At 35.4% G+C, this 72,089-nt stretch overlaps 2 protein-coding genes, 1 long non-coding RNA gene and 1 pseudogene across 5 annotated transcripts; 2 read left to right on the forward strand and 2 right to left on the reverse strand.

Moving 5' to 3' along the window:
* Positions 1 to 13,068: 13,068 nt before the first annotated feature.
* Positions 13,069 to 15,282, reverse strand: LOC129872843 (septum-promoting GTP-binding protein 1-like; annotated as a pseudogene).
* A 2,351-nt stretch (positions 15,283 to 17,633) lies between these two features.
* LOC129880695 (glutamate receptor 3.4-like) lies at positions 17,634 to 23,243 on the reverse strand. Of its 2 annotated transcripts, XM_055954855.1 has the most exons (7): positions 23,128 to 23,242; positions 22,093 to 22,817; positions 20,674 to 22,007; positions 19,788 to 20,065; positions 19,300 to 19,331; positions 18,793 to 19,202; positions 17,634 to 18,315 (listed from the first exon to the last, which is right to left on the reverse strand). In XM_055954855.1, the coding sequence occupies exons 2-7, from the start codon at positions 22,382 to 22,384 to the stop codon at positions 17,866 to 17,868; spliced, it is 2,796 nt and encodes a 931-aa protein (XP_055810830.1). In that variant the 5' UTR covers positions 22,385 to 22,817; positions 23,128 to 23,242; the 3' UTR covers positions 17,634 to 17,865. The 2 variants fall into 2 exon arrangements, with proteins under 2 accessions (XP_055810830.1, XP_055810829.1); XM_055954854.1 differs by having other exon boundaries at positions 22,093 to 23,243.
* A 22,046-nt stretch (positions 23,244 to 45,289) lies between these two features.
* On the forward strand, positions 45,290 to 45,808 carry LOC129880697 (uncharacterized). The gene is made up of 2 exons (XR_008765474.1): positions 45,290 to 45,513; positions 45,578 to 45,808. It is a non-coding gene; the product is annotated as an uncharacterized LOC129880697 (long non-coding RNA).
* Positions 45,809 to 54,567: 8,759 nt separating this feature from the next.
* Positions 54,568 to 64,300, forward strand: LOC129880696 (uncharacterized). 2 transcript variants are annotated; one of them, XM_055954857.1, is made up of 3 exons: positions 54,568 to 62,308; positions 62,861 to 62,934; positions 63,966 to 64,300. In XM_055954857.1, exon 1 carries the CDS (start codon positions 57,171 to 57,173, stop codon positions 58,470 to 58,472), a length of 1,302 nt encoding a protein of 433 aa, XP_055810832.1. In that variant the 5' UTR covers positions 54,568 to 57,170; the 3' UTR covers positions 58,473 to 62,308; positions 62,861 to 62,934; positions 63,966 to 64,300. The 2 variants fall into 2 exon arrangements, with proteins under 2 accessions (XP_055810832.1, XP_055810831.1); XM_055954856.1 differs by lacking the exon at positions 62,861 to 62,934.
* Positions 64,301 to 72,089: the final 7,789 nt, after the last annotated feature.

Below are 72,089 nucleotides of genomic sequence, written 5' to 3' on the forward strand. Positions count from 1 at the left end.
TAGCGGGTATACTAGCACCACGAGATCTGCCCGCGTAGCTAGCACCTGAGGTTCAGCAGCCTCCACTAGTTGTTGCACGTCCGCCAGCAGTTCAGGAGGGTGTGATATCATTACAGGAGTAGATGATTTTAGAGGTATTCGAGAGGCTGTCACCCCCGATATTTTCTGGAGCTACTGGCGGGGATGCCATGGAGTTCTTGACTACATATCAGGAGTAGTTCCATTTGTTGGGTCTTGTGGAGTCCAAAGGAGCCAACTTCACCGCTCACCAGTTCAGAGGGGTAACCAGGCAGTGGTGGCACTCTTATTTACAATCCAGGCTAGCTGGGTCACTACCATTGACATGGCCCAATTCTCAGAGGCTTTCTTGGATCGATACATCCCTAGAAGTGTTAGGGACCAACTCTAGGATTAGCTTACTCGGTTGGAGTAGGGCCACATGAAGATTACCGAGTATAAGGCCAGATTTCATCAGTTATCCTGGCATACCACTATGATTCAACCCACTGAGGAAGAGTGGGTACAGAAGCATCAGGATGCTCTCATTCCTCCTCAGTCGGAGGGGCCACCACTAGGAGCACAACCCCCAGCTGTACCAGTTATGACCCCAACACTACAGGCAGCAATTGTGTAGCTCCTCACGGCTATTGGGGTTATACCATAGGCCCCGACCCAGTAGCGGGCATACCAACACTACGGGATCTGTCCGTCCAGCCATCACTTGAGGTTCAAAGGGTGTGATATCATTACAGGAGCAGAAGATGTTAGGGGTATTCCAGAGGTTGTGTAACACCCCCTAAAATATTTCGCTAAGATTCGAACATTTCTTCACGTGAGTGTAGACTCGGACCGGAGGACTTGTAATTCTATACATGATTTAGGATTAATTCCTAAGTATTTGAAGTGTGTTAGATGTGTTTAGGGGTCATAAGGGATCTCTAACACCAAGTCGAGTCCAAAGAACTCCAATCGATTAAGTTTTCGGATGAGTTAGTATAATGGTCAACTTCAAACGACCATATCTCCTAGGATATAAATAACTGGGTGGACCACGACCTACCAAATTAAAGGACTTTGAGTCTTCTTTCCAACTCCACCAAGATTGCAATATTTGGAGTTCGGAGTCAAAAGTTATGACCATTTTACTACGGACTAGTACTGCAGGAATATTCAGGCCTGGGCGAAATTCAGGTTTGGCGCTCTAGTGGCTCCCCACGCCACTATAGCGCCAGAAAATAGCCTCAGTAGTTTGGGGCTTGGCGCGACGCGCCACTATTAGATGTGCAGGGTTTTAAGCCTATTTTGGCTTGGCGCTGCAGTGGCGCGAAGCGCCACTATAGCGCCAGCAAGACTTTTGCCCAAATTTCCATATTTTTGGAAGAGGGGCAACTTGGACTTTTTCCAAATTATATATACACCATCCTTGAGCATTTTGGACCATTATTTTCAGCTCCTCTCTCTCTCTCTAAAAAGCCCTAAATATTTTCCTTCTCTTCTTCTTCTTCTTCTCCAAATCCATCTCCAACAAAGGGTGCCTTCAAGAGTTTCAAGGATCCAAGCCTTCCATTGAAGACCTAACATCAAGGTTTCTTCAAAGTCTTCAAACAAGGTATGTAAGGCTAACCTAAAATATGGATTTAGTTCTTCCATATGCCCATAAATGTGTTGAATAGGAGTTGTGAAAGAGTTGAACCTTCTAAGAAGGTTTTCTTGAAAGTTTTCCTAAACTATAGAATGTTTTTTTTGATACTATTGGTTGATTGATGTTTTTAATGATTTGAGTTACTAAATAGTTATCTTTCATATTATTGATTATAAATGTATCTTTGTATATAGATGTTGACGATATTATTGAGTTGAGTTTTGTTGAGAGTATGGATTCATGTTTCATTCACATGAACCCAAGATGAGATTTCTTTGGTCATAATTTGTCTTGAGTTGAGGTGGATGGTTTTGTGTATATATGTATTGATTGGATTGAAAAGGATGAATTGGATAGTTAAGAATGTCCCTTTGTTTCTATAATTTGAACATAGGACTAAAATGAAGATTTGCGGAGTAGATGTTTGATAATGATGTGATGATAATAGTTGACAATGATGTGATGATAATATTTGATGGTGACGTGAATGACGATGTTTTGATGATGGTGTGAGTGATGATGTGAATAGTGATTATTTAATATGTGTAGAATGATTGATGAAGAGGTATGTTGATGAGGATGTTGTGTGATGAAGTGGATTGGAGTATAATGTGATTTTGTGGTATATGATGTGCATAATTTGAGTTGATCGGATGTCTTAGGAATATTTTGAAAATAAATAATCTTTTGAGGAGGAGCTTTAAATAAATTATTTGTGAACCTTTTTGCATAAACTATTTATACACTATTTTGAGTCTAAAGAATTATTAGTTTTATCTTTGATTTAGAAAAGAGTTTAAGTATGAGTTGAGTATGAGGAGCCTTTAAATGAGTTGAGTATTTTTACATTAAAGTATCTATTTTGAGTTTGAGTTGAGGAGTTGAAATTATATTTTAATGTACATAATATTTTCTGCATTCATTGAGTTGAGATTGTATAAATTTTTAAAGAGAAGAGTTTGATGATTTGAGATGAGTCGAGTTGAAAGAAGGTCCAATGAGACTTGTCATTATGAGTTAATTGAGTTGAAATGAGAACAGAGTTGATGAGGTGGCAATGTTCCACATGAAACTAGCCGTGAGGGCTTGTTTGAGATGATTGGAGGAGTCTTATGAGCATGGAGTCATAGGAGGAGTATCGAGCACCGAATTGGGCAAGAGTATAGTCCATACTCGAACCCAATACCTGTGTTGCCAAACATAGGGGGATTGAATCATTAAGTCGGATGCTTCCCCGAGAGATTTGTCCTGACATTATAGGACTTGGTTGGATTGGATCCATGAGTGTTTGATTCGTTCATACCCTGGCAAGGTATGAACGGGCGCGGCAACAACGTTGTTTTTTTGTACCTTCACTGGCTCATAAGTGATGGTTGTCGGTTAAGAGAAACTCCCATTTAGGTCTTGATAGTACTCTGAGTCAGTTGAGTTGAGTGAGTTGCTATATGCTTATGAGTTAGTCCTGTCTAAACTATTTCTTGTTAGACTTAGGACGCTTAAGTGAGTTGTTACATATTTATTGAGTTGATTCCTTTGAGTTGAATTGTAAAACTTTGCATAATTTAATTTGTATATTTACTGAGTTGAGTCCTTTGAGCTGATGGTTGAGTTGGATGTGACTAGATTGGATTTGATTATTGAGTTGATTGTTCAGTTGAGTGTATATAATCGGATTGAACATGATTGAAAGAGATCGAATTGTAAATGATTTGATTGAACTGTATTATACAAGATTGGATTGGACTGTATGGTATATGATTGATCCTTGTCTAAAAATGTATTCTTACTTTAGACTTATGATGCCTTATTTGAGTCTCTCTTATCTTTCTGGTTTGAGATATGTGGACCGACGTTATTCTTCCTCGAGGTACATTTCATTCTGCCATATTACATACTCGTACATTCCACGTACTGACGTCCATTTGGACCTGCATCGTTTCATGATGCAGAGACAGGTTTAAGAGATCATCAATAGGAGCATCATTGGGGATCTATTCGCACTCAGCGTATTGGTGAGTCCTCCCCTACATTCGGAGGACACCGTCTGTGTATTCTTGCATCGAGTTAGCCCTTTTCATTTTGATTTGAGGTAGCCATAAACATGTCATTGGCACCAATTAGATAGTAGTGATAGAGTCTTCATAGACTAGATAGTGATGAGTCGATTGAGTATTTCTATCCTTGAGTTATTCTTGTCAAACTATTTTTTTTTACAAATATTTTAGTTGATTTATTGGCCCATGGCCTTTATTCTTTGAGTTAGACTGATGTTTGAGTTGCCCACCGAATATTCTCTTTATTCTTTTGTCTTCCGCTGATTGAATGAATGAACGGATGTATGATCAGGCTATGTGGTTCGCTTGGGAGCCAGAAATGGTTTCTCAGTGCCGGTTACGTCTAGGGTACCCTCCCGGGGCGTGACAAGTTGTCACCCTCGATATTTTTTAGAGCCATTAGCGAGGATGTCATGGAGTTCTTGACTACCTATTAGGAGTAGCTCCATTCGTTGGGTCTTGTGGAGTCTAGAAGCACCGACTTCACAGTTCACCAGTTCAAAGGGGCAGCCAGGCAATGGTGGTGCTCTTATTTACAGTCCACGCCAGCTGGGTCACCACCATTGACTTGGGCCCAGTTCGCAGAGGCTTTCATGGCTCGATACGTCCCTAGGAGTGTTAGAGACCGACTCAGGGATCAGTTTACTCGATTAGAGCAGGGCCACATGATGATTGCTGAGTACGAGGCCAGATTTCATTATTTATCCCAGTATGCCACTATGATTCTACCCACTAAGGAGGAACAGGTATGATATTTTGTACGCATATTGAGATCTTACCTAAGGTTGGGGACCGAGCACTTGGTTTCTGTAGGCCGCTCTTTTTTAGATGTGGTGGATCATGCCCGCACAATTGAGATAATTCATCGCCAGGCCAAAGAGGGCAGCAATAAGAGGCCCAGACATCAAGATAGCTATAATGGGTCTAGTGTAGGGGCCATGACAGTTATGATAGGCCCCGCCAGCAGTTCTAGTAGGATAGGTACCAGTTGGGTTAGTCCAGCCAGCTGGTTCAGGCTGCCCTGCCAGCAGTAGTCAGTCTCATACTGGGTTCCACCGCAGGGTAGAGCTCAAGGGGATCAGGTTTGCTTCATTCCTACTTGGATCACGCATCGCTCAGCTTTAGGATGCTTTGATTGTGGCTCACTGGAGCACTAGGCTAGAGAGTGTCTCGACCGAGCTAGACCATTGGCAGTAGTGCCACCTCCATCAAAAGGTATAGATCGGTGTCAAGTCCATGGCAATGGTCAGTAAGATGTTCGGGGAGGTCCCCAGGGAGGCAGGTCAGGTGATTATAGGGCAGGCCGACATGGCCATTTCTATGATGCTCCGATAAGGGCAAAGACTGAGGTATCAGATGATGTTATCATAGGTACTATCCTTATTTGTTAGGAGATTGTTTTATCTTTATTTGATCCAAGTTCCACATATTCCTATGTGTCTATATATGTTTCTCCCTATCTGGGTATTGTTTATGAGTCACTTTAGGTGTCGTTGTATGTTTTGACCCCGGTATGGGATTCCTTAGTAGTGGATCAGGTTTGCAGATCCTTTCTGGTGACTATTCAGGGGTATGAGACTCGGGCAAATCTTATTTTACTAGATATGTTGGACTTCGATGTTATTCTCGGCATGAATTAGTTATCCCCTTATCATGCAATTTTGGACTGTTATGCCAAGATCGTTACATTAGCCATGCCTTGTATTCCTCTGATCTTGTGGCGGGGCATTTATAGTCGCCCACCGATTGGGATCATATCCTTTATGCAGACTCAGTAGCTAATTATGTCCAGTGTTTGGCGTACTTAGCATATGTCTATGATATGTCCAGCGAGGCCCCTATCATTGATTCACTCCCTGTGGTTAGGGAGTTTACTAATGTCTTCCCTACTGACCTACCCCCAGAGAGAGATACTGACTTTGCCATAGATTTGGATTTGGGCACTAAGCCCATTCTATACCACCTTACCGTATGGCCCCCGCAAAGCTCAAGAAGCTTAGTGTGTAGCTTGAGGATTTTCTAGGTAAGGGATTTATTCTCCTGAGTGTGTCACTCGGGGTGCACCCATCCTGTTTGTTAAGAAGAAGGATGAGACTATGCGGATATGTATTGATTACAGGCAGCTGAACAAGGTGACGGTGAAAAATAGTTACCCTATGCCTTGAATTGATGATCTGTTCAACCAGCTTCAGGGTGCAGCCATGTTTTCTAAGAATGGCTTAAGGTCTGGCTACCACTAGTTGCGGATTAGAGCAGACGACATTTCTAATACTACTTTTCGGACTCGCTATGGCCACTACGAGTTCCTTGTAATGTCTTTTGGGATTACTAATGCCCCTGTAGCTTTTATAGACCTTATAACTCGAGTATTTAGGCCTTATCTTGACTACTTCGTGATTGTATTCATTGATGATATATTGATATACTCGAGGAGTAGGGAGGAACACGCGTAACACTTGAGGGTTGTGCTCCAGACTTTGAGAGATCAACAACTTTATGCTAAATTCTCAAAGTATGAGTTTTGGTTAGAGTCTGGGGTATTTCTAGGACATGTGGTTCCAAAGAGGGTATCAGGGTGGATCCGATAAAGATTGAGGCTATTCGTAGTTGGGCTAGGCCCACATTTATTATAGAGATTCAGAGCTTCGTTGGATCAGCTAGTATTATAGGCACTTCATTGAGGGTTTCTCCATTATTGCAGCTCCATTAACCCATTTGACCCGCCAGGATGTTCCCTTTGTGTAGTTCGAGGAGTATGAGTCGAGCTTTTGGAAGCTTAAGGAGTTGCTCACCACCGCTCCTATTCTGACTCTTCCAGTTGAGGGAGAGAACTTTTCGGTATATTATGATGCTTTTAGTGTGGGTCTTGGGTGTGTACTTATGCAGTGGGGATGAGTTATTGCGTATGCTTCCAAATAATTGAGAGTGCATGAGTACAAGTACCCCACTGATGATTTGGAGCTAGCAGTAGTAGTTTTCGTGCTCAAAATGTAGAGGCACTACTTATACAGAGTTTATTGCGATATATATATATATAGATCACCATAGCTTACAGTACATTATGAGTCATAGGGATCTTAATTCTAGACAGCGGTGCTAGATTGAGCTACTAGCCGATTATGACATATCTAACCTCTACCTTTCGGGCAAGGCAAATGTAGTAGTGGATGCCTTGAGACGGAAGACAGAGAGTATGGGTAGTTTAGTCTACTTGTCTACTGCGGAGCGACCACTAGCCTTGGACATCCAATCTTCATCTAATAGGATGGTTAGGTTGGACATCTCAAATTTTGAATCAATTTTGGCTTTTCTAGGAGCTTATTCATCTCTATTAGATTAGATTCGTGGTCGGCAGTAAGAGGATGGGGCATTGGTAGAGCTTCGAGAGTTAGTATTGCGAGGCGAGGGTGGCCAAGCTTCTATAGATTCAGATGGGATACTACTATTTGATGACCGACTTTGTGTCCCCAGAGTTGGAGACTTCATTCAGTTGATCCTTTGCGAGGCCCATGATTCTAGGTACTCTATTCATCTAAGCACCGCAAAGATATATCGGGATTTGAGACAGCATTATTGATAGTGTGGCATGAGGAGAGATATAAATAAGTATGTATCCCATTATTTGAGTTGCCAAAAGGTTAATGTCGAGCATTAGTGGCCTGGTGGAGTCTTTCTGAGATTACCCATTCCCGAGTGGAAATGGGAATGGATTACCATAGACTTCATGATGGGATTACCTCGGACACCCAAAGGTAATGATAATATTTAGGTCATTGTTGATCGATTGAATAAGTCAGCTTATTTCTTGCTAGTATGGTCCACTTTTACTGTAGATCATCTAGCTCGGATCTATATTCAGGAGGTGGTCCATCTATATAGAGTATCGGTGTCCATTATATCAGATATGGGATCTTAATTTACTTTTAGTTTCTGAAGGGCCTTTCAGAGAGAGTTGGGAACCCGAGTTGATCTTACCACGACATTTCATCCACAAACTGACGGTCAGTCAGAGCATACTATTCAAGTTTTGGAGGATATATTGCGAGCTTGTGTATTAGAGTTTGAGGGTCATTGGGAGAAGTACTTACCTTTTGCGGAGTTTGCGTACATTAACAGCTACCACTCTAGTATTCAATTGGCCCCATTCGAGGCCTTATATGGTAGGCATTGTCGCACTCCGATTGATTGGTTTGAGTCTTTAGAGCCTGGGCCGCGCAATATCGATTTACTTTGAGATACCATAGCCAGAGTCTAGGTTATTCAGGATAGGCTAAGGATAGCTCAAAGTAGGCATCAGAGTTATGCTGATCGTAGGCATCGACCCTTATGCTTTGAGGTTAGAGATCGGGTATTCTTGCGGGTTTTTCCCTTGAAAGGCGTGATGAGATTCAACAAGCGGGGTAAGCTTAGCCCCAAGTATATCAGGCCCTTTGAGATTCTGAGGAGAGTTGGAGCGGTTTCTTATGAGTTGGATTTGCCACTATCATTTTTAGCTACACACCCTATTTTTCATATTTCTATACTGCGTCGGTATATTTTAGATGAGTTTCACGTGCTTCATTGTGATTTTGTTGAGTTGGATGATCGTCTGACTTTTGTTGAGGAGTCGATTGCTATTCTAGCTAGAGATGTTTGCCAGCTTCCTTCTAAGTCCATCCCTGTGGTTAAGGTTCAGTGGGAGGCATTGTCTGATTGAGGAGGCTACCTGGGAGACCAAGCAAGAGATGCGGGAGCAGTTCCCAACTTATTTGGCCCTCCAGGCATACCCTTGTCTTTACTTTCACAGACAAAAGTTCTTTTAGTAGTGGATGTTGTAATGACCCTCCAGGTCATTTTCTTAATAATAATTCCATTTCATTATTTAGAGCATTCCTTTAGTGACCCCGGGTCATTTATGACCTGCTGGCACTGGTAGCACAGCCGCCTGGTCGTCTGGGTTTTAGACCCGTTTCCTTGTTTCTAAGCTTTTATAACTTGAAAAATTGAGTTTGGTCATAACTTTAGAAAAACAACCTCAGAATAGAATTCTGACGGTTTCATTAGCTTTGGAATGGGCAAATTAAGTTAGCAACTTGGTCAGAATGAGTATCGAGGCAATCGGTACAAGTTTGGTGCCATTTGGTACTTTTTTCTTTAAAATTTGGCCTATGGTTGGCTTTGATCAACTTTCTTGGAAAATGCACTCGGATGGAAATTCTGACAATGCAGTTAGCTCTGGAACATCAAGTTTAGTCTATAAAGACCTTTTGTTCAGCTCTCGAGACTTTTGGGTTTATTTTGACCCCCTCGGTGGATTTTAATATTCAGAGGCAGGACCCATATTTGATTGTAATGATCTCTAATGGGAATTTCGACTGCACCATCGAGTTTGGAATATCATTTCCTATCAGATTCCATATACAATTTGTGTTTTTTCAGACTTCAGATGAGTCCGGAGCGTCAGAACCAAGTATTTGATAATTGTTGAAATCTGGTGGTGCGCTAGTACACCATATCTGGTGCACCCTCGCCTCTATTAAAGCCACTAATTTCAGCATTTACTTGGAAATTAGCTTCACGTTATACCTTAATTTCTCCTTCATTTCAAGCTCAAATTTGATGATCTAAAGATCTAAATTCTAGATATTTTCGTAGGGAATCTAGTGGTGAGCTTGTAAATGAGAGGAGAAGCTTCGTGTGAGGTAAGAAATAGAATCTAGCTACTGCTCTAGTGATTTTTGAAGTTATTTTATTGATATTATGGAGGTTGTAACTTGATCAATTTAAACCTGATTTGAGTGTTTTTTGAGGCTAGATTGTAGATTTTTTGCAAGGATTGTCATAGTGTAATTTTTTTAGGTGGAAGGGTATCGGTTTTTTGAAATTAGATGATCAAGAAGCTGTCATTTTTTATCTTTTATTCGAATTTTGTGAATTATCATTGCATACTCGTCCCGCATAGTTTTCAACCCCGAATTGTGTTATATTGTTGATCTTTGAGTATGGAGTGATATTTAGAACCTACTTTTGAGGTTAAATCCAAAATTTCAGATGCGAGTCCCACATTTTCAGATTTAGATCTCGAAATTTGTCCATCTCAAAAAATTATAAAATTAGTGGCTAAATGACCGTATTGACATTATGATTCTTTTTTGATAGCGTGACAGCGTTCTAATACCACTCAGAAAGAAAAGGCTCTGGCACTGTGATTTAGAGCTCGAGTGTTCAGCCTATAGGTAGGTTACGACTTTCCTTTCTTTAGGTTGAGTCGGAATGTGTTAAATCATGTTGAGATTGATGGAATTTGGGTTGGATAGCTTATCTGTAATTCTTAGGTGTTAGAAATCATGTTTAGGCATTTTATCGGGTTTTCGCGTATCTGGAAGCATGTGTATCTTGTCGTTATTCGTCGGTATTTTTCGGAGAGTTGAATGAGAATGTTGTTGATATTGTGGAGTATGTTGGCCTTAGTATAGATTGTAAACCTACTTTGGTTGACCTAGCATCGCTCCGACGGACTTAGATCCTTGTAGAATGGTGTAGCGGGCTAGTGCCTGGTAGTTAGCCTTAGCTAGGAGATACCTTTGCTCTTAATAACACCTTTATCCATAACTCGGTATAATCATGACTTTGAGATGCATTGGTAATACTAGATTTCGTGACTATTTGGCTTTAGCTCCGGTTCATGTTTTGGCGGCATATTAGTTGGCGCCTTAGGGATGAGATTCTCGGTACTGTTGTTGTCTAGTTGGAAAGGAGAATATTTGGCACCATGGGATAAATTATCTATGAGCATCCGGATATCGATTTTTGGCCTCCATTCTGAATTATTGAGGAGCATTCGGGTACCCAACCCCGACCTCTGTCGACTTGCTAGTATGATGAGCATCCGGGTACCCAGTCCCAGCCTCGACCACATCGGTGTATTATGGCAAGCATTTGGGTACCCAGTCCCGGCCTTAGCCATGTTGGACATTCGGGCGAGCATCTAGGTCCCAGTTCTGGCCTCAACCCCTAAGGCACCCCTTGTTCATTGACTCTTGGAGATTCTGGGTTTGGAAATGATACAGTTCTTCGATTCCTGACATCACAGATTCTTGGTTCCTAGCCTTGGTAGTTATAGCTATTCTATATACTCGACGGACTTATAGGGGTTTGTCCGTATTTTTATTTAACTTGCGTACGAGTGTCTCTACTAGGCTTATAGAGGACCAGTTGGGTATAGGTATATTTAGTTCTCGTAGAATTACTCTTTTCACGTTAGATGCTTATGTTGATACCTATTTAGGCTTATTCCTCTTTTTCATATTATTTTTACCTTTTCTGCTCAGTCGGCCTATGATGCCTACTAGGTACATATTGTCTTGGTACTCATACTACACTTTGCATCTACTTTCATAATGCAGGATCGAGCACCAGCTACCGTCGTGGATAGATCGAGCATGTTGCAGTCAGCTTCGAAGACTAGGGTGAGTACTTGGCGATTTTGGATAATTTTTGTCTCCTTCAGTATGGATGACCCGTCTTTTGCTGTTTGAGACTAGCCAGTTGTTGTATACATATTTTTAGTCCACTTTCAGGACTTGTACTCGTCTTTTATTTTGTAGCAGCTATGTACTTGTGACTTCTAGGTTCTGGGAGGAATCTTTAGTTGTTTATAGCATGTTTTGGTTTACTTCCGCTTATTCTTTTTGCTTATTTTTATAATTTGCCACTCTTGTTTAGTTTCTGACCTCAAACCCATTACTTGGAGTTTTGAGTTTAAGGGTTGGCTTACCTACTGGTGGGTTATAGTAAGTGTCATCATGACTGAGGAATCAGGTTATGACATAAGGTTATTGCCTACGCTTTGATGCAGCTTAAAATTCATGAGAGGAATTACCCGACTCGCAACCTTGAGTTGGCAGCCATAGTATTTGCTCTCAAGATTTGGCATCATTATCTCTATGGCATGCATGTTGATGTATTCACAGACCACAAGAGCCTACAGTATGTATTTACTTAGAAAGAGTTGAACCTGAGGCAGAGGAGATGACTTGAGCTGCTCAAGGACTATGATATGAGCATTATCTACCACCCACGTAAAGCTAATGTTGTTGCTGATGCTCTTAGCAGGTTATCTTGGGGAGCCCTGCCCATGTGAAAGAGGGAAGGAGGGAGTTGGATAAAGAGGTGCATAGGCTTGCACGTTTGGGAGTTCAACTTATTGATGCTAGTAATGGTGGTACCATTGTTTAGAATGAGGCAGAATCATCTCTACTTGTAGAGGTAAACGAAAAGCAAGATCAAGATTACATGAGAGTTTGAAAACTTGTTTGGAATCAACAATGGTGAATCCGGTGGAGATGGTAGCAGCGGCGCAGACATAGAAATGGTAAGTGGTGGAGAGATTTGGTCTATGTTGATATGGACAAGAATGAAAATATATATTTTTCAGAAAAAGGATTATTAAAAATATATATATATTTATGAAAAGAGATATGAAAAATAAAATTTTAATATTTATTTTTTGTGTTCACTCTCTCAAAGAGAGTAAAATACACTCATCTTGCCAGCTAAGCATTTAGGGAGGTAATAATTTCAATTTTAAACACTTCAGGTGGTGGTAGGACCTCCGTAAAATCTAAGTGTGTAGTTGAAAATTCGAGTATAGATTGAGGAGGCTTTTGGCTATTTTCTCATTTTGAAATTGTTGTTATTTCAAAATTCAAAACCTAGTAAATTTTCAAAGCAGTGAAAAGAAACATCATCTTATCCTTCCGGCGAGTGAAATTTGTTTCATCAAATTAAATCTACCAAGCTTGATGAAATCCTTATTCACCAAAGAGATTCCTGAATTTCCATTGATATCTATATATAACAATAGAATCACTCTTTTGAATTGTTAGAAAATAGACGAAGAGAATAAAAGGCAAAGGCTTGAGGCGTGAATTGTCTGTCAATGTGATTAGCAGACAACGCTCTTTTAGAATACACCAAGCTTATTATCGATTAAATTAAAAATGACAGATAAATAGTAATTGAAATCTTTATTAATAGAGAACATAAGCAGTTGAAATTGCACTTATTCAAAAAGGTTACTACAATCCATTTGTAAAACAAACACGTTCCCTCAGAATATTTTTTAAGTACAAAATATCTTAATGGTGGTACCCAAACTATTTCAGTGATGCTATCCAAAATAGTTCATCTAACACCCATGGTATCCAAAATATTTCAACTACCTTGAATAATTACTCTAATATTACAAACTATATAACTAATAGAGTATTAAGGCGCTTGAAAGGACAAAAAAAAAACTAGGTAAACACCAATAATTGATGAATCGACTCTATTAAGAAAATTACAAAGTCAAAAAGAAAACAAGAAAAAATGTTCTCCATTTCATAAATTTCTCAATTTTACATAATGACATACGAAGACAACCCGAAATTTCACTAGCTTGTTGTAGTAAAAGTAACAAGATCCAGTGAACGGTTGTCTATGCCAGTCTTTTTAAGTCTAGTAGTCTATAATGGGTTCTCCAATGGTGAGGTTACGTTCCAATGTCCATGGTAAGTTGAAGATCTTGGCTGTGATGAACTTGAAGATCTTATTCACATTTATGTTATAGGCTGAACCTTAGCATATGCTCTTGCCTGTTCAAACAAAATTTTAAAATTATGTTATGTTTACGATAATTACAAATAAAGTTTTATTTAGACAATCGATGACTTGAAAAAAAAAATGGTAATTGACCAGCTATCATAAGTTAAACTATGCTATTAATGCGAAAAATCTTTACGTTGTGAATTTCCAATACTTGTTAACGAATGAACCCTGTTTTCTCTTAATCAAATATTCTTTCCGTTTCAATTTGTCTGTCTTACTTTCTTACTTAGCCTGTTTCAAAAAGAATGTTTTTTACTCCTTTTTTGACAACACTTTAATTCTAACTTTACACTAGACATTTTGATAAATTCTACATATCTTTAATTTAAAACCACAAAATTCAAAAGTCTTTTTACTTTCTTAAACAATGCTTAAAACCAGACAAACAAATTGAAGCAAATGAAGTATATATTATACTTCATCTCAGTTTATCATTTATTTGTACCACAAAGAATTAGTAAAGATACCTGTAAAGCGATTGTCCATTGCACATGTAATGGTAATTGAGCAAAATCATCAAACTTTGTTCCTATTAGAACTGGAATTGCCGTCTGAAAACCAAAAAAAAAAAAAATTAGTCACATTAACATATTCTTTAATATTTCATCTAGAAAAAGGGAAAATAAAATGGAAAGATTTAATCTTGTTTCCTGATTCCATTTTCTTGCTTGTTGATACCAGCTAACTACACTGTTATTCATCAAAATTCGAAAAATGGTCAAAATGTCCTTAAATTATGTAAAATTGAATAAAAATACCACCAGCTAATAGTTTGATCTAAAAATATCTTTATCGTCAATATTTTGATCCAAAAATGTCCTTATGGTTACTTAACGAGTCAAATGATGATCTTAGACAATAATCAAAATCATGATCCTCTAGTTTCTTGTTAGCAAAACAAAGAAGAAGAGATTTTTATCTATTTAATGTACAACGACTTGTGATATCAAACATAAACAACATTGCTACAGAGTCTTTACAAGCTACTGGAATATGAGAAACGTCACCTGCAATATCATAAACATGATGATTTTAGAAAATTTCATATTCGCATAATTGTATCATTTCGAAATGTCACGAAAATAAGAAGAAAAAAGAAAAGGAATTGGATATATGTAGATTTGATTAAATTTTTATTTGCAGCCCAAAAACTTGGGACATTATCCGACTCAAAATGAGATGTTTCGGGCAATCCACGTAAAAAAGAAAGAAGAATGAGTCGAATCTGGATCAACGGATCGAGGAAAGGATATACCTTCGACTTCCTAAATGTTATAAGAGATTCTAGCGCCACTAACACATAGAGTTTTGTCCATATGGTTTAACCCTGTTATTGAAAAACCTTCTTCCCCTATCTCCTTCCCTACATACTTTGACTGCAATTCAACACAAAAATGACAAATCCATGATTAGTTAAACTAGAATTATATCCTAAATATGCATATGAATTAAGAGGTGCATTGGTGGTGTAGCGGAGTCAAAAATTCATACAAGAGGATTCAATTGTTTATATATGATCAAAAATAATTGTTTTTGCCTCATTTGCATGGCCGGTTCAATTGGAAACCCTTTGCCTTTTTTAAGGTCCGACTTAGGGTGTTATTTATTGCATTTAAATTTTGAATCCACCTCTGTAATGTAAATAATGTTGCATGCATGCATAGGAAGAAAATTTCTAGTAATTATTTATAAATTATACTAAAATTATGATAACCAAAAAACTTGTCTTTCCAATATGATAATCACCCAAGAGGCTGATTTTTAAAGCAACTAAATCCTCCATGGAATCCTTGTTGGAATTATTGTTGGCTAAACTACTAGAAAAAACATTGGCGGAGGCAGGGACGGTGGCCGGAGAAGATGACATTAGATGTCGATTGGTGGTGGTAATGATTCAAAAGGTAGGATTTTGTGTTGTAATAATTCTTGGAATCAGGCAAGGGGTGTTTCTTGGACCGTGTTAAGGAAGGGACGATGGGAAGAAAAATGAGTTTTTGGTTTGCTTTTATATTTGGAGAGTTAAGTGTTGAATCCGTGGGTAATTCTTGGGAATGAGTGAATCTCCCAATGTTAGTGTTGTTGACTCCATAAGAAATTCTTGGGAATGAGTGGATTCTAGATGATCTACTTTGCCTTTTTTTTTTCACCCCTTAATTACTTTGAAGTCCAACTACTTTGGATTCGTGTCAAAAAAAATCATTTTTGAAATGAAACGCTCCTAATTAAAAAAGATTCTAACATTTATGTATAAGAAGTACTTACCATCCATCATAATTTTTAAAGATTGTTCGATGGATTAGCTTTGATATTATTTAATCTCTTATTTAGTAATGTTTTTAACCTATGTATAATCAATAGATGCATTACTTATACACCTAATACGGTACTCTTTGTATACATAGTAAATCATGACAATAACAATACGGGATATTGTTCCTATTCTGATACACCCTATTCACTATTATTTTTTATTCTAATACATGTTATTTATTTAATACAACAAAACAAATAATCAATAAAAGATAATGTCAACACTACTCCTGACATTTATTAATACACCATATTTAAACTATTCTTAGACAGGTAAAAATCATTTAAAGTCCCAAATTTGCATTAAGAATCAACTTTCCCCCTCTAACTTTAGAAAATAGGCATTCCCCTCAACTTTGGAAAATAGACACCCTCCCCCCAATCTTATGCCATGTCTATTTTACTCTTTGACATTTTCAATCCTCCATCTATATAATACCTTTTTATATTATACATAATATTTTATTTTTAACATAACACAAGATCCCCCTAGATAATGCTCAGAGGAAAATGAAATACAACATAATATCTAGGTGTTGGTAGTGTTCCAGTCCACAGGTGGAAACAATCCTTTGGAGATCTATACATGATGTGTCTATGGCTCTTTATTGCAAGTTGTGGTGGGATTTCAATACCAAATCATCACTTTGGAGATCTTTTAGGAGCAACCAGTATTACAAAAAATAGAATGCAATGAAATACAATGAAAACATGGAAAACATCACATATGGTGGCATCCTGTTTTCCAGAGAAGACATTCAATCAGTTTAGTTGATCAATGATAGGTTTCAAACATCCTCCAGAGCCTCAGGACTCATAGCCAATGTAAGCAAAAACTCTATTAATTTCAGGGGTGTGGAACAACTGTCCAACAACAAATTATTGAGATTTTGGGGTTCATAAAGGGAGAAATTCCATTTAGACATCTTGGTGTCCATTTGAGCACCAAGGGGTCTTTTGGTGGCTAATTAGAGTTCTGTAGGTATTAATAATGTAAGGATTAGTTATGAGTGAGTCTATGTAGGTAGCAGTTGTGCAGGAATTAGTTATTCATGTATAAGTCCTGCACAAAATAATACATAAATTCTCTCGTAACTTAGAGTCTGTTTGGATGGAATTATTTTAAGTAACTTATAAGTTGAAAACTGTTTTAAGTTTAAAAAAAATAAGTAGGTGCAACCCAATTTATTTATTTTTTGCACCTACTTATTTTTTTGACTTATAAGTTGAAACAACTTATAAGCTGCTTAAAATAAATTCATCCAAACAAACTCAATTATTTATTGGGACTTATTTTAAGCACAAAATGACTTTAAGTTAGTCAACCAAACACTCATCAAAGATGAAAACAACTTATAAGGAGCTTATGGACTCTTATACGTGTATTAAATATATGGGTTTCTAAATTGTCAACAAACATTGTATTAATTTCATACATAAATAACGTATTTTCTATCTAACTACCAAACATCATATAAATTGTATGAAAATCAATACATCAATAACTTGTTTCTTATCCCGATATCAAACGATCCCTAAGAGATTAACCTTCCTACAATGTGAGCCAGTCATTGAGAAAATGTTGGGCTGTAACCAATGAAAGTTGGAGTTTTTGCCACATGGCAAAGATGTCAAAACTCAAAACAATCCACCTCCCCATTCTCGTAAATCACTCATTTACTTATAACTAGACTCGACTCTCTTTCTATTTCTATTATTAATATAAATAAATAAAAGTGCCAATCTCTGGTCAAAAGTTAAAACTTCTTCATATTAAGTAGTGACAATCCAAAAAGAACCATTAAAGACACACTTCATCTTTATTTCATTCTACTTAAACCTCTTTCCACTTATTTTAACTTGAACATCAATCCTAAGTTCTGGTGTGAACTAAGATGAACATATCATTCCCTTACCACAAATAATAGGACACAAGATAAAGAGAAAAGGAAGGTATGAATTTTTTAATCACCAAAAAACAACACAACAGTAAAGTAAAATAGTGATTAAACTTGGAATACAATTGTCCCTCTATAACATACATTTATACAAAATAATATAACCATCTATTATATTTTTTTCCTACTAAATAGCCTACAAAGACATTTTCATTCTAATCTACTAACTAGCCTTTTTATGTCAAAATAAGTAGCTTAAAAAGGAATTATAAATGTCATATACATATAAGGGTAGATGCATTGAACAAAAGAACACCAACCCAAGAGCATATTAAACAGGAGAGTTCTGTTGCACATCTGAGCTATGACTTATCTGTTTCTTGTTGTCACTGTTCTTACGTTTGAGTATTTCTTTTATCTCAGCTTCTCTTTTATCAACAAAGCCTATCAAGTCTTTGAAGCTACGTGACCGGAGGGAACGCCTACTAGACCGTGCAGAATCAGGTTCACTGATCTCCGCCTCGGGGTCATACCTGAGGAATTGACAGTAAACTCTGCAGAAAAACACTACAAGAGCAATGGCACAAGCACCACCACAGATCACATATAGGCCCCAGAAGCTCTTGAGAGAAAGACGAGTGTCATCGACTTGGTTATTTTGTGAAGAGCATCCATTGGTAGAAAGCCATTTGTCATGGATCCTTTGTAATTCACCATTTTCTGACAGTTGAAGGATAGCAGTTGACAAATCAACAGCCAGAGGAGAGTCCCTTTGAAATGCCTGACCAAAGACAGTTAAGATCAGTCTTTGAGTAGACCAGATTGCATGTGCATCATCACTAGGAGATAAACATAATACTCCCTCAATTTCAATTTATTTGTCTTGTTTTGACTTGGCACGGAGTTTAAGAAAGTAAAGAACATTATTGAATCTTGTGGCCTTAAACTAAAGATATGTCAAATGTACCAAAATGTCCTTTAATATTGTGGTCTTAAACATGTCATGTGAAAAAGTCAGAATTAAAGAGTTGCCAAAAAGGAAAGAGACATTCTTTTTTTAAACGGACTAAAAAGAAAAGTAGACAAACAAATTGAAACGGAGGGAATATGTTGTAGTTTCCAATTTTGGATTGAGTTCTCTTTATTCCTCTTTGTTGGGGTTGGGGTTGAATGGCAATTAAGATAATTTGTAATCGTAAATATGGTTTTATGGCGAACTGTCAGCTATCTCATCATAGAAAAAGCAAGAAATACTTACAAAGCCCCATCCGCTCTTTGTGAACTCCTGTCCTACAGTCCTGAAGATGCATTTGTTATTAGACAAAAACAGCTCAACATAAGGGAGCTCGTCGACAATGGCAGCAACACCGCCACCTTGTGGACCTTTCTGGAGGGTGCTTACATATTCATCTTCACTTTTTATTATTCGGAGCCGTGACTTCGGAATATGTAGCTCCCCAATGAGATAATTGTATGCAAATGACCCATCCTGGACTCCTATAGGATCAGAGCTTGAGATTAAACTGTCAATTCCTTCGATTCCCGAAGACAGCTTCTGCACTGTAAGGATAGACGTCAAGCTAGCTGTATAGCTCGAATTGATAATTAAAACCACAAAGAGCCAGAAGATCAGCACACAGCGTCCCAAGGTGCTCAATGTGTTCTCTCCTATATTCATTCGCAATGGAGAGTGTCAGCTATGTGAAGGAAGAACTAAGTATCATAATAGCATCTTGCTAGAAAAGTTCAAGGAAGTTATACGTACTGTGCGCGAAAAACATGGTTGAGAAACTAAACCTGAAAAAAAATGGATATTAGTACCAGGGCTAATATACGTGTACAGGCAGTGGCGGAGCCACTAATTCAAGTAAGAGGATCAAAACAAAAAAGTTCTTATGCCAAGGAGATTCAACAACGATTCATTTTTCCCTATCTACATAGTGTAACTTTTCAGCGAAGGGGCTTCAACCGACCCCCTTTGCACCTCTCTGGCTCCGCTCCTGTGCGCAGGCAAAATGATTTACTAAAAGAAAGGATCTTCTTGATCTTCTCAACATTAATGATGCCATCAGAATTCAAATTGTGCAAAGGAAAGAGTTAAATTTTTTGTCTGATTCATCTCCAATCAAGGCTCCCCAGTATGCGAACTCCCATCATAATTAGCTTCATGCTAGTACATTAAAGAAAAGCTTGCACTCAAACAGCAAACTGATTCTCGTTTCAAGAGAGGTTGTAGCAGTAAGAAGTACTAACCAGAACACTGTAATGAGTTGTTGCCTCGGTGGACCACGGAATTCAGGATTCATCCGATGCTCAAGAATCCAAACAACAAATCCAACAAAGAGGAAGAACGCCCCAGTTACACCCCACATTTGAATTGTAAATGGCCTAAGGAAAGCCCATGGACTGGATTTGATCTCTTTGACAGGAGCAACTACAACGAGTCCAGATTCCATATAAGGCTGCGTGAAGTCCACAATCCTTGTGCGATTTGTCGTAATTGAAATATCCCCAACAGCTGCATCATATTTCTAACAAACAAATGAACCCTGATAAGTGCTCTAAGAAAAGTTCTCATTATTTTATGCATACACAACTGTTCTTACTTGAAGGCAGAGATGGAATGTTACATCGGTAAGGAGTACAGAAAAGAAACTAAATGTTCTTGGATGTTCCTCCCTACCGATATTTAAGAAATTTTATCAAACGACTTTACTCAATATACTGAATGTATAGAAAATTGCTACTGACCAACCTATTCAGTTCAATTACATATTTCTTCAACTTACTGGGTCATATCGCGTTAGCAAGAGTCAAAAAGATATCAGTTAATATCACACTGAACCAACATTTAAGTTATGCATGAGTAAATCTTTGACAACACATAAGTATAAAATCCACTTTTGTTCATGCATATTTCACTTATCCTATGTAGAACTATGATACTTCTAATCTGCATCAAGGATCTCTATCACATTTCATATATATAAAATAGGAATCACTTTATTTCCAAATTAATTAGTGTTTCCATCACAGAAAATCGTGATGCATAGATATTGAAGCTGAGTGGATATAGTGGACTGGCTAGGGTATTTTTGTCATAAATATTTGGTTGTTGGATATAGCTGCAAGTACTCACATTTTGTGCAACATCATACACTATGCTGTTGAACGACGGGTTTCTTTTTCCATCTCCATATAAAATGTAGACATGAGGGACAGGGTAAGCCAACAAGTCTATTGCAGCCTCAAACACATCAATGCAATATCCTTTCACCCCGGAAGGTCCTTTGTCTTTCTTCACAAACTCTTCAAAAGTGACACGGAAAGGAACGGCAATTCTCAGGGGTTTTCCATTATTGGGAAACACCCATCCTCGAGGTCGTCTTATAGTTTCTCCTGGCCATATAGCATTATATAGATGTTGGTTACTGGTTGAAGTGTCTGCAGGCTCTGTGTATAAAACCTCGGGAGTTTTAATAGAGAGACCGGAATAGTTTGACCAGTATCCTATAGTACGTAATCCAGTTCCAACTACGTTAAGAACATCATATGCTGGATGAATCAAATTCTTCTGAGGATCAAACTGAATCTGACCAGTTAGACCTGTGAAGTTCATGCCAACAAGTATCTGGAGTAGTTTCTGTCCTTGGTCAAAAACTCGGAGGGATGACAACTTCAGAGAGCTTCCATTGGTATCACGCAAACTGGGGTCATCAGAGAAAGTGACATTTCCACCATTCTTGAAGAAAAGGTCGAGAGCACGGGCAACCAACCAAACTGTATCGTAAGCATAGAGTGCATAAGAATTAAACCTTGAAGTTTTTAAACTCTTCAAATTTTTCCATCGAGATGCAAATGTCTTTTTCTGATCAGAATCTGGAGTGTGATGGCGAAGCGCGACAACCCCTTGTAGTACGTCCATAGTATCTTTATTAAAATCTGATGAATCCAAAACAGATGGAAGCCAATCAGTAGCAATCCAAACATAACCGCTGCTCATCATCCCCAATTTTTTTGCCTTCGAAAAAAATGATAGTCCAGTATCAGGATTTACATGAACAATATAAACTCGTGCCTCCATAAGGTTCATACTGACTAACAAATCATCGATATCATCTTTAGTAGCTCCAGGAGAAAAGGCTGCTTTATAAGAGATCTTGGCTCGCTTCTTTGCAAGGGCATCACCCAACACAGATATCCCATTTCTACCATTATCATCATCAACAAATATGGCTATAACCTCCTTCCATCCATAATAATCAACCAGATCAGCAATAGCATACATCTGGAAGTAATCATTTGTGACAGTTCTAAGAAAAAATGGGTACTGAAGAGAGGAAAGAGTAGGATCAGTTGCAAAAGACAAAAGTGGGACACGAAGTTCATTCACTACATGAGAAATGACATGTGCTATTCCTGAGGATTGTGGACCCACTGCAACAACAACTTCTTTCTCCATCAGCTGCAAAGCTGCAAAGTAAGTAGACACCAATACTGCTGAGAATTAAGTAGCTTTAATACCAACAAGAAAATTATGGTGGAAAAATGCTTTTACCATCAATAGTGCCAATGAATCCACTGCAATTTGTGTCCTGCAATACGACATTCAATTTGGTCCCACTAAGTACAGTAGAATCAGCATTAACATCATCAACTGCAGCTAGAATGGCTGGCATTATAGAACTTCCAATTACTGAATTTACAGTGAATAAAGCTCCAAAATTCACCACTTTTGGCCTAGACAAGGAAGAAACACTAACACTCTCATTCCCACCAAGAACCGCCATAGGCACCCATATACATGAAACCAACAAGAGAAGTGCTCTCCTCTTAACTCGGGCCTCCATCACTACCTTCAAGCAAGCAGGACCAAAGCTAGCCTTCTGCGTAGCTTTGGCCCAGATTTTGTATTTGTGTTAAGAAAAAAATCCGCTTAATACGGATAAATAATTTATCAAGAACCTAGTAATTTGCTTTTTGTAGAATCTCGAACTCATAAACTCAAAATCGAGCGTCTGTCAACAAATGACTGAGGATTAATTCAACCCACTGTTTCTCCAAACAGAAAAAAAAAAGGTCCAATGTGAGTCCCAGCAAATGAAGCTTAAATCCCAAATCTTGAAGATAAAAATTCAAGATTTTATGCAAGGTTCCTCAAAAGATAAGAACTTGACAAAACAAGGAGTTCCAATGTGAGCCTCACAGCAAGAATCTGAAGATAGATGCCCCATCATTGTCAACAGTTGTCCTAATTTGAAAACTTCAACCCCATAACCAAAACTGAAAAAGGGGAAATGAAAACAAGAAAAGTACAATATTCTGAACCTAGCACTTGCTCCAATATGATTTGATTCTCAATTGAGAAAAAGTAAAAAATCAGCCTAAACACAAGATTAAACAAGGTAATCAGAATTAAAATATATTATTCTAGAGAGTTCACTAAGGCAATAGTCGTACAAGCTACACATAAGTGTGTAGACTAATTAATGAAACAACAAGATTAATGAAATAAGGAAATAAGTTGGGGCAAAAAAAAGTAGAAACTTTGGTTTGGGATCCATGTTGACTGATGAATAAACAAAAGGATTACCTGTATGAGTCTCGTCATATTGGAACAAGAAAGTGAAGAGCAGCTTTAAAGGAGATTTGGACGGACGAAAAGGGTACCAACATTCTTGCAACCTTAGAAAAGAATGTTTCTTTTGAGAGAAAGTATCCTGACACTTTTTTTAAATTTGAATTATTAATTTTATTTTTGAACTATCAACAATTATATAAATATTTTTTTTACTTGATTAACTAAAGTTAAATACACTTTCAATCTTATAATATGAGTAAAATACACTTTAAATTTTTGTTAAGTTTAGAAGTGTTTTTTCGACTTTTTATTAATAGTCATATGCTTCTACATGAGCTTGAGACCAGTTGTTATGTTATGTGGCAAATCAGAGGTGTAGCTAAGTTTAGTTAGTCAGGTAGATGCGTGTTTTTAAGCCTATCAATATTTCAGGGATGAAACAAATAATTTACGCCAAATTAGAAATGTTTTCAATACTTCTCTCATTTTATTTTTACTATTTATGCCTCCCCATTTTATTCCTTCTGTTTCAAAATAAGTGTCATTGTAACAAAAATCATGTCCATAAAAATATATTATAAATAAAATATACAATTTATTAAATTGTTTCTGTTTAATAATTATATCTTAAAAATTAAGAAAACGGAAAATAAAGATATAATTAGAAATATATACAATTAATTTTTTTCATAATTTTTTGAGATAATATTTGTTTTGAAATAAACAATATATTAATATAGTAGAACCTCTTTAAATTAATACTGAGAAAATTAATTTTCTCAGATAATATTTTTCTCCAATCCTAACTTGGGTCAGTGAAAAAAATCACGGATTCCTATAAGATAACCATATATAAATATATGATCCTATTAATATTTTAAATTAATAAATTTTTTAAATTACAAAAATATCTAAGATAATTTCGTAAAATATGATTCTAGTGTTTTTTATTTTTGTCAAAACTTAAATCTATTTGAAGTTCATCTCTAACTTTTCTTATTGCATTCAAAAGTTATGATATTATCTTCTTCAACTGCACCAAAAAAATTGTGAAGAGTTCTATACGCGATAAGTGCTTCCTTATGCGTAACTAGTTCCAAATATATTTGTATTGCCTTTCACGTCATCATCAAAATTTGTTTTCTCGATGGTATGCACAATTTCTTTTAAGTTTTGACCCTCTGAATATGTATCATTTTCACCAATTCAGTGAGCTCTTGACACCCATTTTATTGTGGTAATCGATATATAAATTAGTAAGATTCAATAATTTTGATATAATCAAAATAAACTTTTGAATCTCAAAACACTCTTTAAATTAATAAATATCAATTTATCGATTAAATAATACCTCTACAAAATAATAATATTCCATAATTCTGACAATTTAAATTTAGAGAGGTTCTACTATACTTATTTTGGGCCGGAGATAAATTAGACTATTACTATTGAGTCAACACTAATAACTTCTTCCACTGTTCCATATTAATTTCCCTCATATTAAAAAAATATTTTATTTATTTATTTTAATAAATTAAAAGAATATTTTTCGTCATACGACCCTTATTATTAAATAACAACATATAGATTGTAGCTAAATTTAAAATGTACTTCTAATTAAAAAAATTTAAAAGAAATGTCAAATTAATAAGAGTCAATAATATAAAAAGCAGAAAGTAATAAAAAAAATCTTGTTATAACATGGAGAAATTCTTAATACTAAGTTGCTTGAATTTGAATAAGTTGTCCAAAAAGTAAACAACAATAATAATAATAAATATAACAATAATAAAAAGAAGAAGAACAATAATAATAACAATAACAACAATAGTAATAACAACAACAACAGCAACAACAACAACAACAACAACAACAACAACAACAATAACAACAACAACAACAACAACAACAACAATAATATTAATAATAATAATAATAATAATAATAACAAAAACAATAACAATAATAACAATAACAATATTATTATTATAAATAATAATAATAATAATAATAGTAATAATAATAATAATAATAATAGTAGTAGTAGTAGTAGTAGTAGTAGTACTAATATTAATAATAATAATAAGGGAAAAGGCTTATAAATATTCCTCATCTATAAGAAAAGGCTCATAAATACCTTTCTTCCACCTTTTAGTCTAAAATACCCCAAACCTATTTTTTGGCTCAAAAATACTTTCAACTTATTGAAAATGACTTAAAAATACTCTTCCTCCACATTTTGGTCTAAAAATACATTCAACCTTTGTTATTGATTCAAGAATACCCCTCCTTCCACCTTTTAATCTAAAAATACCATCAACCTTTGTTATCTCTTTATATTTGTATATCTAATATTTATGAATTTATATTGTTGAAACTTTTACCATATAAAAATCTGTAATTTTATTATTTGAACTAAATCAATTTTTTTGTAAATAGTAAATTTTTACCCGATTAAAAGATTAAAATCGATTAGAGAACTTCTACTTAAAATTTGAATCAATAACTAGTTACATATTTCTTTTTATTATTGAGGATAAATCGTTAAGTCTATGAAATATCGATTAGAATGTGTAATCTCCAATATAATTTTTACTCGACTAAAAAAATTAGTAAATAGACATCTTATTAGAACATCTTCTACTTATAATTTGAATCAATAAATAATTATTCTCTTCAGTGTTGAGGATAAATTGTTAAGTCTATAAATATATTAATTCGCCAAATTTTATCCTTTTTTTCCTTTAATTTCTGTTACTAAAAAGTTTGATAACAGAAAGAATTTATTTTTCATTTCAAATATAGCTAGACTTAAATATTTTAAATATTTTGGGATGAGCTAATATTATGAATTTGAATAAATAAAAAATTATCTTTTAGAACAAATAAATAATTAATTAGTTAGCAAAAGAATTCAATTCAATTAAATTTGGGTTGAAGGTATTTTTAGATTAAAAGATGGAAGGAGTGGTGTTCTTAAACCAAAAACAAAGGTTAAGGGTATTTTTAGATCAAAAGGTGGAAGGAGGGTATTTTTAAGTCATTTTCAATCGGTTAGGGGTATTCTTGAGCCAAAAAAAATAGTTTGAGAAAATTTTTAGACCAAAAGGTGGAAGAATGACATTTATGAACCTTTTCCCATATGTGAGAAGTATTTATGAGTCTGTTTTCTAATAATAGTAATAACAACAATAACAACAACGATAGAAGTGTACTTTAAAATTGTACGAAATAAAAATCTTTTAAGAGCGTTCGATTATGAATTATTACTTTTTCATAATATAAGTAAGTAGAGGTGGACATAATTTGAGCCAATTCAAAATTTGAATTTTTTGAATATTTATTTTGAATTATGAATTGGACTTCCAATTTATTCGAATTTATGAATTTTAGATTGGATATTGAATTTGGTACTACAAAATTTTGAATATCTGACTATTTAAAATTTATACCTTATAGTTAATCTTATCCATATTATATGTGTGTAATATCAATAAGTTCAATTTTTAAAAGTTTGATAGACTAATACCCTACAATTCTACGTATTATATCACATCTACACGGTTTCATTTATCAACACTAAATATAATTTTTATTGTTATCTTTAATATCATGTATATTTCGTGACTGTTAATCCACATAAAAATAAAAAACGTGAGTAAAACTTAATACTACACGACATAGACGGGGCAAGGGGATCTCAATCATAATTAGGCTGTAAAAAGGTTTTATATTTTAAGAAATAAACTATTAGATAAATAGAGTCGTGATAATTATTATGACATGCCTTAAAAATTTAAAATATCTAAATCAATTAATCTAAATTAAACATAAAAAAATCCAATCAAATTGAAAATCTTTAAATTAAATTCAAATTATATTTTTTTAAATTTAAAAATCAAAATTAAAATTAAAATTTTCATATTCAATTTGAAGGGATAATTTGTAGGTGGGGCCTACTTGTCTGTGTGAAACACGTGGATTCATTCCTCCAGGGCTTTATCCAAGTCTACCATGTGATACATATTATAATTTGGAGTTCTTCCAAAACAGTTGAGACAGGTGCTGAATATGTTCATATAAAAAAAATGAGCGCACTCTCTCTCTCTCTCTTTCTTTCTCTATATATAAAGAATGATCAGACAAGGTAACGTGACATCTCTCTATGACCTCCATTTATATTTATTTTATTTTATTTTATTTTGGCTTTTTACTTTCATTTTTTCCAATTATTTTATTTTATAAAATCATCTTCTTAATACATTAATTATATTCTCAATTAATATCAGTAATGTCCATAACTCTTAACCTTTCATATTCATAACCCTTAAATAATTTAATATACAAATTGATGACTCCTTAAAGTCAAAGTTATAAAAAATTATTTTAAGACTTATATGATAATTATTTAATTCTCATTTCTCCTTGAACAAATTGATTCTGAGCTTCAGTGAGCTTAGAATCTTCTTGTGAGAGTAAGAAACAGAGGAAACATGAAGAATTAACGAAGAAGAGAGAAGAGAAAAAAGGAACGAAGAGAGAGAAGAGAGAGAAGAAGAGGAAGTGAAAATATCTTTACATCTTTCTATATATTCACTTAGAGTATCATCAGTGTATGTATCCATATACTTATACACTCAATTAACACTCAACTAACAATCAACCAATCAGTTACAACCACCTCAACTAATTAACTGCCTAATTAGCTCTTTAACAGATCTTAGCCAAATGATCAAAAAGTCCCTAGCTTGCTTAACCTCTAACACTCCCCTTCAAGCTAGGTGGGGTAAAAATGTTCAACACCCTTAGCTTGGAAAGAAGATATTCATGCTGAGCTTTAGACAACCCTTTAGTTAGTATATCTGCTGGTTGTTCTTGAGTTGGAAGATAGTGTACTTCGAGTAAGCCTTGTTGCAGCTTCTCTCTAATGAAGTGACAGTCTATTTCTATATGCTTTGTTCTTTCATGATACACTGGATTGGCAGCAATCTGAATTGCAGCTTTGCTATCACTATACACTTACACTAGCATCTCTACTTCAACTTCTACTTCTTTCAACAATCCTAGCAACCAGACTAACTCTGACACAGTTGAGGCCATGCTTCTGTATTCAGATTCAGCTGAGCTTCTTGACACTGTGGACTGCTTCTTGGCCTTCCATGATATCAGTGACTCTCCAACTTTTATCATGTATCCAGTGACTGATTTTCTGGTTAGAGGGCAAGCAACCCAATCTGCATCACAATAAGCACTAACCTGGTTGTCTGAGTGGCTTGAGAGTAGTATGCCCTGTCCAGGTTGTCTCTTTAAATACCTGACTACTCTTAGTGCAGCATCCATGAGGGACTTTTTTGGTTGATTTAGGAATTGACTCAATGTCTGAGTGCTAAAGGCTATGTATGGCCTTGTCATGTTGAGATATAATAGCTTACCTATAAGCCTTTGATATGCTGATTGATTTGTCAGGGGATCATCTGATTCTCCTTGACTCTTGTTCACATGTTCATCATACTGTTTGGATGTCAACTTGACATTTACATCCATTGGAGTGCTTGCTGGTTTGGCTGCTGTCATTCCCATTCCTGATATGAGTTCAAGTGTATACTTTCTCTGGTGCATAAGTATTCCTTCTGTAGATCTTGTAAATTCAATTCCAAGGAAGTACTTGAGCTCCCCTAAGTTTTTCATTTTGAAAGCCTTTTGTAGAGCTTTCTTGGTTTCTTCTATTAGCTTCAAACTGCTGTCAGTGATCAGCATGTCATCTACATACACAAGTATTATTGCAACTCCTTCTGATAACTTGTTAATGAACAAAGAGTAGTCATATTGGCTCTGTGTAAACTTCATTCTCAGGAGGGCTTCAGTGAGTTTTTGATTCCACTGTCTTGGGGCTTGCTTTAGGCCATACAAAGACTTTGTCAGTCTGCACACATTCTCCCCTTGACTGACAAAACCTGGAGGAAGCTGCATATATATTTTATCTGTTAAATCTCCATGCAAGAAGGCATTAAAGACATCCATCTGATGGATGTGCCAGTGTTGGGCTGCAGCAACAGACAGAACAGTTCTCACAGTTACCATTTTAACCACTGGAGAAAAAGTTTCTGTGTAATCAATTTCTTCCTGCTGGCTATACCCCTTTGCAACTAGCCTGGCTTTGAATCTGTCTATCTCCCCTGTGGATTTATACTTGACTTTATATACCCACCTGCACCCAATAGCTTTCTTGCCTGCAGGTAGAGGTGTAACCTCCCAGGTATGATTACTCTCCAGGGTCTGAATCTCTGCTTGCATGGCCTCAATCCATCTTGGATCTTTGATTGCTTCAGCATAGGTGGAAGGTTCTATCACAGTGGATGTATCTGCAATGTAGCATTGATAAGAGGGGGATAGATGAGAATAAGTGACATAGTTAGAGATAGGATATGGGACATCTTTAAGTGTATTGAAGGAGACAAAGTCCTTCAGCCAAGCAGGGGGATGTTTAGATCTTGTAGACTGTCTAGTAGGTTGTGGAACCACTGCAACAGGAGGCACCTCAGGAACAATCATCTTTTGTCTTTTTGGTCTTTTTTGATTTGATTTTGCATGAGAGGAATTTATAATGAGGATTGTTAGACATTCTTGCTTAGTTCAATTTTATGAGATAAAAGGATTTGATATGTCTAATATAATTATCCATTTTTCTCTATTGCAATTAAACATTTAGTATTATTATTTTTCTCTATTATGATTTGCTTTTCTTTAGCTTTTAGAGATATTTTTCCTATTTGTACTTCTCTTTATGGTTTCTAATTATTTTGATTATTTTTTCTCTTCATTTTTTTGTAGTTTTTGGACAATTGAATTATGTTATGTTGATAAAAAAAGTCCTTATTTTCTTTTTAACTCATAATTAGCCATTCTTTAAAGTTTTTATTTGATTAGTTAACTTCGTTTTTATGTTTTTTTTTGTTGTTTCATAATACTTATTGCGTTTTCATGCCAGGAAATTTTTTGAGAATAAAAACAGAAAAGGAAGTCAACATATACATGCATGTATGCTACGCAATAAAGTATGTATATATAATTTTGTAGCTATATGGATCAACTTTTAATAATTGTAATGAAAGAACATGAGAATGTAAAATTAATTGTACCAATATATATTCACTGCTACAATCTATTGGGTCTAAACTCCAAATGTAAAAGTATCCGATTAGGATAAAAATGACTAAGTAAAGTTGTTTGTCTCTCTCAATTTTTTTTACCAACATAAAAATTATCTAGATAAATGAAAAAATGACGTGACACATCTTTTTGACCAAAAAATCTATTTATCTTTTTTTCTCATTTTTTTGACAATTCTTCCTGTTTATTTATTTCTTATTATTGTATAAAAATGAATTTGTCAATTACTACTTCTTCATGTATTCATATTCTTGAATATAAAAATTTAATTGTCTTTATTTTTCTTACTTTCATGACTTTTAATGATCATTGTAATCATTTATAATTTATTGAATATAAATTTGTAGAATGGTTCAATTTATATTAAATTCAAGATATATTAGTCCAAATAAATATTTTGGATTAATAAAATTGGGTCGATTATTTAAGCCCAATAAATGTGGATTTAATTAAAAAACCTAAATCCATTGATTTGGGCTATAAAGATGACTCCACTTTGTTAAGCCCAATATCATCTCATCCTAGAGGCCCAAAATCATGCCACATGTCAAGGTTAGGTGGCAATCCAAGTCAAATTAAATAAGCCACTAGAATTATGCCATGTGTCAAAGTTAGGTGGCAATCCAAGTCAAATTAAATAAGCCACTAAAATCATGCTACATGTCAAAGTTAGGTGGCAATCCAGGTCAAATTAAATAAGCCACTAAAATCATGCCACATATCAGAGTTATGTGGCAATCTAAGTCAAATTAAATAAGCCACTAAAATAATGCCACGTGTCCATGTGACATGTTCTGACCAATCAAATTAAAACTCTTCAACAAAGAAATCTGATTGGTCAATTCAAACCAACCAATCAAATCACACCCTCATACCACTCCCTACAACTATAAATAGGGGTCCTCATTATTCTGAAAGGTTTTTTTTGGAAGAACAAGAAGCAAGAAGAGAGCTCGTGGATCAAAGACCGCAAATTCTCTATAAAGCTACAAAGTTCAAGCAATCAAATTCAAGTTCAAGATTAAGAACGAAGAAGAAGATCAAGATCAAGTTACTTGTTCATCTTTACTGTTCGTCATAACCATACAAGTGTTCGTGACGAATATTTCAAATCCAAATTCGAAGACGAAGATTCAAGATCAAGCTATTCAAGCCCTTGACTCTAAATCAAATTCAAATTCAAGTTCAACGTGTTTCATATTATTTGAAGAATCAGAGGATTATTATAGAGATTGTAACCGCATTACATTTTGAAATCAAATATTACACTTTGTTACTCCAATTTTTCGGTCTTGATTATTTATTTTTCTCGGTTCGAAAATTTGTTGTTTACAAATTTTGGCACGCCCAGTGGGACCATCTCTACCTCTCATCTCTTCACATCGATCATCAAACTTCAAGAACACTTAAATGGCATCTAAGAAGTTTGACTCCAGGACTATTATTGCTAAGGCTACTGATTCCAAGTTTTCCTCTGAGGTGGAGAACATACTGGATGCTACTATGGGAAGTTTAGGACCCATCACTAGGAACAGAGCAAACTTGCTAGGACAACAAGCACTTCAAGTGCCGTCCGCATCAGTTCCTATTTTTGATCTTCCATCTTCAAAGGGGGCAAGATTCTTTCCGAATGAATTGGAAGAAGGAGAGAATATAGCTGATATTGTTGAAAAGACGTTGGCTCGACTTAGTCCTTTTAACACGAGGAATTGCACTATTCAAGATGAAGATGATGTCTTGATCACTAGATCTGCCTCAGTCACTCCACGTAACTTGTTTCAGACAGATTTCAGTTTGAGGGAAAATCCATGCTTTGCTCCATCATCCATAACAGCCATCCAAACGATGATGACTAACACCTCAACTGTTGAAGAACAACTGGCGAGTTTGACGAAGGCAATTGAAGGTCTAACAAAATATGTGCAAGATCAGGATAATCGAATTGTCAAGTTGACGGACAGAGTTGAGAATGTCATGGAGGGGGACTCAAGTCATGCACCTGGAAAATGTCCGATGATACAAGAAAAGGGAGATTCAGTTACAAAGCAAATAAATTTGGGGGATGAGCTGCAAGTATCTCCTGAAGGAGGAATTCCCATTCATCAACTGAAGGACTTCATTATGGGAACTATCAAAGATAAGTATGACGTGTCTTCAAAGTCATCATTCACATATGCAAAGCCATACACTTCAAGAATCGATGTTTTGAAGATGCCTGCAGGTTATCAACCTCCGAAATTTCAACAATTTGATGGAAAGGGAAATCCAAAACAACACATTGCACATTTTGTTGAAACCTGCAATAACGCTGGAACATATGGAGATTATCTGGTCAAGCAGTTTGTGCGCTCCTTACAAGGAAATGCTTTTGACTGGTATACGGATCTCGAGGCAGGCTCTATTGATAGTTGGGAACAACTTGAGCATGAATTTCTTAATCGCTTCTATAGCACAAGGCGTACTGTGAGCATGGTTGAACTCACAAATACACGTCAATGGGAAGATGAACCCGTCATTGAGTTCATCAACCGATGGAGAAATGCAAGCCTCAATTGTAAGGATAGGCTTAGTGAAACTTCCGGAATAGAAATGTGTATTCAAGGAATGCGTTGGGGACTTCGTTATATCCTACAAGGTATTAAACCCAAATTGTTTGAGGAACTAGCTACACGTGCTCATGATATGGAGTTGAGCATGTCTGCAAGTGGGATTGATGGACCAATTATTTATGGGCCTCGCAAGGGAAAAGACAAAATGGAGGTAAAGAAAGGGGGAAAATCAGCACCTAAGTTTGGAAACAAGGAGTCGATGAGTGTTAATGCCGTACCTTTGAAAGTGGCTACAAATCTAAGCAAGAATCAAAGGGTGAAGACCACAACTTTTCAGAATAACGCTGGTAGAAAGCTGACTTTGAAGGAAATGCAGGCAAAAGAGTATCCTTTCTTGGACTCAGATGTTCCAGCAATTTTCGAAGAGCTTCTGGCGTTAAAACTCTTTGAGCTACCTGAAATGAAGCGTCCAGATGAGGCTGGGAGGACTAATGATCCAAATTACTGCAAATATCACCGTTTGATGGGCCATCCTATTGAAAAGTGTTTTATCTTTAAGGAAAAAATTATGGACTTGGCCCGTGAAGGAAAGATATTGCTTGAAGATGAGAAGGAGAGTTCAAATCAAGTCTCTGTCACTTTTGGTTCACTTGACCCCATAGTTCTTTGCAACTTTGTCGAAATACATGATAGTGGTGATGACCTAGCCACATCACCATCAAAGATGATTAAATTTGGTGACTTCAAACCAATAAATGTTGACGTATCATCGCTTGTTCCTTTGATGAATAAAGTAATATGGGAAGATAAATCTCTAGAGGAAAACCAATCTTGCGGTGCTTATACTGATGATGAAGGATGGATTTTAGTGACACGACGAAGACGTCGTAAAATGAGCTTGCAAAGAGAACCAAATAAGCAAGTGACTAGAGCAAAGATAAGAACAAAGTGGTGCCATCCACCTACCCCTAAAACTCAAAGGGTAAAGAAGAATGTGAAGAAGTCAAGAGTCGAGGGAAATTACTATCAAAAGCAACGCCCTCCGGTGACATTAGAGGAATTCTTGCCAAGTTGGTTTCGTGAAAAGATTTCTCATCGTGACACCAAGGCCTTGTGTTGTAACATTGATAGAGAAGAGATGATGGTAGAAAGCTCATCACCATCATTACCTCCATCACATGAAGTCCCTATAAAGCCTCACTCTGAAGAAGTGGACACTTGTGATGCGAAGTTTACATTCACTAATGATGATCTTTTATTGGGTGAAGTGTTGCATAATCGTCCTTTATATATGGTAGGTTTTGTGCGTGGACATAAAGTGAATAGGATCATGGTGGACGATGGATCTGGGGTCAATATTCTCCCTATTCGTACTGTGAAAGAACTTGGAATACCGATAAATGAACTGTCTGAAAGTCGTCTGATGATTCAAGGTTTTAACCAAGGGGGGCAGAGAGCCATTGGTGCTGTCAAATTAGATATAACGATGGGGGATATGCGTTCGAGTGCATGGATGCATGTTATTGACTCAAAGACCTCGTATAACATCTTGTTAGGAAGACCATGGATACATGAGAACAAAGTAGTACCGTCCACCTACCATCAATGTTTCAAATACTTTGAAGATGGGGTTCAAAAGAAGGTAGTTGCTGATGATGAACCTTTCACCGAGACGGAAGCGCACTTCGCTGATGCAAAATTCTACTTAAAGAATTCAAAAGAAGTTACAGTTGATAACGTGATACCTGCTGATATCACAAAAAGGGTTGATGTAGCACCTGCTAATGCGAGGGTCATGATTGAAAAGGATAAAACGCTTTCAAATATGAGTAAAGTACCTAAGATAAGTGAGGCATCTTCAAGTAAGAAAATGATTCCTGTTTCTCACTATGTCCCAAAGACAAACAAAGTCAAGATCCCACCCTCTGAGTTGCAGAGTAGTAAGTTGACATTCCCTATCAAGCAAATTGATGCGATCAAATCACCTTCAAAAATGATACAGGGATTTGTCAGACCATCGAATCATGATTCACATGAATCACTCCCTAAAAATCGTACAAATGAGGGTTTTGACCCGAATGCATATAAGTTGTTGGTGAAAGCAGGATACAATCCCAATGAAGCTTCTAAAGTAGGGAAGCTTCCAAATGAAGTTATTGAAAGGGCAAATCATGGCCTAAATCCAACTCAAAGGATGATGATAGAGAAAGGGTATGATGTCAAGCAATCGCGCGAAGGCCTGGGTTACAAACAACCGTCACCAATCCGAATCTCTATAAAAAGGATGAGCATCAACTATATTACCCCTGTGGAAGAATCTGTGATGTTCAACAAAAAGCCTTCTGTGTTTGATCGACTTAGTGGCATGACTCCTAAGGGTTCTGCATCTGATCGACTAATAGAATCAACTCCAAAAATTTCAGTATTCGATCGATTGGGATCAATGAAGAAGAAATACAAGCGCCAAGGAGATTATAGAACAGTGGAAGAACGGGTATATGCCCGGGAGCATAATTCACCCAAGAATTGGCCCAGTTTGATCCCTTCTAGAATGAGGCGAGAAACAAAACTTGTAGTTTCATGTAGAGATGTCCTGAGAGCAAAAACTCATACCATAGTTCACACTAGGGAGCGAGATAAAGATGAAGAAAGTGTGGGATCATCAAATCACATCACAATTTGTGACGAAGAAAGTACTCCACTATATGCAAAAATTGATGATGGATTTGTTAATATTCATGCATGCCATCACATATCTTTTAATGATGGTGATCCTCAAGAAGATGAGGATGCTGAAGATGCGCCACCTGAACTCGAGGAAGGGATAAAGAATACTGTTGATGCATTGAAGGAAGTAAATCTTGGAGTTGATGATGATATAAGGCCTACATATGTAAGTGCTTCGCTGGATGACGATGAAGAGAATAAATATATTGAGCTGCTTATGGAATTTAGGGATGTATTTGCTTGGAGTTACAAAGAGATGCCAGGGTTAGACCCTAAAGTTGCAGTTCATCGTCTTGCTGTAAAATGAGGTACTCGTCCTGTTAAACAAGCACAACGTCGCTTTAGACCTGAATTGGTTCCTTTGATCGAAACTGAAGTTAACAAGCTCATTGAAGCAGGTTTTATTCGTGAAGTCAAATATCCTACATGGATTTCAAGCATTGTACCTATAAGAAAGAAGAATGGCCAAATACGAATTTGTGTTGACTTTAGAGATCTTAATAATGCATGCCCCAAGGATGAATTTCCTCTTCCAATCCCTGAGCTTATGATTGATGCTACAACTGGATACGAGGCAATGTCCTTCATGGATGGTTCATCTGGATACAATCAAATTCGCATGGCACCAAAGGATGAAGAACTTACTGCATTTCGCTCTCCTAAAGGTATATATTGCTACAAAGTGATGCCTTTTGGTTTAAAAAATGCTGGAGCCACTTATCAACGAGCCATGCAGAATATTTTTGATGACATGCTTCATAAAAATGTTGAGTGTTATGTCGATGACTTAGTAGTAAAATCAAAGAAGAGTGATGACCACTTGAAAGATCTGAGAATGGTGTTTGAACGGCTTCGAAGATACCAACTCAAAATGAATCCTTTAAAATGTGCCTTTGGAGTTACTTCGGGAAAGTTTCTCGGTTTTATTGTTCGACATCGAGGAATCGAGATTGATCAAGATAAGGTAGATGCTATTTTGAAGATGCCTGAGCCAAAAAATATTCATGAGTTGAAAAGCTTACAAGGAAAATTAGCATATCTTAGGAGGTTTATCTCAAATCTGGCTGGAAGATGTCAACCATTCAGTCGCCTTATGAAGAAAGATGTTCCTTTTGAATGGGACCAAGCTTGTACCAATGCTTTTGAGAACATAAAGTCTTATCTAATGAAACCTCAAGTACTTGTAGCTCCTATACCTGGAAAACCATTGATTTTATACATTGCAGCACAAGAAAGGGTAGTAGGAGCACTTCTCGCACAAGAAAATGATGAAGGGAAAGAAAATCCCCTATATTACTTGAGTAGGATGATGACACAAAACGAGATCAAGTATTCACCTATTGAGAAGTTATGTCTGGCACTCGTGTTCTCAATTCAGAAGATGAAGCATTACTTTCAGGCTCATATTATACAACTTGTCTCTAAAGCGAATCCTATCAAGTTTGTCATGTCCAAGCCTGTCTTAAGTGATAGGCTAGCAAGGTGGTACCTCCAGTTTCAACAATTTGAGATTGTGTATATATCTCAGAAGGCAGTGAAAGGACAAGTGCTAGCAGATTTCTTGGCCAATCATCCAATTCCGAATGATTGGGAGTTATCTGATGAATTACCTGATGAAGACGCAATGCTAGTAGAAATTCAGCCACCTTGGAAGATGTATTTTGATGGTGCTGCACATCGTGAAGGAGCCGGTGCTGGAGTGGTATTTTTCACTTCCCATGGAGAAGTTTTGCCATACTCCTTCACTCTAACACAAAACTGCTCCAATAATGTTGCTGAATATCAAGCACTCTTACTTGGGCTTGAGATGGACATTGATATGAAACAATTGCCACTACAAGTTTTTGGGGATTCCAAGTTGGTGATCAATCAAGTCTTGGGTAATTATGAAGTAAAGAAGCCTGAGTTAATCCCATACTGCAATTACGCTCAAAAGATGATAGGATGGCTTGGAGAGGTGACTATTCAACATGTCCCAAGAAAGGAAAATAAAAAGGCTGATGCATTGGCAGCTTTAGCTTCTGCATTAGTATCTCCTGATGAAATACAAGTTGTGGTTTGCCAAAGATGGATAACTCCACCTCCAATTGAGCATGAAGAAGAATTTCAACAAGTTATCGCCACTTCGGAAGCTGAAATTGACGATTGGAATATTGCCAGAAAACCTTCGAAGAAGAACAGAAATCCGACGACGAGCCCCTCGTTTTCTTTATTATAAAAATACACTTTACAGGCGATCGTTCGATGGAGTTCTCTTACGATGTTTGGGGGCAGATGAATCTACTCAAGCTATGCAAGAAGCGCATTCTGGAGTATGTGGAGCGCATCAGTCTGGACCAAAACTTCATTTTCACATAAAAAGGATGGGATATTACTGGCAAACCATGGTGAAATATTGCTTGGATTACGTCCGAAGATGTAAAGCTTGTCAATTCCATGCGAATTTTATACATCAACCCCCAGAAGTATTGCACCCAACTATTGCCTCATGGCCATTTGAAGCTTGGGGTTTGGATGTTGTTGGACCATTGCCTAAGTCCTCTGGTGGACATCTGTACATCCTGGCTGCAACTGACTACTTCTCAAAATGGGCAGAAGCTGTTTCTCTTAGAGAAGTAAAGAAAGAGAATGTCGCCAACTTCATTCGAGTTAATATTATCTACCGTTTTGGTATTCCTCGATACATATTGACAGATAATGGCAAGCCATTTGATAACAAGTTAATGACGAAGATATGTGATCTTTTTGGCTTCAAGCAACGCAATTCCTCTATGTATTATGCAGTTGCTAATGGTCTCGCTGAAGCATTTAACAAGACGCTCTGCAACTTGTTGAAAAAAGTTGTTTCCAAGTCTAAGAGAGATTGGCATGAAAGAATGGAAGAGGCTCTTTGGGCATATAGGACTACGTATCGCACGCCAACACAAGCGACTCCCTACTCTCTTGTCTATGGAGTTGAAGCAGTTCTTCCACTTGAACGTCAAATACCATCATTGCGCCTCGCCATTCAAGAAGGGCTCACTGATGAAGAAAATGCTCGGTTGCGCCTTGAAGAATTGGAGGCTCTTGATGAAAAAAGACTAGAGGCCCAACAAAGTCTGCAATGCTATCAAGCTCGTCTAGCTCGATCTTTTAATAAGAAGGTTCGTCTTAGATGCTTCCAAGTGGGTGATCAAGTTCTTGTTGTAAGAAGGCCCATTATTACTTCTCGTCGGTCTGGAAGCAAGTTCTCCGCCAAATGGGATGGACCATATGTGGTACAAGAAGTATACTCAAGTGGTGCTTACAGACTGGTTGACTCAGAAGGATTGCGCATTGGCCCCATTAACGGAAAGTTCATAAAGAGATACTATCCTTGAAGAAAAGAAACTCACTCCTTAAGGTACGAGTATAAACTGCATGCTACTCCTGGCCCGCAAGAGTATAAACTGTGCACGGCACCCCATAAAAACAAATGTCCGCTAGGTTGAAAATCTCGAAAGAGGCGGCCTAGGCAAAAGTTAGGACCAAAAAAAAAAAAAAAAAAAAAAACACATCATTCTCTCAGAACTACGTTATGACTTGATCCTCTTCACTGAGGTACGTAAGCGCTTAGAATTACATTCTGAGTTCAGTCGCATGAGTGTCCAAAGAACCCATAGTCTCTCTTGACCCTCTCTACCATGATCCGTGAGTTACATCCTAATTTTAGTTTCATAAGCTCAAAAGAAATAGGGCACACTATTATTTGAGCATCACAATGTTCTTGTATATTGTCATATATGACGTGTGAATTAAAGAGGGCCAATCAAGACAGAATTTGAATTGATTTCAAAGAAATATTCGTACAAATTCATAAAGCTATTAGCTGTGATTATTGTACATGTTGTAGTTTGGATTCTCTACGCTAAGATACGAATATTTTCTTCATGCGAATGTGAATCTATCAGCTTTTCTGTATGTGAAATTCATTTTTGAAGTTTGCTTAGAACTATCCTGCCAGACTTAAACTATAAATTTTGGATATGATAAGAAGTTTGGTTTCTGATAAATTGAACCTCTCCTAGATTTGGTGCTCTCATACAATGATATATCTCTTGTACTATCAAAACACAAAAGGTATCGCAACTCTGAAGAAGAGAAAGTCAAATCTCTAAGGTAAACCATGATTCAATCTGTAAAAAGAAAAAAAAAGTGTTAGCGCTTAAATTAGTAATTCAATAATCATGGTAATGAATCTCAATAATGAACTATTATATTCTTTGAGCAAAACCTATGTCTGACTCAGACGGTGTAAAGTCTTTGCCACAAATCATGTAAAGTCTTTGCCTTAGACGGTGTAAAGTCTTTAGCTCAGACTATGGAATGCCTTTTCTTTGCCACAAATCATGTAAAATCTTTGCCTTAGACGGTGTAAAGTCTTTAGCTCGGACTATGGAATGCCTTTTCTTTGCCACAAATCATGTAAAGTCTTTGCCTCAGACGGTGTAAAGTCTTTAGCTTGGACTATGAAATGCCTCTGACTCAGACGGTGTAAAGTCTTTGCCATAAATCATGTAAAGTCTTTGCCTTAGACGGTGTAAAGTCTTTAGCTCGGACTATGGAATGCCTCTGACTCAGACAGTGTAAAGTCTTTGCCATAAATCATGTAAAGTCTTTGTCTTAGACGGTGTAAAGTCTTTAGCTCAGACTATGGAATGCCTTTTCTTTGCCACAAATCATGTAAAGTCTTTGCCTTAGACGGTGTAAAGTCTTTAGCTCGGACTATGGAATGCCTTTTCTTTGCCACAAATCATGTAAAGTCTTTGCCTCAGACGGTGTAAAGTCTTTAGCTTGGACTATGAAATGCCTCTGACTCTGACGGTGTAAAGTCTTTGCCATAAATCATGTAAAGTCTTTGCCTTAGACGGTGTAAAGTCTTTAGCTCGGACTATGGAATGCCTCTGACTCAGACGGTGTAAAGTCTTTGCCATAAATCATGTAAAGTCTTTGCCTTAGACGGTGTAAAGTCTTTAGCTCGGACTATGGAATGCCTCTGACTCAGACGTTGTAAAGTCTTTGCCACAAATCATGTAAAGTCTTTGTCTTAGACGGTGTAAAGTCTTTAGCTCAGACTATGGAATGCCTTTTCTTTGCCACAAATCATGTAAAGTCTTTGCCTTAGACGATGTAAAGTCTTTAGCTCGGACTATGGAATGCCTTTTCTTTGCCACAAATCATGTAAAGTCTTTGCCTTAGACGGTGTAAAGTCTTTAGCTCGGACTATGGATTGCCTTTTCCTTGCCACAAATTATGTAAAGTCTTTGTCTTAGACGGTGTAAAGTCTTTGACTTGGACCAATAGAATAAAAGTTTGTTGCATATGAAGTAATATTTTCATTTAAAAAATAATAATATATATATATATATATATATATATATATATATATTAAAAAAAAATGTACCTCATATGTTGATGAACTCAAGAGGATGTGCAAAAAGGAGTATCAAAACTGTCAATACCAATGATGAAAATAAATAGAAGAAGAGAGTCTATTTATAGACAAATAGTGATGGTAAGAGAGTCCTTCTTCCAAAGTAATTGCAATTACTTTTTGGGTAGAACTCTAGTAAAATTATATAAATTTATTCTCTCCAAATCCTAATTGGATGCGAAATTGTGAAAATTTGGGCTATCCATATTCTAAAAGAAGTGTGTCCTTTCAGAATTCTAATTGGATTTGGAAGACAGAATAAAGGGTAGGCATTTGCAAAAAAAAAAAAAAAAAAAAAAACGTGAAAAAAAATAATAATAAATTATCTAGAACGGTAATGAAAGTATTAAATTCTCAATTTTGGATATGTTGTAAATCGAGAAGTCTAGTTTCTAGAAAATCACACCGTTCATAATTCTTACGTATCTACAATAAGATATGAATTTTCTACGACAGACATATCAAGATGAGGAAAAGATTGTTGAAAATCAAAGAAAAGAAAGAAGAAAGTACCACGGCGCTGATCGTCAAGCCACATTGCTGCAAAACAATGAAGGTCAGACATCTATTTATAGAGGTTTATTAGCACCTATTATAATTAGATTCAAACTTGAATTAGGCTTCTACAAAATTGACTCCTAATCGGATTCCAATTAGTGGTGGAATCTTGCATGACAAGTAAACACCAAAAAAAAAAAAAAAAACGAAAAATAAAAAAACGTGAGAAAACAAAAAATCATTTTTTTCCTTCTCTTTCCTAATCCTCATTGGATATAACTAATTTGCTACATTCCTACTCCAACAATGATGAAGGGGTGCATCAATATAGTATGAATTCACGGTACATCTCAAAATAAATGGCATGTCATTATCCTACAAGTAATACTTCAAGTCTGGTCTTCAAAAGAAAAAATATCTCGACAAGACTTGAAGCAGGGGTCATTTGTAATCATTTATAATTTATTGAATATAAATTTGTAGAATGGTTCAATTTATATTAAATTCAAGATATATTAGTCCAAATAAATATTTTGGATTAATAAAATTGGGTCGATTATTTAAGCCCAATAAATGTGGATTTAATTAAAAAACCTAAATCCATTGATTTGGGCTATAAAGATGACTCCACTTTGTTAAGCCCAATATCATCTCATCCTAGAGGCCCAAAATCATGCCACATGTCAAGGTTAGGTGGCAATCCAAGTCAAATTAAATAAGCCACTAGAATTATGCCATGTGTCAAAGTTAGGTGGCAATCCAAGTCAAATTAAATAAGCCACTAAAATCATGCTACATGTCAAAGTTAGGTGGCAATCCAGGTCAAATTAAATAAGCCACTAAAATCATGCCACATATCAGAGTTATGTGGCAATCTAAGTCAAATTAAATAAGCCACTAAAATAATGCCACGTGTCCATGTGACATGTTCTGACCAATCAAATTAAAACTCTTCAACAAAGAAATCTGATTGGTCAATTCAAACCAACCAATCAAATCACACCCTCATACCACTCTCTACAACTATAAATAGGGGTCCTCATTATTCTGAAAGGTTTTTTTTTGGAAGAACAAGAAGCAAGAAGAGAGCTCGTGGATCAAAGACCGCAAATTCTCTATAAAGCTACAAAGTTCAAGCAATCAAATTCAAGTTCAAGATTAAGAACGAAGAAGAAGATCAAGATCAAGTTACTTGTTCATCTTTACTGTTCGTCATAACCATACAAGTGTTCGTGACGAATATTTCAAATCCAAATTCGAAGACGAAGATTCAAGATCAAGCTATTCAAGCCCTTGACTCTAAATCAAATTCAAATTCAAGTTCAACGTGTTTCATATTATTTGAAGAATCAGAGGATTATTATAGAGATTGTAACCGCATTACATTTTGAAATCAAATATTAGACTTTGTTACTCCAATTTTCCGGTCTTGATTATTTATTTTTCTCGACTCGAAAATTTATTGTTTACAATCATAACCCCTAAATTATATTAATAGTCATGTTCATGATATCATTCAATATTTCATATTATCCTATAAATATAGGCATTATAAAATTTTGTTATAAAAATATGATCAAATTTACATGTACAGTAAAGTTAGAGATATAATAAGGGATATTTCAAAAAATATAACAAAATACAAATTATGAGAATATGGTCATTTGATCCTGCAATAAAAAATTTGGCCATTTGATCCTGTAGTAAAAAAAATGTGTTCATTTGATTCTACAGTAAAAAATGTGCTCTGTAAAATTTAAATCAAAAATAATTTCTTTAACTCTCTTATTTATTGAGAAAAACTTCAAAATTCATTATTTAATTTACTAAATAACAAATTTATGTTAAAAATGTTAAAAAAAGGTCATATATATAAATTTATTTTCTTTCTAACAACATAAATGAGGTGTGAATAAGGATAACAAAGAGTCATATCTTTTCTTTTTTCTTTCTACCATAAAAAAATGTGAATGTATGATTAATGTGTATTTAGTTTATTTTTATTTTAAAAAAATGTTTCTTTTATCACATCAAAGAAAGAGTTATCTTTTGGAGAGTTATTACTCCAATTTGTTTATAATAATTACCATGATAATATTGTAATACTAGAAAAACTTGTATTAATATTGTCAATCTCTATACGATTGAAGTAGGTAAGTATCACACCAAGTCATTAAATAATATCATGACTTATCTTTTACATCTCATTTTACTTTCTGTGTCTAATTTTTTTATTTTCTATTTTAAAGGTATAATCGCAATGGTGATGTTTCACTATCTCAACTTAATTATCTCTTCTCATAATGCTTTATATGAGACAAAAATATGCATTAAATGGGCGTGATACGAATGTCAAATATCAAAAAAAATAATTAAAAAAAGAATCTCTCTAACTTTTGAATTTTGTGCGTAAATATGTCGGTATGAGCATCGAATATCAAAAAAATAAATATATTTTTATTTTGGAGTCATTTATACAAAAGGTCATTTATGATTCAGTAGATTTAATATTATTGGTTGAACCAATAATATTGCTATAAGAATCATTGAATTTAGTATGGGACTATGATAATTGGATAGTCAATTAACTGAAAATTTTTATTTTAACCTTTATATTTTTGTTTTTTCCAACAATTTTAAATTCAAAATGCAGCATGAATTTTTTTTTAACAATTTTTCTGAATAGGTAATATCAAAATCATAACTTAATTTGTATTTTTCCTTTTTATTACATTATTTATTAGAATATTTATCAATTAGTGCCATTAATTATTTAAATATATATATATATTTTATAACCGCTCGAAGTGCGGCTAAGTACACTAGTATCAAAGTAACAAGACTTCTTCGATGTAGGTTTGAACCAAAATTTTAAAATAAAATATAAATTTCATAAATTTTGAGTTATTAATTCGTTTTTCGATGTTATGATTTTTTTTAAACCAAAATTTCGGCAGTAGGCCATTTTATTTCACGCTGGACTTAATGCCCAGAAGTTCAAGGACCCAACAACCCAAATACAAATAAGAGAAATTATGGTAAACCTTTTAAGCATAATTATTCCATATGAGTATAGTTTTCCTAATTAGTTATAATGACAAATATAAAATTTGTCATTATACAAATATTGTAGCGAATTATACAAAACTTGTAGCGAATTATACAAATGTTATACCCATGAATTATTTTTATATTGAAATATACAAACACTGATATACATATGTATTTGTATATCTGACAAGCGAGATTGAGAGAGAGGAGGAGAGAGGTGAGAGAGATCGAGAGAGGGAGGAGAGAGACGAGCGAGAGACAAATTGCATATATATATCTTTCGAGTTGTATATGTATATTTTGTCAAAATATTGTATATATATATAACTGGTATACATATGCGTTTGTATATCTGAAAAGCGAGATTGAGAGAGAGAAGGAGAGAGGCAAGCGAGATGAGAGAGGGAGGAGAGAGGAGAGCGAGATCGAGAAAGGAAGGAGAGAGGTGAGCGAGAGGAGAATTGTATATCTGTCGAATTGTATATGTATATTTATCAAAAAAATGTATAATGGTAACTGATATACATATATATTTGTATATCTGGCAAGTGAGATTTGTCGTACCGCGTAAATAGATAGCTATATTTGCTGCGAGCCATAATTATTTTTAAATTATATCCTAAATGCATACTATACTAGTAAAGTTTGTCATATCGCGTAATTTTCCATACAAATAAAGCATTGTTAAGATAGGCCCAATCCATATACATTTTCGAACCAACTAAAAGAAAACAACCACCCTCATATAGGGTTTCCTAATTGTTGCTCTCATGTTCTCCATCTTGTAATGTATACTCTGAGAGACCATGTCAATCGGCACTTCTGAGTGCTTCTGCATCTTGAAATTGCCCGTAAAGGTGACCATTGTTTTTATTGTTGTCCTCCAGTGGGAGCTTTGGATCCTAAGGGTCTCATATGGGAGCTGAGTTGAACATTTGCGTGCAACATCATGTAAGAACTCACTCCTTCCTTTTATTTTCTGTACTCTTCTTGCTGCTAAAACCTTGTATTTTAGATGTAGGTCCTTCTGAGGGGTTGTTAATGTCCCTGCTATTCTTCCGGTGAGTTCCAGTCTCAAATGTCTTGCCATATTTCTTGATCTGGCTCCCACGGCCCCTACTTTTGATAAAGACTCCCTTTTTAAGCTACCATAGTTAAAGCTCAGTAGCTTATTTTGTCTCCTTGCAGTGTAAAAACCTTTGTTATTAGACCCATGTTTATGATTTGAATATCTAAGCATCCCTTTCATCTGAATTGTTATCGTCCTTGTTTTGATTCTTAATGACCAAACTTGTGCTTCATCTATATTTAGAATCCTTCTCATTCTACTTGTAGCTCTCTGAAGTGATAAGCTTGTAGTTTCTCCTGAATCTCTAGTGCTTTATTAGCTAGCTTATCCGCTAATTAATTTGCCTCCCTGAATGCATGTAGGATTTTCACCTGCATCATGTCGATTACCTTGTGAATTTCATCTATATATCCCACTAGGCTCCAAGGAGTTCTCCATTCTTTAAGAATCATCTTCACAAGACTCTGAGAATCAGATTTTATAATTATATTCTAGATATCCTCCCTTTTACAATGTCTCAAAGCTTTAAGAATAGCAATACATTCAGCCTCCATATTAATAGTTATCCCTATAGCCTCTCCTTCAGCATATACTAGCTCACCTTGTGGGTCTTTGATGCAAAAACCATATGAGCTTTCCCCAGGATTACCTCTACTAGCACGATCAGTATTACATTTCACACATCGTACTGGTGGAAAATTCTATTTAATAGGAAGGTGATGCAATTTAGGTTTATATCCCTGAAGTACTTTGACCATCCCTGCCTAATCTTTTGGAATAGCTATCCAAGGAAACTTCCCCTTGATCGTTTTATGATAAGTGACTTCCTTGCCATGTCTTCTAGCATTCCTCCTTTTCAATAGTTCCTACATGATTATTGATGGAGTAGCTTTATATATCTAGTGTAGTTTTGTAGGAACTTGTGCCTTCCACCATTTAATAATTAAGATAGGTAAGGTGACTCCCTTCATGTTGATACCTGCACATGTAGCAAAAAACCCCCATAGCTTTTGGGCTATAGGGGTAGTTAGTAATAAATGAGTTATGGTCTCCTGAGCATAGGTCTCACAATAATATCTTGATGCTATGACAGTCCTCATCTTCTTTAGATTGTAATCAGTAGCAATCCTACCCTTCCATGCTCTCCATTGCAAGAAGCTCATTTTAAAGGGAGTCCAGGGACCCAAATATCATTCAGCCAGTTCTGTTCTTCCTTTTTCCTTCTCATTATACCATATGCAGATTGAACTGTAAAAGCACCAGAACTGTTAGCCATTCACCAAGCTTTATCATTTTTCCCTTCCCCCAATTTTGAGTCAATGAAATCTATTATGTAGTCTGCCATTTCCTTAGAGATTAACTCTAGGAGTTTTTCTTTATCCCACTCCCCATTTTTTACGAGATTTTTTATTTCTAGGCTCTTATCAATGGCCTCCTCAATGAAAAATAGTGCCCTTTGTTTTGTCCACTTATCATACCAAAAACTTGAGTTGCCTGCTTTCATCTGCCACCAGATCTCATGTTCCACCTCTTCTCTTGTCAATAGCATTTTCCTCCATACTTGAGATGCCCCTGCACCCTTGACAACACTAAGATGGTGTTTTTTACAATATTTGTTCCACATGTAGGTGCTCCAAAGAGAAGCAGAGGAGGTCCTGAAATTCCACCATAATTTTGCAAATAGAGCCTTTGCAACATCATGTAGTGACCAGAATCCAATCCCACCTTCCACTTTAGGATAGCATAAATCCTCCCATTCAACCCAATGTTTTCCCTATCTCCCCCAGTTTTACTCCAAAAGAAACTAGCAAAAGTCTGATGCAACTCATCTAAAATCTTCTTTGGAGTGTTCATAGCTGATAATAGGTACACCACCATTGACTGTAACACATGGCTAATCAAAACCATTCCTCCACAAAAGGATAAGAACTTATTCTGCCAACTCATAACTCTTCTAGTCACCTTCCTCAGCAGATCATCAAAGTGTGATTTGTTCTTCCTACCATAAAAAACTGGACACCCCAAGTAAGTAAAAGAAAAACATCCCATTTTAATACCTATTAATCTTCTTAGTCTGATCCCTATGACAATAGGTTTTTTTTTCATGAAGGTAGAAAAAATTCTTATATTTATTTGCCATCTGACCTGAGATCAATTCATAGTCTCTTAGCACACTCATCATCTTTTTTATTGGGTATCAATCACCTGATAAAAATAAGATTGTATCATCTACATATGAAAGGTGATTAATTTCTGGACTCCATTTAGGCATTCCATATCCCTTAAAGCAAACATCCTTATGTAGATTATTCAAACCCCTAGATAAGCAACAATAAACAGTGTAGGTGATAAAGAATACCAATTATTGAAAATTAGTCTCCAAATCATGTCAATCATTATCTCATTGAATCCAAGCTTCCTTAATACCTTAGTCAAATAAATTCAAGAAACTTTATCATATGCCTTTGCCATGTCAAGTTTCACCACCACATTATGAAATTTATTTCTTAATTTTATCTCTGATGATCTCCTGAGCTAATAAAACATTTTCTATTATACTCCTTCCTTTAATAAATCCTGACTGATTCATTGATATAATGGTAGGAAGAACCCCCACTATTCTCTCATGAAGTACTCTAGAAATAATTTTGTTCCCAAAAATGCTCAAACTAATTGGTCTTAGATCTGCAAAGGAAACAACATGTTCCTTCTTAGGTATAAGAACCAAATTAGTGTAAGTTATGAACTTTGGCAACTTTTGTCCACAGAAAAAGCCTCTAACCATTTGAGTGACATCCTTTCCAATAATCTCCCAATGATTTGTTTGTGATTTGATATAAATTATAGCCAAATCGATTAAGAATTCATTAGTCAACCTTAATTATAAAATTTGTTTAGGGCCTGTTTGAAAAGCTACAATGAACTTAAAATTTGGTGCAATCACACTTTTTGACATATTTGGTAGACCAAATAATTACTTGATAAAAAAGTGCATCACACTCGAGCATAAAATCTTTCACGACCCGAACCCGGGCGATGATAGAGCTTACTATACCCCCACTGTAGACAAGCCTAAAACCCTAACAGATAGAAATTGCGAAAGGCAATAGTTTTAACAACATACAAACAATAAGAGGCAGAAGACACAAAATAGCAAATAAAATGAATGGGCCATGTCATAAATCTGTAATGCGATATAAAATATACAAAAAGGCTCGAAAATGATCAAAAAGACAAACTAACACTGACCAAACCCCGAGCCTAGTATCACCTATACAAGAGCTACTAAGTACTGAAAGCTATATACATATACAAGAGTCCTGACTCGTCAAAATATAAAATATACAAATCAAGCAAAAGAAGGAAGACAACAAGTCTCTGAACGTTGGAAACTCACCACGATCCAAGTCTAGGACAGCTACGGGAGGTCTAGTGTTCATGGTGGGTGGCTTGTGCTGGGAAATGCATCAAAAAAAGATGTAGAAGTGTAATATGAGTACTAAAATATGAGGTACTCAGTGTCACGCCCCGAGAGGGTATTTGAGGCGTGGCTAGCACTCGGAGACCATTGCTGGCCCCAAGCAAATCACTTGGTCTGATTACTCAGCGAAAGACTTGACTCAATAGATAGTTAACTCAAGTGGGCATTAATAAATAAATAATAGGTTAAAAATACTTAAAGTATAATGTAACTCAACATCATAAACTCATTAGTGAAATCATTTTTTTTTTTAGAAAACAGACTCTAAAAAGAAATTCATCTAACTCGACTCTGACACTATCCATGAAGCCTCTATCTCAACACTAGAAAGGTGCCAAGAAAAGTCCAAGGCTACCTCAAATGACTATCCAGATAACGAATAAAAGAACCTATATGAAGCCCTCCCGATGCAAGGAGGTCTCACCAAAAGATGAAGGGGACTTAGTCTTCATTAATACGCCTGTTGAGGACCTCTATCACCTGTATCTGTATCATAAAATGATACATGCCAAATGACGTCAGTACATGAAATGTACGAGTATGTAAAATGACTGAAAACATATAGCCATTTTTAATTATTTTTTCCCTTCATGATTTAGTACGACAGAATAAATAACTATTTGCTCGTCTTTATTGATTTATCAAATTCATCTTCTAAAAGATTACACTCATCAATAATGTACACTATACCTTCAAAATGTACACAATTCATATTTTAATTTAAGAAGAATAGTTGAATGATATTGTTGTTGTATATCGCGAAGGTTTAAAATAATTATATACTTATTGAGTATTTTGTAAGTATTTTCTCTTAAATACGTATAGTGTTTTAAAATATGCATCTTTAGCTTATTTTCATGACTGTTTGAGCACAAAGCATTAATGTTCTTTTTTTTCTTTTCCCAAAAATAGTATCTTGTATATTTCTTTATGAATTCTGATTCTAGATGTTTCGAATGTCCTATTTATTAGTGGAATATTTTTTATTCCCCGAGGTCAATTCGCAGAGTGTATAAGAATATTACTGAATAAGATATATTAGTAATGATGAAATTAGTTATATTGAGATTATTTCTTATTCATTATTTGATTTGTTGCATTAATGAGAATTTTGTCTTTAATTATATTAATCACGTACTAGTTACCCTTGTATTGCTTATACTATACTTTGCTATGTATTAATTTATATCAAATGAAAGATTAAATAATATTATAAATAATACATGTATTAATTTTTCTAATATATCTTTAAAAACGATCGTTAGGAATTTTGTTGGATTCTTGTAGTGTCAAAATCTTTGGCAAGTTGTGCGAGCTCAAATGTAATCACTACAATTTTTTCTTTTTCAAGGATGGGAATTTAGTGCTCAACTAAAGATAGAGAGAGACAGAAGAGGAAATGAAAGTAGTCACATCTGGAGAATTCGTATTATGTTGGGTGAAATTACATTATCACCATTAAAACATATAGTGAAGAAAATTAAAAAAATTTGACTCAGGTGCAGATATTTTGCTCTTTTAAAGGAAATTTAAGCCTACTGAAGCAAAACGTTTTACCTATCGCGACCTAAAAAATCAAGGTCATTATTGCACACATCCAATACCCAACTTGATGTGTAAGCCGAACAATAAATCATATACGAGACTCTCAAAGGAAAAGTTAGGCCACAAATGAAAAAAAAAGTATAACGAAGAATTTCCCAAAATCAGGTGTCATAAGTATAAAGAACATCTAATACAACTTTTAAGTATGCAGTACATCATGAGTCTCTGAATAGAAATGAAGACTGAAATAAAAGACAGAACTAATGGTGATACAGAACACATTATCTCACCACAATTAAGAAATAAGCCTGTCCGCTAGAGGTTATAAACCGCCATGAGGAGTACCCTGACTAAAAATTTGCATCAAAAGTGACACAGAAGTAAGGGTGAGTATAATTCACATGTACTCAGTAGGTTTGACTGTCTGAATATAAGGAATTAATCGAACTTATGAAATAAGCTAAGGAACATTTTCATCTGCATACAAAAAAAATCCCACTCCGATATTGGTGCTGTCAATTTATAAAAAACGACGCAAGTAAAGTAAACATGTATGATCTGAACAGTTCCACATATCATCAGACAAATCAAATAACTCAAAGATAAGGCAATACATTGTGATGATGCAATGATGTGGTGGTACGGTGGAATCAAGGCTGTCGCACAACCTGTCGTATATACCCTGTCGAGCTAAGGCTTCCTAACAAGGACCCATGAGGAATTCACAGTCCATATATTAAATCATAATCTCAATATCTCATCAGCTTGCCACTTAGCTCGTGGTCAAGGATATAAAAGGGTGTCTCATTTTTATTCTCAAAAAGCATTTCCACGTTTCTCAACTTTCCAAGAACCATGATATAATGAATGAGGATGAATACACCACAACACATATAACATTGAGGCAACAATCAACTCAACATGTATAAAAATGTAATGACCTCTGAGGTCAATTTCCTGTATTTGCATTTTTTATCGTTTTACCCCTTTTCGTAGCTTTTTTTTACCTCTTGTGTGATGTTGGGATGAGTGGCACGCTCCTTAAGGTGTTTAGTTGAGTTTTGAGGTGGTTTGGACATTTTTGAGACTTAAGTCTTGAAAGAGTTGACTTTAGTCAACATCCAAAGATTCAGGCGTCGTATGAGTATTTCAATGGTTTCATCAGCTCCGGAAGGTCCATATTGGCTTAGAAGGAAGGTTGGTTTGGGTTTTGGAGTCTTCGTTTTGAGTTTGTGCGATTTGTCGTTTTAATTTTAAAGTTTTGGCCAAGTTTGACTTCAGTCAATATTTTGAGTAAACGCGCTCGGATAAAAATTCTGTCAGTGGGATTAGTTCCATAACACCATATTTGGTTTAGAACGACCTTTGGTTTGATTTCTGAGGTGTTCAGAATGAGTTTTAAATCGCTTGTGCGATTTATTTGTTTTCCTTTGAAATCATTGACTTTGGTCAACTTTTCATTGAAACGACTCCCATTAGAAAATTCATCAATTTCGTTGAGTTTGAAATACCATTTTCAGTTGGGTTGCATAGTTCATTTATGTCAACGGAATTACGAACGAGTTTCGAGCCCCGTCGAGGAATTTTTACCTTAGTGAAATGCACCAGCACAACTGTTGGTGCTCCTGTAATTTACTCTCCACGTTCGCGAGCCCTTGGCCGTGTTCGCGAAGGTGAGGCTTTTTGTTCTCCACGTTTGCGAACAAGTCTCCATTTTCGCGGAGGGTCAGCTGGTTGACCTCCACATTTAGGGAGTTTGTCTCCGCGTTCGCGAAGGACAAACGGGGCCTGCAGTTAGGTCATAAAGACCCAATTTTTGGCTTCCTCTTCTCTATTTCCCTTCAGTCAAAACACAATTTTGAGAGATCCTCTTAACCATTTTCAATAATTCTTGTTCCGGTGAGTTGAAAATTCTTGTGGAAACATTTCGGGACCCTTTCGCATCCTAAATATCTTGTAAGTTTCACATAAATTCGTTGTTTTCTAGCATTTTTGACTATTCTAGGGTTTGAAATTTGTGGGGTTGTTTTGAGCTCTTCTGGTGCTCGGAATGTGCCCATTTTTGGGGCTCAAGTTCCTTGAGTTATTTGGGACATTGTGACGGAGTTGATTTTTCAATTTCATGCACGGGTCCTAGTGTTGAATTTTGACTTGATTATGGTTCCGTTTTTAATTATAGTAATATGGGTATCGTTGACTTTATTTTGATGTGTTCTTTGATAACCTGATAGAGTGACATCGTTTGGAGCTAGCCCAAAATGGAAAGGCCCCAGTTTAGTGATTCGTATGTGGTTTCGGCCTTGAGGTAGGTTATGATTTACTCTTGTTAGACTTGACTTAATTAGAATTGGTATATTTTGACGTGTGATTAGGTTGGCGATTTAGGTGTTGATATCTTATCGAGCAATTTGGAGTCGATGATCATCATAAGTAACTAGTTTGGCTTTAGGCGTGGAGCCTTAATCTTGGTGATATCTTGACTTGTTTGCATCACTTAGAATCCTTAGAACTTACTTTTAGGTGATTTGAACTTAAGATGCCACTTGCTTGGTTTTGGTTGCCCGCTTGTTGTGATATCAACTTATGCCTATGTCTTGTTTAGTTTTGACATTGAAATGTTGAGCCCGAGGCCGTGCTTGTGATATATCGGAGTCTCAAATTAGTGATTTGATGTCTTTGATGGGATGTTGCCCCGGCTTGAGTGATATGCGATTTTTGATATTCTACTTGTCTTGATTTTACATTGTCGGTGTTAAAAAAATACTTTTTAAAGAAAGAACAAATGGTGAGATTAGTACTTTTGATTGATGAATAAGTATGAGGAATTTAAGAACATACCAGTGATATTTTATTTATGGCATTTCATGATCGATGAGCTCAAGGTATGATTTCGCTGCAGCCCTTTTATTGACTTTGGGCTACACTTTTATATTCACCGTTGATAAGCTCAGTGTGTGAATTTAGGGCAGCTCATTGATACATATTCCGGGTTATTACTTCGATATTGATGAGCTTGAGCATTGTTCCAGATGCTCCATGATACTTTTGGAAATATTGATCCATATCTACCAGTTTACATTTATGCATTCTTTCGATATTTGTGAGTTGAGATTATTTATGTGATTACCTGATTAGTTGGATTTACTCGACTATTGTATGTTATTCCCGTATCCTCTTTCCCCGTAATCGTAGTTCTATGCTTCTCTCCTATTATTATTAGTAAAATCGTGCTGCTTATTATATATTTTTCTTTTTGAGCTCGTTCGACCTTTGATGCCTACTAAGTACCCCGTGTTTTGGACTCATACAACACTTCTGCATATTTTTGATGCAGTTCCCAGTTTGAGCCACCCCAGCGCACGCTTGATAATTCGTAGCTATGCCAGATATGGATTGTGGTGAGCTCTCGACATTCAGAGACTTGCTAAGTTCCTTGACTTTTACCGGATATTGCAATCCCAACCTGAAAACAGGTAACTTTTATGACGTTCCTTCAGCGTAACTCAACACAGCCTTAGTTCGTTTTCTACTCTAAGGCGTAAAAGTGATATGGAATGGGAGACTTGACTTTTTATAAAAGGAAAAAGATTATAACAGTAATAATAATATTTGCTCCAGAAAGTAACTCAAAATCTTCTTAGTTTTTATTCATATCTTGGTAGTGGGGGTATTTTACAAAAGAGAGGAAAATTTTTGAGGTTCTTTTCTGATCGATCCCCTCCTGTGTTACACACTATCTCCTTTTATAGATGAAGGAGACGAATTTCAACTACGGACTTCAAAATTAGAAAATAAATTGATAATGACCTTATATCTATCCTAAACATCTAAAGACTATTCTATCTTACAAAATGACAAAAGTGTCATCTTCCTCTTATTTTCTACGCTAAAATTATTACAAAATGACAAAATATTAGCTATTAGTCACTATCATATCTTATTACAAAATGACAAAAGGTTAGATATATGTCACTATCTTCTCCTTTGTCTTTTCTTCTATCTTTGATTTCTTGTGTGTCTTCTTGCCTTTTTTATTTCTATCTTCTTCTTCCATTTGTCAAAGTAGCCAAGATAGTAGGACCACCTATCACAAAATGACAAATGTGTCTTTAAAATGAATCCTTATCTTCTACATCTTGATCTTTATCTCTTTTTTCACAGTAAGAGCTTTATTCGGATGATGTGGACATGACATCTTCAATTATCTTTTCTTTTCTCGGAGAACAAAATTCACACGTCCCTTTGACGTGCTTTCTCATCTCACATAATCGTTGTTGTGCTTGTGGACCTGATTAATAATAACATGTCAACATTAGAAATAAAGATTAGACAAGAAAACAGTGAAGATAAATTTGATAAAATAACTAACTCACTAAGATGCGATGAAAAATTTAATGATATAGATATAGAATGAAAAGACATCCTACTTTTGCAGATATAAAAATAGATAATAATTATTTATGAAAGTTTAGAAAACACTTAAAAGATACCCAAAACAGTAAAGAAAAATGCAAAAGATTATTACGTTTAATGTTAAAAGATAACAAAAGCGAGATAGATTCTATAATTAGGACAAAACGAATTCTAGATGATCATGATGAAGTCATAAAAGGACTAACATATAATATAAAACTTATTAAAATTGAGATTGAAACTCATCCTTCAAGTATAGGATAATGAAACGACAACCCTCCTTCACAGAGATAAGGTTAGATAACCGATTATATTGGACATCTCAAAGAAATTTAAAAAATGCTAAGATAAAAGACGAGGCTCTTAAAAGATATTCACAAAAATTAGATCCTACCATGTCCGAACAGATAAAGAGAGTACAAGAAAAAATACTTGCTAATAATGAGGATATAATAAATGAAAATCATAATATAAATTTACTAAGAAACTATTATTTCAAAAATCAGATAGCTAGTCTAGGATAAAATGGAAAATAAATCCAATTATAAATTACTGAATGATCAAGATCCTCTAAAAATAGAGCAAGATTTATATGAAATACAAAGAACGATAATTTATTTCGGAAATTTAATAGTTAAAGAAATTCAAACTTTAAAAGAAATACTAGATCAAAAAGAAATGAAAATTGATAAAGAACCTATAAATAAAACCTTAGATATTATAGGATCCCATGTTTCAAAAATAAAAATACCTGAAGGATACAGAGGAAATAATTTAAAATGGTAAACTCCGATTCCGAAAATTCAGAAATAGATAGCCTTATAATAAATATAAAAGGAACCCAGTTAAAAAATGAAGGCGATATGATAAACTTAAAAATGGATACAGTCAAACCAGAAGTAGATTTTAATCCCAATATTACTGAGTTCCCTACTCAGGCTGAAACCAGCCGAACAAGTTTTAATAAACCCTCTAGGGTTTATGCAGGAATAAATGCTGCAATAAGAACAAAAGATAGTCACACTCCAGTAGGATCAATGAAAACTGAAGCGATTAATCCATTTGGAATATATTTAGATTTAGATTGTATTAATAATACAGAGGAAGCTATAGATAAATGAGAAACTTCTTTAAAGATAGCAGTAACAGTAAATAAAATGGATTATGGCACCACTAAACATTTTATAGAACGAAGTCTATTAAATAGTGTGTTAAGATTTTGGCAAAATTTAAATGATGCCACACGAAATGATATTTTCGATGCCGATGATAATATTGCTAATTTAATTACAAGAGCTACCGAAGCTATAAGATTAGAATTTGCCGGAGAAGGTAATATTTTAAAAGACCCTGCAACGATTAAAAAATACGAGATTGCTTTGTTAAGATTACAATTATGTGATATGTGTGAAATAGATAAATATATTTGTGTTTTTCAAGATTATTATTACTATGTTTACAACAGAGGTAAAAATACAGAAATGTATTTACCGATGTTTTTTACTAAGATACCAAACCCTTGGGGTAAAAAGTTAATAGATACTTATAATCCCGGAACAACCGATACTTTAGGAAAAAGAATTACTCATTTAAAAGATAGTCTTAGTACATGGTGTGCAGATGCCATATTAGCTAAAACATCAAAAGGATTAAGAAAGAAAGTAAGCCTATGTTGTGATAATCCTAAAATGCCTATAATGATTGGATGTGAAAGTCCCTATTATTACAAAAAGATTAAAAGAAAATATAAGAAAAAGAAACTCTTTAAGAAAAAATATTTTAAAAAGAGAAAGGCTAGATATTACAAAAAGAAAGGATATACACAATATCAAAAACCTTTTTACAAAAGAAATAATAAAAAAAATAATTCAAAAGAATGTAGATGTTACTACTGCAAGGAGATATGACACTATGCCAATAGATGTCCAAAGAAATTTGCCAATAATAACAAGAAAATAGAAATCGATGAAGATATCGAAGAAATGATAAATTTAGAAGAATTTATACAACTAAATAACTTTGAAGAAGTAGATTCCGATGATACAATATTTATTTTAACTGATACAGATTATTATTCTTCGTCAGAAGAAGACGGTCAAAATGAATAATGAAATAGAAACTGATATAATAGAAGAAACGAAAGAACAAGTTGAAGAATATAAACAAGATATTTTTATTGACAAAAGAAAATTAAAACAAATACAAAAAGAAAAGTTTTCTTTGACTAACTACTCAGGATTTGACGTAAATATACTTGATAGATTCGGATTAAGAAAAAGACAACATCATTTATTTTATGGATTAAATATCCAAGAAAGAGCGTTAGAAGTTTCAGTTACTTCTAATAAAATAATGATTCCTTTATTATCCAAAAAAGATATTCAAGATAAATTAAAAAAAATAAAAACAGAAATTCAAAATACTCTAGGATGGATACATATAGGAGCAATCCAGATAATAATAAAATTCACATTTAGAGAAGGATTAGATACCCCAATAGATTTAGCTATTATAGATAATAGTATAATAAACAGGAAAGAAGCCTGCTTAGAAATACTACGAGGAAATTTACAATACGGAAAGATTAAATTTAATGTTTATCCTAGAATTTCATACCATCTTCTAGATAAAAACTTTGATAAAACTTTAAGCTTAATACAAGATTTTAAAAGAAAAGATTTCTTTCATAAATACAATAGACCCTATTCGATAACATATATAATATCATATGCTATTTCTAATACACATCATTCTGATTGCTTTGTCATAAAAGAGACAATAGATTATCCCCATCTATTCGAGGAAGTTAGTCAGATACAAATGCCTAATATAACGCAGATACAAGAAATAGAAGATACGCCGTTAGATTTAGATTTACAATCTAAATCTTTGTACAACCAACAAAATTCCACCTCTCGATTATCCTTTGAGGAGACTCGAGTCATAAATCCTACAGTAATGATAAGAAGAACACAGTCAGAAAGAGTTAGACAACCTATCTTAGAAGCAAAAAATGATGAAATAAAAAACTATAAGATAAAAGGAGAATATTTTAATGGAATACAATTTGTTCCCATTAACATCCTATTAGATACAGGTGCTAGTGGAAATTACATTAGCCTTAGGCTATGTAACCATCTCCAACAATATAAATTAAAAGATAATCATCTTTATACTGATTTTAATGGAAAGAGACATGAAATAACAAATATGATAGAAACCATTTTAAAATTCAAAGATAATACTATACCTATAAGACTATTGGTTGAACCAGAAGGAAATAATGATATGTTAGAAATACTACTAGGAACCACTTTCCTAGATAGTGTAAAACCATATGATATTCTTGATCATGGTATCAAAATTACTTACAACGATAAGATAATTTCCATATCAAAATGACAAGTCCATATAGTATCTATATACCAATAGGAATAACTTATAAAGATTACAAAGCAGAATATTTTGCTGCCTATATAGATAACGGATCAGGAATATGCTGTTGTAGACCAGAAGTATTCCCCAAAGAATACCATCAAGAATTACCCATTACTAAGGGAAAAGATATATCTAATAATATCGTAACAATGTCTAAAGACATTGCTCAACCAATCATACTACTAGGATATTTTCTAATAAAATGTCCTCCATTTTATTTCCATAATACCGGACAAGATATTCTATTAGGAAATAACTTTTTAGAAATGTTTCATACCGTTTTATACGATAGAATTTTATTTCAAATAAAATTCAAAACTCCTTGCCAACATATTATTGTGGTAAAACGATTTAAAACTGCTTACTCCAAAAGATTACCTATTCACTTTAAACCCCGCACAGCCCAGCGTGGTGATATAGGATATCAAGATAGACCAATTTTTCTAAAAAGTACCCCATTACTTCAATACGATACGGATTGGGACAACCCTCAAACAATAAATAAACAATCTAGCAACTTGTTAGAATATCAAATAACTTTTAATAAATTAGAAGAAAGTTTAGACATGATTAAACAAAAGTTAGAACAATGTTTTTCAGAAAATCCTTTAGAATTTTGGGATAAAAATAAGATAGAAGCCAAGTTAGAAATGAAGGATAAAGATAAAATTATTAGAGTAAAACCAATGAGATACAACCCCGATGACCAAAAAGAAATCCAAAAACAGATTAAGGAATTATTAAGTCTTAGAATAATAAGACCTAGTAACTCCCCTCATAGCTCACCAGCCTTTATGGTTAGAAACCATGCAGAGATAGTAAGAAATAAACCAATGATGGTAATTAACTATAAAAAATTAAATGATAATACTATATTTGATGAATATTTCTTACCACATAAAGAAAGCCTAATTAATAGAACTACTAACAAAAAGATATTTTCTAAGTTTGATTGTAAAAGTGGATTTTGGCAAATAAAAATGAATAAAGATAGTATTCATTATACCGCATTCTCTACCCCGCAAGGACAATATGAATGGTTAGTCATGCCATTTGGATTAAACAATGCACCACAAATACTTCAAAGAAAAATGAATAATATCTTTAAAGATTATGACTATATATTTGTCTACGTTGATGATATTTTAGTTTTATCCGATAGCCTTGAAGAACACTTGATACACCTAAATAAATTTACTAACTTATGACTAGAAAATGGATTAGCACTTTTTAAAAAGAAAGCAAGCTTATTAAAAAATGAGATAGAATTTTTAGGAATGATAATTGACGAAAATGGTATTAAATTACAAAGCCATATCGTCGAAAAAATATCCGTTTTTCCAGATAAATTAATTGATAAAAAGCAAGTACAAAGCTTTTTAGGGATACTTAACTATGCATCGGATTATATTCAAAATTTGGCTGAACTAAGAAAGCCATTTCAAGAATTATTAAAAAAGGATAAGAGCTTTGAATTTAACGAAGTCTTAATGAAAAAAGTAAATGATATTAAATCTATTTGTAAAAACTTACCAAAATTACAATTACCAAAAGATAGTGATGATTTAATTTTAAAAACAGATGCTTCGGAACAGTGTTGGAGCGGAGTATTAAAAAAGATAGATTATGATCTTAATAAAAATAAGATAGGAGAAAGTCTATGTAGATATTGTTCCGGAACCTTTTCGGATACACAAACTAGATATCATATTAATGAAAAAGAATTATTAGCCATAGTAAAAAGTTGTCAAAAATTATATTACTTTTTACTACCAAAACGATTTACTCTTAGAACTGATAATACTCAAGTAAAGGCTTTTGTTCATAATAATCTTTCGTCAAAATCGGAATATAAACGATTTATTAGATGGCAAATGCTTTTGTCTGAATATTCTTTTGATATTGAAATTATTCGCTCTAATAAAAATATTGCAGCAGATTTTCTCACCAGAGATGGAAAGAATTAAAGACAATCTTTAAGATATTGATAAAAGATTTAAAGATATTCAAAAGGCAGTTTCAGATATTATCGAAATTGCTAATTTCGATTGTGAACAACTGATTGCTGACAAATTAATCAGCGTATGTGCCCAGATAACGTCCAAAATTGGACAATGCAGCGATTCTTATGATATTGTTAATAGCTTGATAAAAGCTAATAAAGATGATAATACCTCGACAAATACTGAAGAAAAAAATAAGTATGAAAATATATCTTTTAGGCCCCAATTGCCTCAAAAAGGAGTTACTTTGGGATATAAAGAAAAATTCGATAAGATACTTCAAGTCATTGGAGATCAAGAACAGATAATGAGAGATTTATTTTCTCTTAAAATTACTCCCAACAGATACATCGATTTTACGGGGATATATCCTCGAATCAATTATTTGCAAGATTCATCCCCCCAAGAAATTAGATACTGGTATGATTTTGGAGCGATAAATTCTATTTATCTTACTTCTCCAAATTTTCTGGAAATTAGTAGATTACCGTCATGGGTACAAGACGGAGTTAAAGATTGTTATCTGAATAACCCAACGATTACCATCAAAGATATTTTGGTCCTTAAGTTTATTTTCGCCGGATCAGATTTCTATAAAGAAGAAAGATATCCTGCCTACCATTTTATGCAAATTGGAAAGGCCGATGATTTTAATATTGTAAATAATTTTCAAGAAAAGATATTTCAGAGATTCACCAACAAAGATGTCCATTATAGACGTGCTATTGGATTAAGAATTGTGTTGCAAAACATGGAACATAGTTTCAAAAGAGGATTCAGGACCTATGGAGGAACGAAAATACATTCCTCAATTATGATTGCCCCTGCTAAAACTACACCACCATCGGCAAAAAGATATATGCAAATCAAGATAGACCTGATTAATAAGGGAATTATTAGATCAAGTCCACAAGCACAACAACGATTATGTGAGATGAGAAAGCACGCCAAAGGGATGTGTGAATTTTGCTCTCCGAGAAAAGAAAAGATAATTGAAGATGTCATGTCCACATCATCCGAATAAAGCTCTTACTGTGAAAAAAGAGATAAAGATCAAGATATAGAAGATAAGGATTCATTTTAGAGACACATTTGTCATTTTGTGATAGGTGGTCCTACTATCTTGGCTACTTTGACAAATGGAAGAAGAAGATAGAAATAAAAAAGGCAAGAAGACACACAAGAAATCAAAGATAGAAGAAAAGACAAAGGAGAAGATAGTGACATATATCTAACCTTTTGTCATTTTGTAATAAGATATGATAGTGACTAATAGCTAATATTTTGTCATTTTGTAATAATTTTAGCGTAGAAAATAAGAGGAAGATGACACTTTTGTCATTTTGTAAGATAGAATAGTCTTTAGATGTTTAGGATAGATATAAGGTCATTATCAATTTATTTTCTAATTTTGAAGTCCGTAGTTGAAATTCGTCTCCTTCATCTATAAAAGGAGATAATGTGTAACACAGGAGGGGATCGATCAGAAAAGAACCTCAAAAATTTTCCTCTCTTTTGTAAAATACCCCACTACCAAGATATGAATAAAAACTAAGAAGTTTTTGAGTTACTTTCTGGAGCAAATATTATTATTACTGTTATAATCTTTTTCCTTTTATAAAAAGTCAAGTCTCCCATTCCATATCACCCTTACGCCTTAGAGTAGAAAACGAACTAAGGCTGTGCTGAATTACGCTGAAGGAACGTCATAAAAGTTACCTGTTTTCAGGTTGGGATTGCAATATCCGGTAAAAGTCTCGATGGATACCCGGTGTAATTTTGGTCAAAAAGAGACAGGTATGGAAGCGTGTTGGACCCGTGACTTTTTATTTAAGTTGAAATATTATACTGTTATAATATTACACTGCTCTTGAAAGTTACTCTCTTTCAAAAATTATGTTTACTTTAGACATAACATATTCCTCCTCAGGAGGCTTAATTTTACTTGTTAAACAAGATAATAACATTGTTAGATATGAAAATATACCCACTCGGATACTTGACTTAACGAACCAGCGATTTTCTGGACCCCCTCTCCCCTTTTTTTTGGGACCCTTTCGCATCCTAAAAATCTTGTAAGTTTCACATAAATTCGTTGTTTTCTAGCATTTTTGACTATTCTAGGGTTTGAAATTTGTGGGGTTGTTTTGAGCTCTTCTGGTGCTCGGAATGTGCCCATTTTTGGGGCTCAAGTTCCTTGAGTTATTTGGGACATTGTGACGGAGTTGATTTTTCAATTCATGCGCGGGTCCTAGTGTCGAATTTTGACTTGATTATGGTTCCATTTTTAATTATAGTAATATGGGTATCGTTGACTTTATTTTGATGTGTTCTTTGATAAACTGATAGAGTGACATCGTTTGGAGCTAGCCCAAAATGGAAAGGCCCCAGTTTAGTGATTCGTATGTGGTTTCGGCCTTGAGGTAGGTTATGATTTACTCTTGTTAGACTTGACTTAGTTAGAATTGGTATATTTTGACGTGTGATTAGGTTGGCGATTTAGGTGTTGATATCTTATCGAGCAATTTGGAGTTGATGATCAGCATAAGTAACTAGTTTGGGCTTTAGGCGTGGAGCCTTAATCCTGGTGATATCTTGACTTGTTTGCATCGCTTAGAATCCTTAGAACTTACTTTTAGGTGATTTGAACTTAAGATGCCACTTGCTTGGTTTTGGTTGCCCGCTTGTTGTGATATTAACTTATGCCTATGTCTTGTTTAGTTTTGACATTGAAATTTTGAGCCCGAGGCCGTGCTTGTGATATATCGGAGTTTCAAATTAGTGATTTGATGTCTTTGATGGGATGTTGCCCCGGCTTGAGTGATATGCGATTTTTGATATTCTACTTGTCTTGATTTTACATTGTCGGTGTTAAAAAAAATACTTTTTAAAGAAAGAACAAATGGTGAGATTAGTACTTTTGATTGATGAATAAGTATGAGGAATTTAAGGACATACCAGTGATATTTTATTTATGGCATTTCATGATCGATGAGCTTGAGGAATGATTTCGCTGCAGCCCTTTTATTGACTTTGGGCTACACTTTTATATTCACCGTTGATAAGCTCAGTGTGTGAATTTAGGGCAGCTCATTGATACATATTCCAGGTTATTACTTCGATATTGATGAGCTTGAGCATTGTTCCAGATGCTCCATGATACTTTTGGAAATATTGATCCATATCTACCAGTTTACATTTATGCATTCTTCCGATATTTGTGAGTTGAGATTATTTATGTGATTACCTGATTAGTTGGATTTACTCGACTATTGTATGTTATTCCCGTATCCTCTTTCCCCGTAATCGTAGTTCTATGCTTCTCTCCTATTATTATTAGTAAAATCATGCTGCTTATTATATATTTTTCTTTTTGAGCTCGTTCAACCTTTGATGCCTACTAAGTACCCCGTGTTTTGGACTCATACTACACTTCTGCATATTTTTGATGCAGTTCCCAGTTCGAGCCACCCCAGCACACGCTTGATAATTCGTAGCTATGCCAGATATGGATTGTGGTGAGCTCTCGACATTCAGAGACTTGCTAAGTTCCTTCTTTTATACTGGCTACTATTTTGTATTTTGGGATAGTCCGTCCTGTATTATATATATATATATATATATTGTCAACTTTTGTATTTAGTATCTCCTGTATAGGTGACACCAGGTCCCGGATTTGGTCTAGCGTCAATTCATCATTTTTAGTCACTTTTGGGCCTTTTGTATATATTTGTATTGTATTTACATATCTATACATTGGCCTGACTTTTCTTTTAATTATATTCTTCTTGCTTTCGCCTTTTTATGTTATTAATCATTTATTTAAAATGATTTTGACTTCCGTTTGAGTTGGGTTAGGTTTGCCTACTCGGGGGTTATAGTATGCGCCATCATGGCCCAAATTCGAGTCGTGACACAAAAGATTCAAAGTTCTCAAAAATCAACCAAATCATGATGTACACCTCATGGAAAATAGTGGAAAATCGTTCATTTGAAATAAGTGTTCGCCCATTTGGAAAACATTTCATTTACTCAAAATTTGTTCCAAAAACCAACTCAATCCCTCACTCAGGCATTACAAATCAAATAGTGTTACAAACCTCTCTCACAGGCAATTCATGAATCACATGCTTCCAAAACACATAGAATAAAAAATAAGTCTCTCACAAGGGCTAAACCGCACAAATAAGCCCCCACACTGGCAACACAATATAATCAAGCCCTCACACGGACATCACAATATAATCAATCCCCTGCAAGGGTATTACAATATAACCAAGCCCTCACACATGCATCACAATATAATCAACAATTCCAATTCATATTATGATCCCATCCCAAAGCCTATGACAGAAGAATGATTAATTATCCAAAAAGGATAGTCAAAACTATCTTGAAGGCTGAAAATTTCACTCGAACACTCTACCAAAGTTTTAACCTTAAATACTGACTCCAAAATAATCCAAAACTATCAAGAATGGAAAGAATTCATCAAAAGGAGTTCAATGATAATCATATTGAAAGGTTTAAGAACCAAGATCAAAATCATCTAAAAATTACCTCGAAAATGAAAAGGGTAAAATTGAAAATTTACTTGAAGATCAGGTTCTACACATCAAAAGGAGTTCGTGGTTGAAAATCCATTAAAATCGAATAGAAATCGAGTTCAAAATCATGAAATTACTAATTTTGAAATTTGGAAGAAAAACCCCAAAACTCACATTGAAATTTTTATTTTGAAATGTTTTGGAAGATGAAATCGTTAGAAAATATTTTGGAAATGATAAAAGAGACTTACTTCAACGAATTTCCTCAAAAGATTACTTCAACAATCTCCTCTTCGAAGTTCCAATTGAGTAACAATGGTGAAAATGAGAAAAAAAAGGAAGAAATCCGATATTTGAGATATTTTAAGCCGAAAAGGGTTTGTTGACTGCGGTGAACTTGCACCAGTACCCTTTAAAACATGTTTTTGACCCTTAGAACTCATTTGAAACCCTATAAACATGAACCAATAGTGAAAATTGATCATAAAACATGTTTTAGAGTCAATGAAATTGTCGAATTTACGAAAAATTCTGTTATAACCAAAAATACCCCACAGACCTCTCTTAGGCCTAAAATTCAATTTTTAGCCAAAATACTCAAACAAACTCCAAGGTCTTGAGGCTCTAACCAAATACTCTACTAGACCAAACTCAACATTCTGAACGTAACGAAACTGACAGAATTACCATCCGACGCTGGAATTTTTAAATACTGACCAAAGGTAACTACAACAACAGTATAATCCCATAATGTGGGGTTTGGGGAGGGTAGAGTGTACGCAGACCTAACCCCCACCTTGAAAGGTAGGGCGGCTGTTTTCGAAAGACCCTCGGCTTTAAGAGAGGACAAGATAATAGGTCAGATAGGGGCAAACATATAGAAAACAAGATGAAAACAGGAATAACAAAAGGGAAAGTCGTGGTAGAGTGGTACGGGAAGAAAGAGGCATTAACTACAATAAATAAATAAGATAAGATAAGATAGATAAGACAGTCAAAGTACAATGACGCCACAACTATAAACAGCAACACAATGCAGAAATCAAAAGGCAATAAACAATGAGCAGAACTACAACTACTATGGTGCAAATGATGAATCACCTAGCCTTTTAGCCTAATCTGAGTCCTCCACAAAGAAAATTATAGTGCACTAATGCGCCTACTAATAGGGTAGGATAACGCGACTATGTACTAGCCTTCTACCTGAATGTGGGTCCTCCACACACTCCTATCTAAGGTCATGTCCTCGGTAAGCTGTAACTGCGCCATGTCTTGTCTAATCACCTCTCCCCATTATTTCTTCAGCCTACCCCTACCTCTTCTGAAACCATCCATGACCAACCTCTCACACCTCCTCACTGGGGCATCTGTGTCTCTCTTCCTCACATGCCCAAACCACCTAAGTCGCATTTCCCGCATCTTGTCTTCCACTGAGGCCACTCCTACCTTGTCCCGAATAGCCTCATTTCTAATCCTATCGCTCCTAGTATGCCCACACATCCATCTCAACATTCTCATCTCGGCTACTTTCATCTTTTGGATGTGAAAGACCTTAATTGGCCAACACTCCGCCCCATATAACATAGCCGGTCTAACAACCACTTTGTAGAACTTGCCCTTAAGTTGTGGTGACACCTTCTTGTCATAGAGCACCTCGGAAGCGAGCCTCTATTTCATCCACCCTGCCCCAATACGATGTGTGACATCGTCGTCAATCTCCCCGCTGCCTTGCATGATAGACCCAAGGTACTTGAAACTACCTTTCTTTTGGATGACCTGGTCACCAAGCATAACTTCCGCGCCAACCTCATGGGGTGTCTCACTGAACTTGCACTCTAAGTACTCTGTCTTGATCCTACTCAACTTAAACCCTTTAGACTCAGGGTGTGTCTCCAATCCTCCAGCTTAGCGTTAACTCCGCTATGAGTCTCATCGATTAGGACTATGTCGTCTGCAAAAAGCATACACCATGACACCTCACCTTGAATTTGTCGTGTCAATCCATCCATCACCAAGGTAAATAAAAATGGACTAAGGGCTGATCCTTGATGTAACCCCATCACAACTGGGAAGTGTCTCTGAGTCCCCTCCTACTGTCCTTACCCTGGTTTTGGCACCCTCATACATGTCCTTGATCACTCTAATGTACGCCACCGGTACACCTTTAGCCTCCAAACATCTCCATAGTATTTCTCGTGGAACTTTATCGTAAGCCTTTTCTAGATCAATGAATACCATATGCAAGTCCCTCTTTCTCTCCCTATACTGCTCCACCAGTCTCCTCATAAGATGGATAGCTTCAGTAGTTGAGCGTCCCGCCATAAATCCAAACTGGTTCTCTGAAATAGACATGCCTTTCCTAACCCTCATCTCCACCACTCTTTCCCACACTTTCATAGTATGAATTAGAAACTTGATATCCCTATAGTTGTTGCAACTCTGGATATCCCCCTTATTTTTGTATAGAGGGATTAGTACGCTCGACCTCCATTCTTCGGGCATCGTTGCTGTCCTAAAGATGACATTAAATAACCTAGTCAGCCACTCCAAACCTATCGGGCTCGTGCTCTTCCAAAATTCACTAGGGATCTCGTCAGGTTCGGTCGCTCTTCCCTAGTGCATCCTACGCACAGCACCCTTAAGCTCTTCGACCGAAATACTCCTGCAACACTCAACAACGTGAAGCCTCCCTGTATGTTCCAAATCTCCCAACATAATCTCTCTGTCTCCTTCTTCGTTCAAGAGTTTATGGAAGTACGACTGCCATCTCTATTTAATGAGGGTCTCTTCTACCAATACTTTTCCATGTTCGTCCTTAATGCACTTCACTTGATCCACATTGCGTGCCCTTCGCTCCCGCATCCTGGCTAGCTTGAACAATTTCCTATCCCTGCCTTTTTTTTCTAGTTCAGTATAAAGGCGTTCAAAAGCTGCCGTTTTTGCCATCGAAATCGCCGACTTCGCCTCCTTTCTCGCTATCTTATAAAGTTCCTTATTCGTCCACTTCTCCACCTCATCCTTGCTTTCTATCAGCTTCGCATACGCTATTTTTTTTGCTTCCACCTTCCCTTGCACTTCTCTATTCCACCACCACTCCCCTCGGTGCCGGCCACGGCTACCTGTTGAGACTCCTAACACTTCCCTTGCTACAACCCTAATACAACTAGCCGTCCTATCCCACATAGTGTTCGCATCCTCACTACTATCCCAGGCCCCCATATCCTTCAATTTCTCCCCCATCTCCAAGACGCTACTCGTGGTCAAACTCCCCCATCTGATCCTAGGTTGGTCATCCCCGATCCTCTTCTTCCTCATCATCTTGATCCCTAAATCCATCACCAAAAGCTTATGTCGGGTCGTAAGGTTGTCGATCGGAATGACCTTATAGTCTTTGCACAGACATTTATCGTCCTTCCTAAGGAGTAAAAAGTCTATCTGGGTCTTAGCCACTGCACTCCGAAAGGTTATCAAGTGATCCTCCTTTTTAGGGAAACTCGAATTGGCTATCACCAACCCAAAAGCTCTTGTAAAATCCAACAGTGAGACTCCTCCCCCATTTCTGACCCCAAAGCCGAAGCCTCCATGCACATCATCATACCCTCCCGAAGTAGACCCGATGTGCCCATTGAAATCCCCTCCCACGAAAAGCTTCTCAGTAGATGATATGCCTCCCACTAACTCGTCCAAATCCTCCCAAAAACACCTCTTATCCTCCTCGTTTAAGCCTGCTTGCGGCGCATAAGCGCTAATAATGTTCAACGTGGTCCCTTCAATGACCACCTTAATCGACATCATCCTATTATTGGATCTCCTACCTCCACCACCTGATCCCTTAAGTTACTGTCTACTAAAATGCCTACCCCATTCCTATTCTTCGATCTACCAGAGAACCAAAGCTTATATCCGTCTACCTCCTTAGCTTTAGAACCTACCCATTTGGTTTTTTGTACACACGCTATATTAATCTTCCTCTTCTTTAGGATCTTAACTAGCTCTATGGATTTTTCCGTCAACGTCCCAATGTTCCAAGAGCCTATTCTCATTCTAGACGCTCCTTTAAACCACTTACCCCTCCTAACCCTCGTCCCCATCCCCGTCCTCGTCCCCGTCCCTAAGTGAGAACATGACCCTAGTCTACAATCACTATCCAAAGCCACGAAAATGTGTATGAACTAATAAATTATTTGAAGATTTAAAGTTAGCAAAATGTAACTACAATTGTATGAGTAAGGAATAAATAGGGGAAGATATGGGAACCGGAGGTACCAATTCCAGTTGAAATGAACCTAATTTTCAAGGTGATGTTCACAATGACTTTTGAGTTGTGCGGGTAGCAGATCTTGGGTTGAACAAATTCTTGGGCCAAGCACCCAAAAATAATTGCATTTAATAAAGCAGTATTTCGTTGAGGAATTTCGTCGAACACCTTCAAGGCACCAATAAGGCAACCCTGCAAATGAAGATAAGAAAACAAGAGAAAAGAGAAATACCTACAAAATATTTCTCTAATGAAACAATATATATGTAAAAGATAAATTTGCTAAACAATAGATAGGAACTAAACAAAAAAGATAAATACAGCAAGCATTTGAATATTTGTCTGAATAGAGAAAAACTCAGATATGGATGCACAGTTGAGTCGATTTCGTGAGCTTCAGTTCTGAGTTCAGAGCTTCAACCATGAAATCGTCACTAAGCAGTGAGGCGTGAGGCACTGAGCAGTCTCGAACTCTCTAGCAGTGAAGTCTAAGTCGTCGTCAGATGTGGTCGATCGAGTATATGAACACTGTCACTTAAAGAGGCATGGATTTGAGAGAAACAACTTCAGGATTCCTAGTTCGCAGTGACCCCAAATCACAAGAGAGAGTGACAGTGTTTATATCATTATGAAGTATAATTATAAATATATAAATTTATTAAAGTATAATTATGTATATAATAAATAAATAACACATATCTGTTACATTATGTAATTTTCTCTTATTTAAGTTTTTTAAAAAACCTTTTTGTTCTTAATTTGTGCGGCAAGTGAAAAAGAGTATAGGATCGACCCAATTAGTGTGAGGTGGAGGTGGCCAATGTGTTTTTCCCCAAAGGTAACTATCTCATTAAAATTTCACCCAAAGTCTCAAAATCGCCAAAATCTCTCCTGATCGCATCGGAGGCCACACAAACCATTTTCAAAACACAAACAAAGCATAAAACAACTAAGGGGAGGGATAAAATTGTCAGTTTACATGAAAAAGTAATTTCTCAAGAATTGAGACATTACATCACCAGTCTAGCAGTAATCTTCTTGACTTGTCCCCTCTAGGATATAACAACCTAATCATAAAGTATAACTCAACAAACTCTGGAACAGAGTTGAGTCCAAAGATCCACAAAAAGTATATCTCTATTCAATTAATAAGAACTCTCTTTTACTGGTTTTTATGCACTCTATATTTTCTTTTACTCGAAATAAGGAAGACCATCACTATTATAGGTGAGGAATTCTTTCTTGTAATAAATATAAAGATAACGAGGAGGTAAATAGAGAAAATAAATAGCTTAGAGGTTACATAAGTTACAAGGTATAATGGGAAATAAAAAGTGAATTTTAAAAAGGGGTAGCAAATTCCATCAACGGACAAATGTAGTGCTGCACAATGGCACTGTTATACACTTAGAAGCAATGCACATCAAATACAAATGTCAAAATGGACAATTAAGCCACCGAGCATTGATAAGTAATTAGGCAATAGTGCCTAACATTCTGATAGGAATGCAACAAAAGGAATTGGAATAACACTTTAACAAAATTAATTAATAATAAAATCCTCACAAAATCAACAATTCCCCACTCATTTTAATATTAGATAAGAGAGTCTATCATTTGAAGGAACATTACTATGCATAATGAAGGTGTGCTCTGCATTTAACTTTCACTTTGTAAAACAGTAATTTTTACTCTAGAGTCATAGTGGTCTCAGACTTGAACTATGACTGCTTAAGGGAAATACAAAATCACTGCTTATACTTAATAATCAAAGTATTGACATGGGCTTTATAAGTCAGCACATTATGATATTTTGTTATCTCAGATTTTATGAGTGTTTTGGAGAATAAGCCCAATGCTCATAAGAAACGGCCTATTTCCACACTTTCATAGGTGAAATCTGTTGAGAGTGCTCCAATAAGTTCAACACTCCACCCATACGTGCTACAAATTTTCATTAAGAGTTCTTTTTAAACTCAACCTCCACAATTCAGTACATGAAACAATGAACTCACATCATAGGGAAGGAATAAAAATAGTATATTTTTCACAACAAGTCATCATATGAATTGATTTTCCCATTGAACATGGTTATATGATCTCAAGTCCCAGGTTAAATTTCCTCACATATAACTCATGTATTTATAGGCTTCAATTCCATCCCCCTCGATGTGCTCTAGACCTTTTCTTTTGTTAAGGCCTTAGTCAGAGGATTTGCAAGATTATCATAAGATTTGACATAATCAACATTAATGTTATCACTTGTCAAATGTGATCTCACATTACTGTGTTTCCTCCTTATAGATTTGGAATTATTTTTGTTCGGATGCATTAATGACCCTAAAGGTTTTTTTCAAAAAAATTTAAAAAATTACTATTTACCCCTCTTGATAGTTGCACCGTGCCGTATTTAATCAATTTACGATGTTAGTTTTAGAAATTCTTTGAAAAGTTGTGAATTTTGGAAGTTTTGATTTTTTAAGGCTTAAGTTATTTAAAAGTGATTTTAGCAGCAATCAGAGCTACACATCTCGAAATGGAGTTCCGTCAGTTCCATCAGCTCTAAAATACAGAATTTGGTCTAAAAGAGTTGTTGGTTTCATATTTAGAGTTATGTTGGATATTTGAGCTCCTAAGTTGGAGGTTTGTGAATTTTTAGACCAAGAGTTGACTTTGGTCAACATTTAAAGTTTGGACGCTCGAAATGGATTTTCAACGATTATTTTGGATTTGGGGGATAGTTTTAGGCCTAAGAGAGGTTTTGATTGAATTT

Source organism: Solanum dulcamara, chromosome 2 (assembly GCF_947179165.1).
Source record: "Solanum dulcamara chromosome 2, daSolDulc1.2, whole genome shotgun sequence".
NCBI classification, from domain to species: Eukaryota; Viridiplantae; Streptophyta; class Magnoliopsida; order Solanales; family Solanaceae; genus Solanum; species Solanum dulcamara.

Excerpts from the sequence above, each read along its gene's own strand:
- LOC129880695 (XM_055954854.1), bottom strand. The coding sequence starts at position 22,384 with ATGGAGGCCCGAGTTAAGAGGAGAGCACTTCTCTTGTTGGTTTCATGT. Across the intron at positions 19,203-19,299 it reads AACCATGTTTTTCGCGCACA|GAGAGAACACATTGAGCACC; the intron begins GTACGTATAACT and ends GAATGAATATAG. Across the intron at positions 18,316-18,792 it reads CAAAGAGCGGATGGGGCTTT|GCATTTCAAAGGGACTCTCC; the intron begins GTAAGTATTTCT and ends GTCTTTGGTCAG.
- LOC129880696 (XM_055954857.1), top strand. The coding sequence starts at position 57,171 with ATGAATAATGAAATAGAAACTGATATAATAGAAGAAACGAAAGAACAA.